The sequence below is a fragment of the Bactrocera dorsalis genome, chromosome 3 (assembly GCF_023373825.1).
Source record: "Bactrocera dorsalis isolate Fly_Bdor chromosome 3, ASM2337382v1, whole genome shotgun sequence".
Classification (NCBI taxonomy): domain Eukaryota; kingdom Metazoa; phylum Arthropoda; class Insecta; order Diptera; family Tephritidae; genus Bactrocera; species Bactrocera dorsalis.
In genome coordinates this window covers 41,337,700-41,403,593 of record NC_064305.1, presented here as the reverse complement: position 1 = coordinate 41,403,593, position 65,894 = coordinate 41,337,700, and the positions used below count along the sequence as shown (strand labels likewise).

Genomic DNA, 65,894 nt, shown 5'->3' with positions numbered 1-65,894 from the left:
AGGTAAATGATATTATCAACTGTCAAATTTATTGTATTTGTATTCTTCTTGGTGAATTGTAAAGTTTCGTGAATCAATATTTTTACTCGTGAACTAAAAAAGAAAAAATAATAAAAATTAAAGATATGGAAGAAAAACAAAAGAACGCGATTGTATACTTGATTACGCAGATTGCTGCCAGTAATAAGAAATTGGCAGAAATACAGAAAAGACGACAACCTAGATTGGAAAAAAATATTAACTGAGATAAAAATGCAAAACTCCTTATTGCTTTTTGTAATAAATAACAATAGGTCAAAACGTTTGTGGAAGCATGTAAGCAATTACATCATTTTATAAAATTCCCACTTAACGTTGTATTGTAGGAAAACACGGTAATTTTTGGGAGCTCGACGTTGCTTTCAATAGTGACCAATTCTTCAAAGAGAGCTTCAGAATGAGTCGGGAATCATTCAAAATTGTATGTAATGGGCTAACAAACATTGGCAAACGTGATAATACATACAGGCAATGTATTCCATTAGAAAAAAGAATAGCTATCGCTTTGTATGCCCTTGGTTCTTCTGCTGAGTACAGAACAGTTGGAAGACTATTCGGGGTTTCCAAAGCGTCTGTATGTTTTATCCTTAAAGACTTTTGCAGAGCGGTGTGGGACATACTATCGCCTAAATATTTAGCCAGCTCATTTCTTACGCAAGAAAAAATTACGGAGTGCGTTGAAGGATTTAAAAAAAATTGGATTTCCCCAATGTCTGGGCGCAGTAGGTAAGTGAAATATTTTACCCATAACATGCAATTTATTTCAGATGGATGTTATATTGAGATTAGGCCCTCCGAATCTGATTCTGTTGACTATTTCAACAACAAAGGTTGGTACTCAATGGTTTTACTTTACTCGTAGACTACAGGTAAGTTAACAACATACATGTTTGGAAAATACTTAAAACATTTTTTTTGAGATATAGGTTTATGTACATTAATGTTGGATCACCTGGTCGTTGTAATTATTCCCAAATATTTGAAAAAATCCGACTTGAAAAGAATTTTGCAAAACCCTCTGCTTAAAGAAAATGCGAAAAAACTTTGTGACACTAATGTCCCAATTGTAGTTCTTGGAGACTCGGCGTTTCGCGAGAATATTTTCAATTACCACTTATCTAAATCTCGAAGGGTTGTGGAGAACGCTTTTGGCCACCTGAAGGCAAGGTTTAGAAGGATAGGGAAAGGAATTGACAACGATATTAAAAACGCTATATTAATAATAAAATGTTCTTGCGTCTTGCACAATTTTGTAAATGAAATGAATGATTTCGAAAGCGCACACCCACGAGAGCAACTTGATCCATTATTCATTTCTGGAACCGACGACCCTAATGCAGAGAACATCAGAAAATCTATAGCTCTATTTCTATGTAAGTTTATGTGTTTTATTTTATCAGTTCTTTTTTTTATTCAATTCAGTCAATTCATTTTTCATATTAATATATCACAATATAACAATATTAATTCATTAACAAAAGAAGATAATTCATAAGAAAAACAAAATAATTAATAAAAACTTAAAATTTATATACATACATAACAATATAAAATAAAAAAATATTCATATACATATATATATATATATATATACTCGTATATAATAAAAAAATCTTCTCCTGGACTAGATACTTCGTGGTGTAAAACGTAACGTATGTTGTTAAATGCTTCTAAGAATTTTTCGAGGATGCCAATTCTTTCTCTTTCAATTTGAAGGGCCTCCCTGCCATCCTCTTTAATGGTTCAATTTCCGCCTTAATTTTTATATTTGAAGCCCGGAATTCTTCCAAAAATTCATTTTGAATATTATTTGAAGTATGTTTTTTTCTTTCCTTGCAGGTTCCTCGTCTACAAACGGCAATTCTTCCTGGGAATCCTGCGTAATGGAAGAGCTGTTAAGGGGTGATGCACAGTATACAACTTCGTGAACTGTAACAAATTAGTTTATAAAAATAAATACAATATAAACTTTTCAAATTTCTGTTTTGTTTTACTAACCTGTGCTCTCCTCCACCAATGTTTTCAAATTGAAGCTTTTATAGCTCCCGAAGATACTATTTATTTTAGGGTAGAATTCCCATGTCGAAGGGCTGCCGCCAGAGGGACCAATAGATTTCCTCTCATCTCTGTAAATTTTTTTGTAATTTTTTGAAAACTTTTATATGAATAAATGCACTTGCATATTTAATAAACTTACCTGTATTTATTTGTCAAATTATGTATTTTCACACGAATTTCATTCGCGGAATATACATGCCCCTTTGTTGCCATTTCTACAGACATATCCGTAAAAACGTGAGAATTACGTTTTACACCACGAAGCTGTGGCAATTTTTCCTCCTACAAGCATAAAAGAAGTTCAACTTCTTCTTTGTTCCTCCTTGATCTCTTTTTCCTGAAAAATTAGCAAATTTACATACATTTTAAATAATAATTTTATTAAAAATAAGTTTACTAACCTCTTTCCCTCGCTTACGTCCATTTTGGTTTACTTTGTCATTTGACATTTCTCCTCTTTTACGCAAAAATTATCGATAAAATTAGGAATAACACCGCTAATCTAGTTGTGTAATCTTAGATTAATTTTTAACCTCGGATTAACTGAAGAGGAATTTTGTATGGTAAATCTCGTTTCTTAATTACGGATTATCGAGTTAATCTCGTTATATGTAAACATACTATAAAAGGCTTAACTGTGAACATACTTTTTGTTCTACCTCTGTAGAATGGTAATTGGCAGTCATTTAATTGAAAAATATGTATGTGGAGCAGCCTCTGCTAATGGTAGGCACCTTGTCGCGGTGCAGAGGCTTAGCCGCAAGGCATACTCGGCGCCCCCCAACCGGCGTGGATGGTGCTGTTCAGCACTATTCAGGCAGGTTGTCGGAAGCCGCATGCGTGCGGCGACCAAGGTCTACCACCTCCTAATCCAGGGTGTCATGCGACCCGTGCCCATTGGATGATTTGCAGCCAGGAGGAAAATTCGGCTGTATTCTAACGGAGCCTTCCCAACACCGGGCCGAATTGGGAAGTAACGGTGGCCTTACCGCGCCAAGGGGCTCTGGTGCGGCGGACCTTCCTGATCCCCATAAAGACCATAGACCCGACAGCTCACCCTGTTGAGCCAAGGGTCGTAAGAACAAGATGAACGAATTTACGCAAAACAAAAAACAAACACCGAAACCGGAACTGATGACGGACACAGCGCAACTACAAGGGACAACGGCAGCGGACAAAGACAAGGAGGTCGGAGCAGCGGAAGGTAAGAGGGGTCGAGGGGCCAGGCGTAAGCCCAGCTTCTATGCCGCTCTCACGCCAGAGGAGCGCTCGCTGTTCGAGGAGCACGCCAGGGAGGATGTTGACGACGTGGCCTCTTGCAGCGGAGCTCACCTGGGGGGAACGACTAGCGCCGATGCAGCTAAGGACATCGCCAAGACCCCCGCCGGAGGGTGCAGTGGGTCAGCCTCTGGTGAGTCGTGTCGGGCAGAGCCTGACGGCTCGAAAAAGAGGAGGAGAAGACGCAGAAGAGGTGGGCAACGCCCCCTCCCAGAAGCTGGCCGACCCGGCGGGTGCGGTGATCCACGGAGGAGAGGGATGAGTGGCTCCACTATGAGGTGGTACTTACGCCACCTCCATGATGGGAAAACCCCGGAGGAGGCGGAGGCTCTAGCCAGGAGCAAGGGCCAAAGGAGTAATGTCACCCCGGCAACTGGACGAGACAGCAATGTGCCAGCTCGAGCACAGGGCAGCGGTAGCAGTGGCCGTGGCCTGGTCAGCACAACGCCGTCCGTGCGGCGTGCAAATCACGCCACAGGAGCCCCCACGATCCAAGAGGGTGAGGGGCACAGACGAGAAAGCACCTGGGGGCCAACATTCTGGACCGGCTCCCCACCGGGTGGAAGAGGGGCGGCGCGGGTATGCGGATGCTGTTAGGGGCATTCGCATGGCTGTTCTGCCTCTCAAATACCCGGCGGAATCGCTAAACCCGGAGCAGCTCACCGTGCTGCAGGACATCCTCATGGACGAGGTGTGTGGAGGAGTCGAATACACGGCGTCTTTCCTTGGTATTGACTTCAGGGGAGGCATGATGCAGGTAGACTGCTATGACGAGTCGTCCGTCGACTGGCTGAAAGAGCACGCTCCAAAGCTGGGAGGCTGGACGGGCCCTGTCCTCTGCGCGAAGAGGGTGGAGGACGTGCCAATCATGCACAGCATGACGGTTTTCCTCCCTCGGAGTGGGGACAGGTCCTACGAGTACGCCCTGAGCCTGGTGAGGAACCAGAACAGGGGGCTCAGTATCTCGGCATGGTGTGTTGCCAGCAGCAAGAAGGAGAAGTTAGGCGATATGGAGGGATGGAGGCTGAACGTATACATCGACGACGAGTCGTACAAGTACGTCCGGGCCGCGAGCTTCCGCCTGTTTTACAGGTATAGCACGGTCGTCATGCGGCCCTACAAGCCTGCTGACACCGGGAGCAAAGAAGCCAAGACGCCCGCGCCTCCACATGATAAAGGCGTCGTTAGCCAGGCAGTGCCGGTATCCGCCCAAGAGGATGCGATGATGGAGGTGGACGTGTCGGCGGAGCAGCCCTGCGTGAGCAGAGCTGGACAGGCAGTGCCAGGACCGACAAACGACGTCCCCGATGATGGCCGGAGCATGGGGCTACCCTCAACACAAGAGCTCCTAGACGGACTTGGTGGCTCAATCGACAGCAGCGCGGTTGACGGCGGGGTCGAGGATCTTTCCCTCCTCGAGCCCAATTTATGATGGCCGTCAACATGGAAATTGCCCAAGTGAACCTGCATCATGCGGCGGCAGCCTCAGCGGTCATAACAAGCAGGTTCACGGCGGAGAAACTGGGCACGCTGCTGATCCAAGAGCCTTGGATATACAAAGGAGAGGTAAAGGGCCTCAAGACCGAGACAAATAAGGTAATCTGGGACCTCTCTAGCGAGAGGCCTAGGGCGTGTATAGTCGTCAGAAGCAATATTGATTTCTTTTGCATTTCAGAGTTTCTGACACAGGACTTGGTGGCGGTGCAGGCTAGAGACAGTGAGGGCAAAGACTTCGTCCTAGCCTCGGCATACTTTCCGGGAGAGGCAGCAACGGCACCCCCGGAGGCGGTGGAAAGGCTGGTGGAGCATTGTAGGCTGCACAAGCTCCCCCTCATCATCGGCTGCGACGCGAACGCCCACCACACGGAATGGGGCAGCACCGACTGCAACGCGAGAGGTGAGTCCCTTTTAGAATATCTAGTAGGTAGTAATTTAGCGGTAGAGAATGTAGGGTGTGAACCCACATTCATAACGATAAGCAGGAGAGAGGTGCTGGACATCACCCTCAGCAATGAGCCTGCAACAGGGCTGGTCTCGCAGTGGAGAGTCTCAACGGAGCCCTCCCTGTCGGACCATAGAATTATAAGGTTCACGCTGAGGGCAGAGGTCAAGCTGTTCCCTCCTAGACGTAACCCTCGAAGGACCAATTGGAGTACCTTCCAGGAGAGGCTAGATGAGGAGTTGAAGAGGAAGGGGCAGACTGACAGTAGCGCCACGGGCCAGGGCATTGAGGTCAGATTGACCATGCTCAACGGGTCCATAATTAATGCGTACAACGACAGCTGCCCTTTGGGGGTATCCACAGACAGGCGCAATTGCGCTTGGTGGACAAGGAAACTCGCAGACCTAAGGAAAAAGGTACGAAGCCTATTTAATAAGGCAAAACGTACAGGGGTCTGGGAGGAGTACAGGAGCAACCTGACTCTTTACAATAAAGAGATCAGGTCTGCTAAACAGTCCAGCTTTAGGAGATTTTGTGAGAACGTCTCCTCTACACCAGAAGCGGCCAGGCTGCATAAAGCTCTGGCTAAAGGGAAGACGGACACAGTGCTAGCCATCAAAAAGAGTGACGGGACTTTCACGACCAGCGCAGAGGACAGAGCTAAAGAGCTCTTGCGCGCTCACTTCCCGGAGACTGTCCCGATTTATCGGTGTCTGCCCTCAACTGAACACAGGCCGTCCCGCACTGATTGGGCGATCGCCAAACAACTGTTTACTGCGGACTCGATCAGGTGGGCAATAGCCTCGTTCGAGAGGTTCAAGTCTCCGGGAGTGGATGGTATCTTCCCAGCGCTTCTACAGCAGGGTGAGCAGATTCTAATGCCACACCTGATAAGGCTGCTGAGGGAGAGCCTGGCGCTGGCCTACATCCCCGAATCATGGAGAACAGCTGAGGTTATCTTCATACCGAAAGTGGGAAGGAAGGATTACTCGCTGGCCAAATCTTTCAGGCCGATCAGCCTAACCTCCTTCCTACTGAAAACTATGGAGAAGATAATAGATTATCATTTAAGGTCTAACGCGCTGAGGGACGCACCCCTGCATGCAGCTCAGCATGCATACAGAGCTGGCAGATCAACTAATACAGCTCTGTACCAGTTGACCTCCGAGATAGAGAGCTCGCTGGAGAAAGGGGAAATCATGCTATGCGCCTTCTTGGATATTGAAGGAGCTTTTGACAACACTTCTCGTAGAAGTGTAGCAATGGCACTGGAAGGTAGGAATGTGGAAGCACCGGTGCGTAGATGGATAGAGGCGGTACTCCGCACTAGGATTGCTGAGACTACTGCAGGGGGTACTAAGATTCGCCTAGGCACAACAAGGGGATGTCCGCAGGGTGGTGTACTATCGCCCCTGCTATGGAGCCTTGTCGTGGACGACCTGTTAGCATTGCTGACCGTCAACGGCATTCGCTGCCAAGGATATGCGGACGATATAGTAATCATAGCGAAAGGCAAATTCGAGGACACTCTCTGTGACCTGGTGCAACGAGGGCTAAATCTGGCTAAGGAGTGGTGCAGGGGAGTTGATCTGAGCATCAACCCCTCGAAAACAACCATCGTCCCGTTCACGAGGCGTAGATCCTTACCCGGGCTTAGGAACCTCACACTTGGGGGCAAAGTGATTGAGATGACCAACAATGTTAAATATCTCGGTCTCACTCTGGATTCCACTTTGCGGTGGAAGCAGCATGTGGACCAAACCATGGTCAAGGCGACGAAGGCTCTAATGGTGTGCAATCGACTGGCAGGCAAATCCTGGGGTTGCAAGCCAAGGATTGTCAGGTGGTTGTACACCATGATTGTGCGACCGATAGTGACATATGGAGCGGTGTCCTGGGCCTCTGTTGCGGCACAGGCCTCGGTGGTGGTGAGACTATCGAGGCTTCAACGGCTAGCATGCGTTTGCATGACGGGCGCGATGCGGTCCTGCCCAACAGCGGCGCTGGAGGTCCTGATGGATCTCACACCGCTTCACATTGTGATTGGCCAAGTAGCCAAGCATTCACTTCTGCAAATAACGTCAGAGGGATGCGGCAAAGGAAAAATAATCTCGTCCCAGAGGATGGAGGTGATAGGTGCCAGTAATCCAATTGCCCTCTTCCCGAAGGACGGGACTACTAAGATAATTAACTTCACTAGGAAATTCAAGGTTACCTTTGGTAGCAAGAGCGAGTGGAATGACTCCACTCTTGAGCTGTTGCTGAGGGACAGTACACTGAAGTGGTACACCGACGGCTCGAAGACGTCGGAAGGTATTGGTGCAGGGATCGCGGGCCCACGCGCAAGGTTATCCATACCGATGGGTCGATTCCCCAGTATCTTCCAGGCCGAAGTCCTAGCCATAAGTCGGTGTATAGAGATAAACCTCCACCGCGGCTATCGTAATGAGAGAATAACCATACTCAGCGATAGCCAAGCGGCACTAAAAGCAATCTCGGGCTACGAGATCAAATCGCTGCTAGTGAAGGAGTGCAGGGAACGGCTAAACAGCCTAGCGGAATTGAATCAGGTGCACCTAGTTTGGGTACCTGGTCATAGAGGCATAGCCGGAAACGAACTGGCTGACGAGCTTGCCCGCTCTGCAGCATCCACAAGTATGGTAGGGCCCGAACCATTCACCGGGGTGGGCCCCCACACGATAAAGGAACTGCTCCGTAAGGAGGAAAGAGAGGGCAGAGAAGGTCACTGGCAACGGGTGCAGGGCATGCGGCATGCAAAGTTGCTGATAGGGGGGTACAACCTCAAAAGGTTCAAATCCATAATAAACCTCCCTAGGATCAAACTCAGGCTCTTGGTCGCATTTTACACCGGCCACTGCAAGTTGAAAAGGCACTTGTTCAACTTGGGACTTGCCTCTTGCTCCAATTGCCGGTTCTGCGACAGAGAGCCTGAAACCCCGGAGCACCTGCTGATCGATTGCATCGCAGTCTGTAGACGCAGGTCTAAGGCCCTTGGAAACCCATTTCCGGATAGGGATCACATCGACTCACTAGCTCCCAGCAGAATACTGGAATTTATCGATTTGTTGGGGCTTGGTGAGTCCTTGTGAGCTAGGAGAGGGCACAATAGACCCAAGGTCGCAGTGCATACCTCAAGTATTTCTATTGTCTATTGTCTATGTAGAGCAGATCAAATTTATTACTGGTAAGTACTTAAAATTGATGTACAGAGAAGCAGGAGATATTACCGAGTAACGAAACAATTACCAAGCTTGCCAGATAGATAGTTCGTTACCGAATAACGACTAACGAATTAACAGAGCTGGTCTGAATACCCCTATTATATATTCGTACTGCAGATGGACGTAATCGGACCACGGATCACGAGACCCACGGGACCCACGAGATTTGATTGAACGAAAACCTATAAAGAGCCATAACTAAGCACCAATTTGGACAAATTCCGATTTCTTTGGCGTCGCGATCTGAAGGTACCATTGAATGAATGAATGATAACGAAGAATGCACTGTGACCTTTGATCTATTGTGCCCTCTCCTTACTCACATTGACTCGCCTAGACCCAGCCCATTAATGAAGTCCAGTAGACTTCCTGGTGCTAGTGAGGCAATGCGATCCCTATCCGGAAACAACACTCCAAGGGCCTTGGATCTGCGTCTACAGACTGCTGTGCAGTCGAACAGAAGATACTCCGGGGTTTCAGGCTCCTTGTCGCAGAAACAGCAATTGGCGCAAGCTGATAGGCCCATGCTGTGCATATGCCTGTTTAGCTTGCAGTGACCAGTGTACCATGCGACTAGCAGCCTGAGTTTGTCCGTGGGGAGGTTTATTATAATTTTGAACCTTTTCAAGTTATGTCCTCCCATTAGCAGCTTGGCGTGTCTCATACCATGAGCTTGTAGCCAATACTCCTTCCTGCATTCTCTTTCATCTTTACGAAGCAGCTCCTTCATGGTGTGGGGACCCACCCCGGTAATGGGTTCGGGTCCTACCATTTTGTTGAAGGTTGCGGAGCGGGCGAGCTCGTCCGCCAGTTCGTTGCCGGCTATACCTTTGTGACCAGGCACCCAGATCAGCTGTACCTGGTTCCTTTCCGCAAGGCTATTCAGCCTATCCCTACACTCCTGCACTAGAAGCGATTTGATCTCGTAAGAGGAGATCGCCTTTAGCGCCGCTTTTCTTGACTTGCCTATTCGCTCATTGCGATAGTTGCGATGGAGGTTTATTTCTATACACCGGCTTCTGCCTGGAAAATGTTCGGGAACCCACCCATGGGTATGGAGAGCTTATTGCGTGGGCCCACAATCCCTGCGCCGATTCCCTCCGACATTTTCGTGCCATCGGTGTACCATCTCATAGTACTGCTCCTCAACAACAGCTCGAGATTGGAGTCGTTCCAATCCTCTTTGCTGCCGAGAGTAACCTTAAACTTTTTCCTGAAGTTAACCTTTTTGGTAGCGCTATCCCTCGGGAGAAGGACCACTGGTAAATTGCCACTTATCCTTTCCATCCTCTGGGATGAGACTACTTTGCCTTTTCCCCACCCCTCTGCCGTTATTTGCAGAAGAGTGTGTTGGGGCTACCTGACCGATAACTAAATGAAGCGGAGTAAGTTCGAGAAGAACCTTCAGTGCTGCCGTTGGACAGGTACGCATTGCGCCAGTCATACAGACACAGGCCAGCCGCTGTAGCTTCAGTAGCTTAGTCTTAACCGAAGTTAGCGACGCTACCGAGGCCCAGGCTACCGCCCCATATGTGATTATCGGTCTCACTATCATGGTGTACAACCACCTAACTATCCTTGGCTTACAACCCCAGGACCTTCCTGCCAGCCGATTACACACCATTAAGGCTTTTGTCGCCTTGACCAAGGTCAGGTTTATGTGCTGCTTCCATCTCAACGTGGAGTCTAGCATCAAACCGAGGTATTTGACACTGTTGGTCATCTCTATCTCACTGTCCCCCAGTGAGAGATTCCTAAGACCGGGTAGGGTCCTGCGTCTCGTAAGCTGGATTACTGACGTCTTGGAGGGATTGATGTTTAGTTCAACCTCCTTACACCACCCCTTCGCTAGATTAAGACTTCTTTGGATCAAGTCCTATTTTCCTTTTGCCATAATTACAATGTCGTCCGCGTACCCTTGGCAGCGGATCCCGTTGTCAACAGTGTCAGCAGGTCGTCTACGACTAGACTCCATAGCAGGGCTGATAACACACCCCCTGTGCGCAGCCTCTTGTTGTGCCGAGACGAATTCTGCTATCACCTACTGTGGTCTCAGCAACCCTTGTGCGCAGTACGGCTTCTATCCAACTACGCACTGGTGCCGCCACATTCCTTTTTTCCAGTTTCCTGGCTACACTCCTGTGGGACGTGTTATCAAAGGCACCTTCGATGTCCAGGAATACGCAAAGCATCGCCTCCCCATACTCCAGTGAACTCTCTATTTCAGAAGTCAGCTGGTACAGAGCAGTACTGGTAGATCTGTCCGTTCTGTAGGCATGCTGAGCTGCTTGCAGTGGTAACCTTTCCAGCGCCTTCGTCCTTATTTGCTGATCCACGATCTTCTCCATGGTTTTTAGTAGGAAAGACGTGAGACTTATTGGCCAAAAAGATTTCGCCAACGAGTAGTCTTACCTTCCTACCTTGGGTATGAAGATCACCTTCGCTGTCCTCCATACCTCAGGGATATACGCCATTGCGATTCTCTCTCTCAGCAGCCGAACCAGGTGAGGCAGCAGATACTGCTCTCCCTGTTGTAACATCGCCGGAAAGAGGCCATCCACCATTAGAAAAAGGAAGTCCTCCTGATTAAAAAATATATAAAGGTATAGCTGAAACAGCGAACAACGTAAACCCGCAGCCCGAATCGGCTGATACAGCGTCAGGTAGTTAGGTACGAGCTGATGTACCGCATGTTTTGAGCTCTTGAACTGTTTAAAGTTTTATATGGATGAAAAAAGTTTATATGGAAAATAAGAAAAAGGAGAAATATACTTTTTGCTACAAATGTATTTCTTGTAAAAAAAGATTTTATATTTTCGGACTATGATAATTATAGTATAAATTTTTTATACCAATTAAAATAATAAATTTGATATGATATTTTGATTTATGTTTGTATAAGTTTATTAAATTTAAGATTCCGCTCATTCGCCAATCAATTTTGTATAATTTTTCCGCAAATTAACAATATTAAACTAAATATTAAAATGTATTAAATTATTTTGAAAATGTACTTTATTATTATAATATAACACTACTCGCTCTACTAAATTTAATATTCCTGAAATGAACATGCCGTCGGTGCATGTGTGTGCTTAAATGGGATATGTGCCTTTCCGAAATTTTCATAGAAATGAAAACTACGCTGTCAAACTGCTGAAGAGCCAGGCTATTGCTTTCAATATATGGCATACTATTAGTATTCCATATAATGCTTTCCGTAAGTAGTGTGGAGTCTCCACGAGCAATATGAACGGCAATACAATTAGTATACAATAAACTTTATCTTGTCGAGATGCCCCGTTACTAGGGTTGTCAATAGTATCCACACTGCGATCCACAATGGTTCGCTTTTATTGTGGATTATATTTCAGCAAATTTCTATGCACTCTTTTAAAAACGGCAAACCGATCGAATAATTTGAAAGAGAATGCGGGGTGTACGAGTGTGAATAAATAAATTGTTATTTGGATACACAATAGTGATAAATTATTAACATCTTGTATAAGAAATATTTTGAAGTGCTTTGGAAATAATAGAAATTTGTGCTCTGAACGCAAAGGCTCTTTTTTATTATATTTTCTGCTGTTGAAAGAAGGGTGAAAAGTAAGCGGGTACTTTTGCGTATTGTACACCTTTTAACATATTGATACATCTGTATGTGTATGTATATAAATATATAAAGACAAAAGAAGTTAAATGTATTGAATTTGTGCATTTTTAAACAAGGTTGTCAATACACATCTGTATATATAAAGTATCATATTTTAAATTGTACGAATAGTCGGTTAATGTTGATCTGTGCTGATTCATTTGTTATAAAGAAATGCCGAGATTGATTGAATGGCAGCAGCAATAGAGAAGAATTTGTTTCACATGGTTTCAACAGTTTAGCTGTTATCGTACTTTTTCATTTTCCGAATTGTATTTGAAGAATATTTTTTCAGTTTGTGTTTGACTATAATTATTTGTGCACTTTTTTCAAAATACAATTCATAATGTGCATATGCATTTGTAGGTTTTGTGCGTACATATAAATGTAATATGTACAAAAAAAATACAATGAATATCCGAGTCAATAAACCATATAAAATAAATCAGTTCCGGTAATAAGTATAAAATATATGGGCATATATGTATTAACGGCGATTGACTGGAAGCCGATGCAAGTTAGATATTTATACTTTACTAAATTGTTTATTTCAAATTAATGTAGCATCCGTCGAATTCGGGGTTCAAATGAGTATGTGCGGATATATAGTTGCCGCTGATTTATGGTTTTGGAGATATTTGCATTTAAAGTTCAAAAAATCAACTATTTAAAATGCGTGTTTCAACGATTTATAATGCATTCTATACTAATATTTTTAACATTTATATCCACTAAGGCTTCTCTAATTCGGTTCTATACATTTGTTTTATATTAAAAAGTTCAAAAATAACTTTAATTCTATATTTAACTTTCGTTGAAATCCATTTATTTATATAGTAAATAAAAATAAAAAAAGGTTGCAAACAACAAAAAAATAGTTAGCATATTTTGTAATCGAATAAAAATAAGTAAAACAACTATGAATGGACTAAGTTCGGGTGCCAAGAAAATACTTTGGTAAATGGTCAGGAGAGCGGCTTTTCCGAAAACGTGCACTAATTTTCACGGGAAGGGTCTTAAAATACTCGTTTTTAATTCTACGTTACGAATATGTATGGCGCGTGCCTTTAAAATCAATATTTTCTTTGTTTTTATCAAAAAACATCGTATTTCCCGAAATGATAAATTCACTTTTGCGCTTTACACGTCTTTAGATGTTAAAATTATACTTTCTATAAGTTATATACACGTAATTATTGATGTTGTTTACTTAATCAATAAGAGAAATTGGTTTTTTTGTTATTTTTATAAAAATATCAAAAACTTTACAATCACTTCACTTCAACGAAAATGGCAAGGTATGTAAATTCGAATGGCCACTTTTGATTCATGATCGTTCTCGAATTATCGATACTCTCAATATTTGAGGCTGATCGAGAATATGTTATTAAAAAAAAAAAAATAATAATATCCCTGGTCGGTCCAAAACCCCGGTGTTCAAAATTTTTCTGTGTCCAAATTCTTCTTCGTTCTGCAATAATAATGAATTATAAATTTTCCTATTATGTATTTCTCATTTTTACCAATTCTCGATCAGCCTCAAATATTGAGAGTATCGGTAATTCGAAAACGATCATGAATCAATAGTGGTCATTCGGATTTACAACAGCTGTGCCATAATTTCGAACATACCTTGCCATTTTCGTGAAAGTGAAGTGATTGTGAAGTTTTTCATATTTTTATAAAAATAACATAAAAACCAATTTCTCTTATTGATTAACTAAACAACATCAATAATTACGTGTATATAACTTATAGAAAGTATAATTTTAACATCTAAAGACGTGTAAAGCGCAAAAGTAAATTTATCATTTCGGGAAATACGATGTTTTTTTGATAAAAAAAAAAAAAAAATTGATTTTAAAGGCACGAGCCATACATATTCGTAAAGTAGAATTAAAAACGAGTATTTTAAGACCTTTCCCGTGAAAATTGGTGCACGTTTTCGGAAAAGCCGCTCTCCTGAACATTTAAGAATACTTTAAGGTGTAAAACAAATCATATAAAGTAAAATCAGCCGGATGTTCGAAAATCCTGGTATTGGTTATATAGGGGCAAGGCCAAGTTTTCGCTCAAATTTATCTATTTTCCCATTTTTATTGCCACTAGGTACCGGGGATTAAATATAAGGCTTATGATTAAATAGTGGCTTCAAACGTTTTTATTGGATTTCAATTTTTAGTCATAAGTGGCACACACTAAAGACATTATTTGCTTCTTGATTTGTGTAATGGAAACTGAATGAATGAAGTAAAAGGGTCGGCTTTAGTATACGATCCCACGATTTCAGGGTTAAAAGTGGTATGGTTGGATAGAGCTGATGCTCCAGATTAAGAAAATATATAATTGTTGCCGCCGCAAACTTATAGTTTTCTAGATATTTGCATTTAAAGTTGAAAATTTTGCAAATTTTATCTTGCAATTTCTCGATTGCTAGTAATTATTTAATTCATATTATGCACTTTTTATGCACTTATACTTCATTACATTGTTTCTACATATTTTTTTCCAGTAATTATTTAGTTATTTGCTTAAAATAAGCATTTTATATTTTACACAATTTTCATTTCATGCACAATAACAAAAGTATTCCGTGTTGACAGATAATAAGTGTTGCCATAATTACACATTTATCAAACGAATAAAAATGAATAAAAAATAGGACTATACCCCAAATACATAAATCATTGCCCTTTTTCTTGATATATCAAGATTTTTGATACACCCCGGTGTTGGATCGGCCAGGGTTATTTTTTTGAAGCGCGGCCGAAGGCCGCCAACGCGAAAAGGAGTTTTAATTAAAAAAAACTTGATACACCCCGGGTTGGATCGGCCAGGGTTATTTTTTTGAATCGCGGCCGAAGGCCGCCAACGCGAAAAGGAGTTTTACTTAAAAAAAACTTGATACACCCCGGGTTGGATCGGCCAGGGTTATTTTTTTGAATCGCGGCCGAAGGCCGCCAACGCGAAAAGGAGTTTTACTTAAAAAAAACTTGATACACCCCGCTGTTGGATCCGCCAGGGTTATTTTTTTGAAGCGCGGCCGAAGGCCGCCAATGCAGAAAGAAGTGGGACGCGAATGGACTAATGTTTACCCTGTTTTACCTTTGTTGTATTGCAAATAATCATTATGATCCTTTTATTAAATTATTAGATTAAACATACTTATAAGCCTTAAAACTTTTTTTATTACAATGGAAAATTTATTTCAGATGGTATTTGTTTTCTGCGTTTGAGTTTTTATGTCCATTCTTATTCATTTGATAAATGTGTAATTATGGCAACACTTAATATCTGTAAACACGGAATACGTTTGTTATTGTGCATGGAATGAAAATTGTGTAAAATATAAAATGCTTATTTTAAGCAAATAACTAAATAATTACTAAAAAAATAAATATGTAGAAACAAAGTAATGAAGTATAAGTGCATAAAAAGTGCATAATATGAATTAAATAATTACTAGAAATCGAGAAATTGCAAGATAAAATTTGCAAAATTTTCAACTTTAAATGCAAATATCTCGAAAACTATAAGTTTGCGGCGGCAACAATTATATATTTTCTTAATCTGGAGCATCAGCTCTATCCAACCATACCACTTTTAACCCTGAAATCGTGGGATCGTATACTAAAGTTTCCCCAAGTAAAATTTAAAAGTGTTCATATGGGAGTGGTTGTTGCCAGATTTCGACCATTTTGCCACTTTTTCTTGATTTGGCGGTGTTTTGGTTTGTCGGTATTTTGTTTTCGGTTTTCTGATTTTTCGGTGTTTTGATTTGTCGGTATTGAGACATCTTGATGGAACATGCTATGTTCAAATTAAGATATATAGATGCAATTTGACACAGTAGATCGCGGTAGCAAAGGGTACCAGGGTGCAAATTTTTTTGAAAAAGTGCGCGTGACCCCGCCATTTAACAAGTAATGAATAATGTTAAATTTTTCACAATTTACATAATCTTGATGTCGTGACCCCGCCCTCTAACAAGTATTGAGTAATGTAAAACCTTTCAAAATTTTCATAATCTTGATAAATCATGGTGTTGGATCGGACAGGGTTATTTTCTTTTTGAAGCGCGGTCGTAGGCCTCCACTGTGACGCAAAACTCTGTTTAAAAAGGATATGGTCGGATAGAGGAGATTATAGTTTTTAGTTATAGTTTTTAGTTATTCGCGTTTAAAGTTGAAAATTTGCAATATTTTAATAACATATTTTCGATATATAAAATTAATTTTGCACTTATATTTTTCTTTTTTATATCCACTAGCGCTTCACTAATTCATTTGCACACATTTATTTTATAAAATATAGTGCAAAAATAGCTTTTAATATACATTTAGATAAAGGTTCAGGAGAGCGGCTTTTCCGAAAACGTGCACCAATTTTCACGGGAAATGACGATTATTTTGTTTTTAGTTCTACTTTACGAATATGTTAGGCGCGTGCTTTTTATAAAAATATGAAAAACTTCACAATCACTTCACTTTCACGAAAATGGCAAGGTTATGTTCGAAATTATGGCACAGCTGTTGTAAATTCGAATGGCCACTATTGTTTCATGATCGTTTTCGAATTATCGATACTCTCAATATTCGAGACTGATCGAGAATTGGTAAAATGAGAAATATATAATAGGAAAATTTATAATTCATTATTATTGCAGAATTGGGAAAAATGAGAAATACATAATAGGAAAATTTATAGTTCATTATTATTGCCGAAAGAAGAAGAATTTGGACACAGAAGAATTTTGAACAAAGTCTCCTATATTGAGAATATCGACATTTTAATTTCCTTTTATTTTTCCAATTGATATTATTTTTCTATTGTGTATTTCTCATTTTTACCAATTTTCTTTTAAACTCGAATATTGAGAATATCGATATTTCAATTTTTTTTTTTATTTTTCCCATTAATAATATTTTTCTATTATATAATATGGGTTGGATTTAGTATCGCGCCGGTTAATTTTGGCTCACTGTACCTAAACGAGAGAACCAAATTGAAAATTTTAAACACGCGTGTATGCTTAAATTATCGAACTTTATTTTAAAACATATTTTATAAAAATCGGTTCACGAATTTTTCCAAAAAATAACTTTAAAAAATGCTATTTTCTCAATATATGCTAGTGTATTTTCATCTGTTGTGCATTGTACCAAACAAATTATGGATACATTTTCAGGCACATATATTACTTATGAATTATAAAAACCACTAGTAACGTTTTTAATTATTTTTGATTGTTAATTTCTTTGTGAATCCCTACACCCCAGTGTTGGACCGACCAGGGTTATTTTTTTTTTGATGCGCGGCCGAAGGCCGCCCACGCAAAAAGGAGTTCTATGCGAAAAACAAAAAAAAATGTATACACCCCGGTGTTGGACCGACCAGGGTTATTTTTTTGAAGCGCGGCCGAAGGCCGCCAATGCAAAAAGGAGTTCTATGCAAAAAAAATCTGATACACCCCAGTGTTGGACCGACCAGGGTTATTTTTTTTGAAGCGCGGTCGAAGGCCGCCAACGAGGAAAGGAGTGTTACACGAAAGTACATCGGTCACCCCGGGTATTCGCTCGACCAGGGTTATTTTTTTAGAGCGCGGCCGAAGGCCGCCAACGCAGAAAGGAGTACTACACGAAAATACTTCGGTCACCCCGGATCCCTTTGTATCATTAATAGATGCAATTAAATATGTATATACATTGGATTGAAACATTTTGGTTTTCTTTATTTTGATTTCTTGTCCATACAAAAATGTTGGCTGGGTTGCATTGGTTTCAGTTTGTATGGAAAAATGAGCAAAAACACTGATTTTTGGTCATTTTCAAAGGGCTCCCTACAGGTCTATAGGGGCTCTAGGGGGTCGAGGGGGGTTTATTAAAAAGTTCGATCCTTCCTCTTTCCAATAAGGGTCGTGAGGGGTGGCAGCCCCCCTGGTGCACGTTTTCGGAAAAGCCGCTCTCCTTTACCTACATTTAAATTATTGTTGAATTATTATTATTTTAGAATAACAAATAATTTACAAATTGTCAAATAAGCATTGTTACCATACTAACATAACTTAACTAACATACCCTCTATGACATTGCTACGTCTTCGCGTTGAACTCTTTTTTTTTTGGTGGGCGGCCTTCGGTCGCGCTTCAAAAAAAAAAATAACTTTGGTCGGTCGAACACCGGGGTGTACCAAATTTTTTTCGCGTAGAACTCCTTGCCGATCCAACACCGGGTGTATACATTTTTTTTCTCCCGGAGAACTCATTTTTACGTTGGCGTAATGCAAATAATCATTATGATCCTTTTATTAAATTATTAGATTAAACATACTTATAAGCCTTAAAACTTTTTTTATTACAATGCGTTTGAGTTTTTATATCCATTCTTATTCGTTTGATAAATGTGTATTTATGGCAACACTTATTATCTGTCAACACGGAATTCTTTTGTTATTGTGCATGGAAGGAAATTTGTGTAAAATATAAAATGCTTATTTTAAGCAAATAACTAAATAATTACTAAAAAAATAAATATGTAGAAACAAAGTAATGAAGTATAAGTGCATAAAAAGTGCATAATATGAAATAAATAATTACTAGAAATCGAGAAATTGCAAGATAAAATTTGCAAAATTTTCAACTGTAAATGCAAATATCTCAAAAACTATAAGTTTGCGGCGGCAACAATAATATATTTTCTTAATCTGGAGTAGCAGCTCTATCCAACCATACCACTTTTAACCCTGAAATCGTGGGATGGTATACTAAACCCACCCGAATTTAAAATAGTATCCGCATATTTCGGTTTTAAAATGAGTATGTACGGATAAAGAAAGTTCTCCAGATTAAGAATATATATGTACAGTTGTCCACAAAAAAATAGGAGTGGCCACATGAGAAAAACGAATTGTTATTTTTCATTAACAAAAATGTTTATTTTTTCAAAATCTTTGCACAATGTAATTTGCTAAAGATTTATTAATATTTCCAGATTTCGTTTATTTCAATTAAGCATAAGCAAAATTTTATATCGCAGTTTATATCAAGTAAACTAAAAACCTAGTTCCACAAAAAAATAGGAGTATTTTATGGAATACGTGACCGTTCTAAATTTTTAATATATAATGCTTCCAAAGTTTCACAGAATATTAAAATAATTAATTTTCCGTTGAATAACCTCGATTTTTTTAACACATCATTACATCTCCGAGAGATGTAGTCTATGAGATCCTGGCAACGCTTTATTGGTACTCCTTTACAAGTCTCTTCCACTACTTGCCATAAATCTCTCGAATTGATTGGTTTCTCTTCAACTACTTTCTTCTTGATATCTGTCCACAGGTTTTCAATGGGGTTGAGGTCACGAGACTGAGCAGGTCACCACAAAACCTCATCTCCGTTGGCCCTAAACCATTTTTTTGCGCACTTGCTAGTATGTTTAGAGTCATTATCCCGTTGATATACCCATATTAATGGCGTATTCCATGAGGCATGTGTTAACCTTACCTCATATAATATTACCAAGTACCATGATTTGGCATCGTTATGTATAACGCTTTTTGTGGTAAGCCGGGGATTATATTCTGAGTAAGGGAGACGTCGGACAAAGTTCCTAGAGCCTGTACTACCAAATAACTCATCTTTGGATTCGTCTGACCACAACATGTTTCGCCATTTAGACGCGGGTCAGGAGCCATGCTCTTTTGCAAATTGTATGCGGGCTTCCTTGTGTTTCTTTTTTAATGGGGGTCTTTTTCGTGGACTTCTGGCAAATAATTGGTTCTGCTCCAAATGCCTACGAACAGTTTCGGTATTAACTAACAAATTTAGTTCGTCATGGATGCCGCTGGTTGAAGAAAAAGGATTAATTTTGCAGTAGCGTACTATATTGCGATTGAGTGAAGTGGATGTTTTGCGCTTTTGTCTACGAGTTTCATTTTTGTTTCTATAATTAAAGGCATTTGCTATCATTTGAGGAAAGCATTTTAAGTTCTTCCTAGTTTTCTCATTTTTTTATATCGTTTTCCACTTTTTCTTGGTACAATGATATCCTCTACCCACTGGAGAAATACTCAATGATTAAATAAAATAATAACTAATTAAAATTGCTGCTAGATTATGAAACTATATTCACTTTTCTAATTTGGTGAAAATTTTTTATGTTAAGGAACATTTTGAAAACGAAATATCTAACGCTCCTATTATTTTGTGGAAAGCAATAACAGGTGTCTCTGAAAACTAGCAAAGCAGAAGTAGAATAGCAGTCATCACAATAAAAATTTGTTTTGTATTTTAATGCTAGTATCCCGTTATGTGTACTGTTATTGTTTCGCGTCATTTACATTTGGTTTAAAAAAGTTATGCAGCCAAACACATTTTTCAGATTGGCACTCCTATTATTTTGTGGACAACTGTACATATATATCCGATATAGTTATATAGTTGCTATTGGTTTTTAAGATATTTGAATTTAAAGTTCAAAAATTCAAGTGTTTAAAGTGCGTGTTCTCCGATTTATAATACATTTTACTCTTATAACTTTATCTTTAACCGGTACGTTCTTCGCTACGTTTGAAGTGAAATAATAAAAAATTTTATTTTCACATCAAATAATGCTGGTAATCTCACTTTGCCATTAGCACAACATATCCCGGCCGCTTCAACTTGAAAGTTATCCGGATCACAATGTGGACAAATTACGGTCTACAATCCAATGTATGAGTACATAACATATACTATAACCAATCTGACTTATAATTAAAAACCAAAATAGCACAACGTATTCGTGAGCCGTACAAGATGCAGTGTAAGTACAGGGTCAAGATATTTATTTCGTGCCGTTCAACCGACTTTCACATTAACCTCCTACTAAATAGTTCGAACAAAGCCTAAAAATTTGGTTTGGATAGGTGAGCCTGTTCTTAAGTTATAAAATTACAAATTCACGCTTTATGTGGGCCACCCATACATACATAGATAACTACTATGTACTACCATCTATACATATGATTTCTGTTATAACCATTAGTTAATGAGATATAGCATTTTTGTGAAGCATCTTGTGTTAGTTTACGAAGAAATTTATCATAAAAACTTTTCGTGTGTTAATAAAGCATTGCTTTTTGGAGAAATTACTGTTGAATTTGAGCTCTGCACCAGGGAGATCAACCGTTTAAAAGAGAAAATGCAGTGACGCCCTAAAGAGGTGAAAGCTCTGTGTAGAGTGGGTGCCTCGAAAGTTCATAATCTAACAAAAACAACGAATTGCTAAATCTGAGGAGTGTTTGAGTGCTCTTTGATCGTAATGAACCGAATTTTTGCGTCGGTGCGACAATAGAAATACGGTTCCATCATTTCACACTGGAGTCCAATTGAGAGACATTATAGTAGACTGCACGTGATGAACCGGTCTTCAAGCGCGGAAAACGAAAAGCCGACTGGCAAGGTTATGACATCAGTCTTTTGGGATGCACGTGGTTTAATATTCATAGACTGATTACTGAGCCAGCTATAATCCATTTCAATTCTTTTTGTATACAAGAAAGGAATTTTGCGTTGCTCATCAAACGACATTGGATCCTGTATTCACGGTATAATCCTTCTTTATTATTTATTTTTATTCGTTTACTAAATATGGCAACACAATTTTTTTCTCTTGCCTGCCACCATTTTCTTATTGTATGAGAATATGAATTCATTTGGATTTACAACGATAGTTAAATATTGAATTAAAGTTAGTTTTGCACTATTTAGTGTACTGTGTAGAAACCAAAAGTGTTAGTGGATATAAAAGTTAAAATAACGGGTGGGCCATCTAACGTTTTAAATTTGAATTATCTGTACTTCGACATTGGAAACGTCAAATACCATTCGGAAAGTGACAGATATTCAGTGAAAAGTCTAAAATTTACGAAATAGGTCGCTATTCACTATTATACAGTTCGCAAATTGGGCAGAAGATCGTTTGACCGAGGATGGTCAATTTGACCGAAAAAACATAATCGTCGAGAAGACAATGCACCCAGCACGAATCACTGTATGGTGCGGATTTTGGTCTGGTGGAATCATCGGCCAATTTTTCTTCGAAAATGAAGGAGGAACCGTAACCATCAATGGTGAGCGATATCGCGCAATGTTAACCGAATTTTTCTTCAAGCAAATTGAAGAGGAAGACTTGGACAACATTTGGTTCCAGCAGGATGGCGGTACGTGCCATACAGCAAATGCTACACTCAATCTTTTACGCCCTATCTTCGAAATTTAAAATTTTATATGGCCTACCCTATGTATATGTAATATTCATTAAAAGGCAAAGAAACCCGGACTTTATATAATTGAATTTTTGAATTTTGAACGCAAATATATCAAAAAATCCTTAGCCAGATATACTACTAGGAACAAAGAATAGTAAGACTTTGTTCATAATTTTTAAATAATAGCTCAATGAAGTATACTACGGTGCATTATCGTTGTGGAAAAATTAAGAGTGGTCGCCCATAATTTCGACCTGTTTTTCCAAATAGCTCCACACATACGCTGCATAACACGAATTCGGTGTGCACCACACCTCGATAATGGAAGAAACCTGTCAACATAGCATTAATTTTTGAATTGGTGCGACGCTGTTTTTCGAAAAAAATTAGAGATTTTGGAAACAGTCGCGCTTTCACATTTCTTAGGCTCAAATGACATTTCAAACTGTTTTTCACTGATCTTTCTGATATTTCAACGATGCCAGAGATCTCTGCCATTTAATCGGTGATTCCTGAGTACAAATTCCTTTATTTTATTAAAGTGTTGACCATCAGTTGATGTTGATGACAGTCCTTGACGTGGTACCGAAAGACAAGCGTATACTAAACACTACTAACCTAGAAAAAAAAATATTTCGACGAATGGGGTTTCGAGCGAATTAAAATGAAAAGTCTTATACATAAACTATTAAGAATTAAAACAAATTTTATTTCAGTTATATTTACTTTATTAAACTTAATAAGTCGAAAATCATGTATTACGAATATTAAAACAGATTTTTTTTAATAAGAAAAAGCATTGTTTAAAATAATGTATGTAAAATATATACTACATATCGTCCCCTCAATATAACAATAGCGTATGTGCTGATACGCCATTATTTTTTTATTGCATATTTAGAATCTCCATCATTGATTCTATGTCTGGTCAAAATTTCGTCAAATTCTACTTCCACAAAGTGGGTCAAAATGTCATTAGAAAAAAATGGTGTATAATTTCATGTTCAAAAATTTCCTTCAATAAGTGTATAGACATCTGATTTGACAAAAACTTTAAACTCGATTTTCTCAAAATCCAAAAAATTATACGCTATTGTTATATTGAGGGGACGATATATTTTTTTTTTATAAAAATAAAAAAATCAAGGTATCCTTTAATCCGTCCACTGTTTTTTAATAGCCTGTTTATCCAGCGCAAAGTTTCGTTGCTCCTTATATTGAATTGAAATAGCTGCCAATCTGCTCTTAAGGTCACTCCACAAATTCTCTATCAGATTGAGATCAGGATATAATTATATATAAAATATTTCACCCTTTTTCCAATTAACAGAACAAATTTTAATGTTCTAAGACAAAAGTTTTTCTCTTCTGTATGTGAACATTTCGTAAAAGAGAAATTTTTCAAGCTTCGTGGAAGATTACCGTTAACTAATCGACGACAATTTGTCCGCGAGCTAACATTTAGTCCAATTTCCACTGCAATTATGGTGAAGCCACAAAAGGGTCCTCTTTTTGCCATGGGAAATATATGGCAATCATCAAGACTAATACCACCAATCCACTTTTAACCCTGTAATCGTGGGATGGTATACTAAAGTTTCCCCAAGAAATTCGCTATATTCTGAAATTTTTGTATAAAAAGGGAAGAATGCCACGTAAGCCACCAATGAAATTTCTGAAGTTTACAGAGACGCTTGATCTGGAAATTTCCAATTTTCGATTTACATTGATGAAAGTTATACACTGATGGAATAACGCCTATAGCGTAAAAATGGCAAACAGTGGTTGATCAAAATGGTACAAAGACAATAGACAATAGAATTAATCGAGGTATGCACTGCGACCTTGGGTCTATTGTGCCCTCTCCTAACTCACAGGGACTCACCAAGCCCCAACAAATCGATAAATTCTAGTATTTTGCTGGGAGCTAGTGAGTCGATGTGATCCCTATCCGGAAATGTAATTCCAAGGGCCTTAGACCTGCGTCTGCAGACTGCGATGCAGTCGATTAGCAGGTGCTCCGGGGTTTCAGGTTCCCTGTCGCAGAACCGGCAGTTAGAGCAAGAGGCAAGTCCTAGGTTGAACAGGTGCTTTTTCAACTTGCAGTGGTCGGTGTAGAATGCGACCAAGAGCCTGAGTTTGATCCTTGGGAGGTTGATTATCGATCTAAACCTTTTGAGGTTGTACCCCCCTATCAGCAACTTGGCATGCCGCATACTATGTGCCCGTTGCCAATGACCTTCTCTGCCCTCTCTTTCTTCCTTACGGAGCAGCTCCTTCATAGTGTGGGGGCCCACCCCAGTGAACGGTTCGGGCCCTACCATATTTATGGAGGCTGCAGAGCGGGCGAGCTTGTCAGCCAGTTCATTTCCGGCTAGGCTGACGAGGCTGGTACATATTTGTTTATTTATTTATTGTTATAACCTCCTCAGTCCCAAGGGGGGAAAAAAAGTTAGAAGTCGACAAAAATATTTTTTTAAGCTTGCCACGTTAACATTAAAACAAAAATTTTGTTCAAGGACATATGCGATGAAAGGATTCGAAGATAAGACAGGTGCAGCTGGCTGGACATTTGTAACCAAGTGGAATGAATCTCGTTTTTGTAAAAGCATATAAAGGATTAATGTTTTATTTCATATTAATTTTAAATTCATAAATAACAGTAAATCTTTGATGAATACTTTGCTAAAATAAGGAAAAGAACTAGATAATATTTGAATAATGAGCAATTAAGAGTGAAACTCCATGAAACAATGTCTATCATTGTTGATGCATAGAAATATGTCGCAGGAAATGCACTTAAAGCGTGTTTTTTGATTGCATCCTTCTTTACGACAACGCATAAACTTATTTTTATCAGAAACTGCGCAAATAGGTAAATGTTTATTCTTCGTTGTACGCACATCTTTCGGCGGCAGTGGTTTTATGGTTCTTTTTGCCCTTTTTTGCGGTGGTTCATCTTCACTCTCTGATGACGATTCTGCGCTCTTCTCCAGTATAGCATCAGCAATTAAACATTCGGCGATATAGAATTTAAAATCGAGTAAATCCATGATATTTTTTTTGTGTTCACCGCATGCATATTTGTCTTTTTTATACATAACCCAGGAGTTGCACGCGGCAACATCGATAAAATGCCAAAACACCTTCAAAGGCCATTTTTTGGTGCGAATTGCAATCCTGTAGTAAGAGACGTACCTATCCGCTAAGTCTACTCCTCCCATGTATTTGTTGTAGCTTGAAATTGCATGTGGACAATCAACGTTAATGTACTTTCTGTTTACTTTATCCCATCGTCGAGCGGTTTGTAGGGGTAACGATCCAGTTGACGTGGAAGCTATAAGCACAGAGCGGCTATCCATCCACTTGACAACACACAATTTGTCATCTTCCCTAGCGAACTCTTCGTGACTACCTCTTCCTTTTTTTAATAAAGTTTTGTCGTTTGATAACTTTGATCGAAGTTCCTTAGGTATCCTGTTGAGTTGAATAGTACCAGTCGCAAACATTCCTTTATCCAACAAATGCTCGAGAATGTTATCGGTCAATGAATACTTCACTACCTTCACTGAGATCTGTAGCAAGTTTTTGTACAACAGTACCACCAATTCCCAAATGTTTATTCGGCTTTCCATCGGGCCACGTGTTTGCTCCTTGGTATATAAAAAAGTTCAGTATTAAACCATCAGGCGATGCTAGAACAAAGTTTTTCAATCCTACTGGATTTGGTTTGCCTTTTACGTATTGCTTAAGGCTTGTTTTTCCTGAAAACGGAATCATTTGCTCATCGATGCTGCATTTTTTTGGCTTGGGAATCAATCTACACCTTTTCAATAAAACGTCTATTACTGGTCGAACTCTCCAAAGTTTATCTTTTTTTTCCTCTTCGGTAACTGACATGTTGTCAACAAAATGCATGTGATTTCTTGCTCAAAATCTATGCCATTTCGCTCTTCCTCGTCATCCTCATCGTCCGACATATCCTCAATATCGCTTTCCAAGAGCATATCAAAAATCTGTTGCTCCGACAATTTACCTGCCATTTTTTTGTTAATATGTTACAAATGTGCAGCGGGCTGGTCATAAAATATATGGGCAAAAATATGGGTAATAGAACAAAGTTAGTGACAAAATCTATACCTTACCTTCTTTATTGTAATTGTTAGATTCAAATTAATCACACTTTCGAATTTTTTGGTTGCACAGCTTTCAAAGTTTTTACTAATAATCATTAGCACTTTACAAAATCTGTGTTTCGCTCAGCTGACTACACTCATTGCGCTTTTTTTAACAGTATTTGCAGCATAGAGAACAAATTTTGGGTTTTTACTACAAATAATACGTCTGGCTGGCTGCACAAATGATCATAAACTCAAAAAGTATTTTCAAAGTATTTCTACGGATACTTGAAGAATGTCCAGTAGACTGCACGTCAGGACCGAAGAGGATAAATATAAAAAATATATGTTAAAATTTGATTAGAAATACGAACAGTCTTTTTCAACTACCCATATACAGTCCACGAAATAAGTATAGTTTACAAGCTAAAAATTTCTTCTAATTATCTTTAAATTTCATATGATTTTTTTTTAAGTTATTTATTGATGGAATCAACTTCGAGAATTATTTACACAAAATTTAAAAAAAAAATTACTACATACTATAAATAAAATAATTCAAAAATTCAAATCGCTTGGTACGAAAAAAGAATAGCGTACAAACAAATATTTCATATTAAATCAAAATTATTCGAAGTATTAGGTCTACAACTTTGCTTCCGCCGTTTTCCAATAGATGTCTCTAGGGTCAAGCACTGGTCGATTAAATCGTTTTATATCGATTTTGGACATTTGTGTCAACATTATTCCAATAAAATATTTGTAGAGATCTGTTTGCATCCCACACTTATTCTCAACTGAAAATTTCACTTTTTGAGCCGAATTCTCGACATTTGCGGGAAATTTTGCTTTTCTTTTTTAAGGGGTATTCTAGTCTAGAAATTTAACGGCATTTTTTAAAGTCCAATAAAAAAAAAACTAAGAAGATTTTTACTATCCAATTTTTTATCAGATATTTATTGATATTTTAAGAATACAAAAAAAATAAAAATAAAAATTTTGTGATAATTAGATTAATTGCAGCGTGATGGCGTGGCGGGGGTTGAAAATAAGGGTGCGCCCTTCATGACACGATTCCAACACTTTGGGTGATTGAAAAACAAAAAAAAAATTTAATCAGTACAAATGCCGCTATCGTCTGAACTAGGATAAATAAAAAAAATAATTTCAGTAAATGGCGCCAGTTTGAATTTTTTGCCCGTTTTTTGGCAAAGATCAAAATTTTTTAAAAATAGTAAAAATCAAAATTTTTTAATAATCCTAGTTCCAACCATAGAGAGATATATAAAGAAGGTCCACACCAAATTTCAAGTTAATCGGTTCATTAGAACTTGAGAAATCATGTCAGAAGAAAATTGTAGTTTCGAGAAAAACGCGATTAAAGTTTTACGTTATACGATATTCGCTCAACCGTTATACGATATTCGCTCACTAAAGTGGCTATAGCTTTGAAAATAATTTGAGTTTTGAAACATCCTTTTGGGGAGATATTTTTGAATATCAAAACTATCGAAATATGAAAAAAAAATTTCGATTTTTTCAAATTTCTAGACCCTTAATTCCAAGAGAAGTTCGGCTGAGGACCCGTCCACGCTTTACTGAGGCTGACACATACATAGATAATAATATTACTCTACTACTACCATCTATATGATTTCCATTAGGTATTAAAAAAATATAGAATTTTTGTAAATATCATTGCGCATGTATGGGAAGAATTGGCTAGACGTGTATACAAAAGCCGATTTAGCTCAATCAATGACCTGAAAACTGCAATAATGGCTAAAAATCCAACCAGATTTTTGCAAAAAATTAGTGGAATCTATGCCAAGACGTCTCCAAGCCGTTTTAACCGCAAAGGGTTATGCTACTACATAAATATTAATTAAAAAATATGTATCCAAATATAAACAAAAATGAAAGCCTCCCATTTTGCATTTGACATTCAAATCGTATGTATGTTTTTTTTTAGGCTTAGTTGCCATGAAGTTGGGCGATGGTTACCAAGTTTACGAGAAATTAGAAGTCAATATAAATTCAAAATATGTTGCTTACTTTTTATTAAAAAAATATATCGTTTTCACTCAAACTGGAGGTCCTTTCTGTTGTTGTTAGGATGGTAAGGGTAATTTGCGTTGTTGTCGACGTCATCTAACGGGAGGCCCAAGAAACGTGCTGTTTCGACGGGGTCGGACCAAAGGGAGGAGGGTGTTAGATGAGTGGGGTTTGTGGGGCATGCAAAGAGGTGGTCAGTATCATGCGGAGACTCGTTGCATGCAGGACATACATTGGGTATGTCAGGATTTATTCTGGACAAGTAGGAGTTTAACCTGCTACAATATCGAGAGCGAAGTTGCGCTAGGGTCACTCGCGTTTCTCGCGCCAACTGGAGCTCTTCGTCTGCGATAAGTGGTGATTTGACTCCAAGAACATCATTCACAGAAGGGAGTCGGTGAAGCTGTTGATGGCTCCACTGTGAATGGCGGTCAGTACCTGTCGAAAGTCAGTTGCGTCCGAAGTCCGGTCGGCGTACTGTACCACGTCGTCGACATAGTCCAGGAAAGACCCTTTGATGCTCCTAGGAAGCAGTTCCGCTCCAAGCAGATGGCTGCAAGACTGATTTCTACGAAAACATCCCAACAGGAACTGCTTGGAGAGGAGTTCATTATGAAGGTGTTCACTATGAAGGTATTCTATGGGAGACATCAAAAGGCATCCCGTCGTGGTCCGGAGTGAAGTTTCCTCATCTGTGTACCACTGCATCCAGGCGACCATATTGGTGCTGCGTAGTTTAGGGCCGGCCGACCGATTGCCTTGTAAGTTGCCAACAACGTTCCTTTGTATTTTCCTCATGAGGTGCCGGCTAGCGACTTAAGGATTTTGTTGTGGCTCTGCATCTCGGCGATAATCGCGGTCGTATGGGGAAAGAAGGAGCATAGACTATCGAAAGTTACACCTAAAGTCTTAGGGTTATTGACAGTTGGAATTTTGATGCCATCGACGGCAATATTAAGTTCAAGTCTATACTCCTTCGTCCAGTTCGTAAATATGGTCGCAGTGGATTTGGTGGTGGAAAATTTGAGGTTCCGTGCAGTGAGAAAACGAGAAAAGTCGGAAAGGTAGTTGTTTACCTTCGAACACATGCCATCGATTCCGTTGCCCGTCGTCAATATCGTGCAGTCATCTGCGTACGAGGTTATGGAAACTCCCTCTGGTGGTTGCGGAAGTTTCGAGATGTAGAAGTTAAACAGTAACATGGAGTGGACTCCACCCTGCGGACCCCCTGTTTAATTCTTCTCAGTTTAGATGTTTCACCTCGAAATAGTACGGATGACTAACGACCGTTCAGGTAGTTCATGGTCCCCCTCTTTAGCCCTGGAGGAAGAGTAGTTTTTTCAATGTCCTGCAGTAGCGTTGTGTGGTTGACTGTGTCAAAACCTTTTGACAAGTCCAACGCTACGAGGACCATTCTCTCACAAGGTGGTTTCTGGTTGAGGCCACGAACTATCTAAGCGTTTATGAATACCCGAAAATATTTCATATTTATTAAAATTACGTGTGAAAATTTAGTTTTTTATCTTAAAATAAATAAAATATTTGCTCCGTTATTATCCATATACCGTTTTGATTGTGAAACTCTGAAATGTTTTTTGTTTACCTAATAAAGGTTAATAAAAAGTCAACGGTTTAAAGATTACCAAGAAATTTAAGAAATAACAAATATTTAATTAAATGTATTTACATTAGAGATGAGCGATATTGCGATTTTTAAATCACTGTGATTTCAGTGATTGCTATTTTTAAATCACTGTGATTTTATATTGCTATTGCGATCGCAACTAAGTCGACGTTCGAACGTCGTTGTTGTTGTTGTAGCGGCAGATTCTGCCAATTTGACACTGTTTGGCCGAATAAAAGTCCGGGTCTGTTCCACTTACGTAGACCCGACTGTCATGGGAACGACGGAAACATTTTGTCGTTATTGGCGGCAAATTAAAATATTCCATTTTGATTATATTTCATCTACCACTTCAAACGTTACACTCAAAACTTCAAACCGCTATGACGAAAAATAGCATATACGATATATACAATACCCTAAAGAAAGTTGTTACTTTTCTGCTATTTGCTATTGTGATCGTAATTCACAGGTTCGAACTGCTATCGTAAATCACGGTTCGAAACTGCGATCGCAATCACTGATTCGAACTGCGATCGCAATCACTGGTTCGAACTGCGATCACAGTTTCGAACTGCGATCGCAATCGCAGTTCATAGAAGCGAACTGCTATTTATAAAAAGTGATCGCAGTTGCGATTTGCGATTTTTCAATCACAGTGAAAAAATCACCGGTAGTGAAATATCGCTCATCACTAATTTACATACTATATATGTACATATGGTATATGTATATACAAATATAATAATGAGCATAAAAAATACCGTCAGTGAAATATAAAACATCTTTACTGAGTCATCACTGTTAAAATTAAAAAAACAGAAAATATATCTATGGTGTGGAAACAAACCAGATTTATGTATGTATGTAGATGACCGTATTACCAAAGATAGCTAGAAGATGCTTGTTGCGTTGGTGATCTAGCATTAGGTATTGGTGTTTTAATAATTAAAGCACAAGCTGCAAGTAACTGTAGATTGGGAGATTCTGCTATCCACTAATATGATGATTAACCAACTATGCCCAACGTCAATCATACTATTTGGTGTATTATTGGGCACGCAGCCTTTATACTTCGGTACACAGTATGTTATAATATACAAATATAGTAGTAGAATGCAGATAGAAATTTCTTGTGAGTTAATGCATTTTTATTAAGCGTACTGTAGGGTCGGTAGGCACCTACATATACTGATTTGTGAATGGTGCTCGCATGAAGTCTGATCGACGTCAGCTGAACGATAGTTGTATACCAGTAATCGATAATATAAAAAAAAACTTAATACGGTAGGTAGTCAATATGCACTCGCAAATGTACATTTTGGGAGCGGTAACTATACTAGCCTAAAGACACCTTATACAGGTATAAGGTTGTTGGTTAGGAGGATATAGAAATATTTCAATATATACAATATACCTATTTCTTTTCCCTATTAATTATTAGGTTGACAGTACTCAACTTGTTTGAAAATAAAAATTTTAGACAGAAAACTAGGTGGTGTGTGGTAAACACGCTTACCAACTTTCGTTCAATGCGTAAAGTATCGTCTCTGCCTTACAAAATTAAAACTACTTTACATAACACAAATAATTAATTATAGAAAATAAAACAATGAACCACCTTAATTTACCTTATACATTCATACATATATACATATGTACATATATAGTTCACTGTTTTCATATCTTTCAATATTCATAGTTCTATTTAAAGACAACAACGAGTAGGTCGTTGTAGGTACAGGTTGTGTGGGAGTAAAATATGCAAATTTGTTTTGTTCGTTTATTTCAAACTTTTTATGAATTATATTTTTATATATTGCTAGAGGACCCGTCCACGCTTCACTGTGGCTGATACATAGATAATACTACTAGTACCATCTATGTGATTTCTATTAGTTGGATTATAACTATTAGTTAATGAAATATAGCGTTTTTGTGAAGCAACTTGTGTTAGTTTACAAAAAAATGAATCATAAAGCATTTTTTGTGTTAGTAAAGCATAACTTTTTGGGGAAAGTACTGTTGAATTTGGGCTCAGGGAAATTCACCGATGAAAAGATATTTGCTAAGCTTAAAGAGGCGAAATGAGTACCGAGGACAATAATGCTTTAAAGAGGCGAAAGCTCTGTGCAAAGTGTGTGTCTCGCAATTTCATAATCCAACAAAAACAACGAGAAACTTCAGCCGTTTTTGAGTTATAAATGGTGTAACTAACACAACTTTCTTTTATATACATATCGTTACCTGAAATGCAAAATAACGTATCATTAAAAAATTCGAAATTGAGTGTCTTATTGATTACGCTTCACTACTTCAAATTACATACATAATATTACATACATATGTTCAACATTTTCAGGTTCCGCGGTCAGATATAAACCAGTTTTAACCAATATTAAAACTTTGTTTCACTTATGTTCCATTTTATTTCGTGTTTCATTCATGCCACTGTAAATTTCCGAAAATGGTGTTACGTTATTTTGCATTTTAGGTGACGATATATACACTAGTCGGCATAATTATTTTGACGAAACTCTTTTTGACTATTGAACTTAGCGTTACTTGAAATCGTCAAATAACGGTGCAAAAATGAGACGCAAAAGAAATAATCTATTTTCAGCTATGCGCATGCCAAATTTTATTTCGTTTACCTTTTGCGTTCTCTTTCTGCTGATAAGAATACATGCAGACATCGGCTTTTTGCGTGGCACAAGTATTTTGACAGCATCTTTATGGAAATATTTTCACACTTTTAAGCACGCGAGAATTAAAGAACTTCTGTGTTTAACTTTGAGCAATATTAAACGTTGTTATTAAAATAGAAAGTTATTAAAAATGATTAAAAATTATTAAATAACATGGGTAAAACGGCTGAGCTAAGTTTGGTTACCAGATCCTCAATGGTAGCAAAGTTTAACGCTGGAATAGCAGTCAAAGACATTGCCAATGAGTTTAAAGTGTCCTGTCAAACAAAACTGTGCACTACCAATTTAAAAAGTTTAAAAAGCATAATGACATGCGTAATTTAAGAAGATCAGGTGCTAAGCGCAAAACAGATCTTAGTGAAGACCAAGTCCTTGTACGGGAATTAAAAAAAATGTTTTTCTAAAGCCCCAATCCGCAGCAGATCAATTTAATTCGACAGCTAAAACACCAATTAGCGAGCGCACAGTCCGTCGACGATTAAAAGAATGTGATTTTAAGACTTATAAAGTCAAGGAAGTGCCATATATAACAAAAGCAAACAAGCTCAAAAGACTGACTTTCGCAAAGGAATATGCCCATAATCCAAAGGAGTTCTGGAGGAGCGTTCTATGGACAGATGAAAGCTCCTTTGAGTATAATTCATCAAAAAATAAATTTTTTGTAAGATTACCAATTGAACAAAGGCAGAAAAGGCGGCCCGTTTGCCAAAAAGTAAGCCATGGTGGAGACTCTGCGATGTTCTGGGGATGTGTAGCGTATAATGCACTGGGTGACTTCGTTCCTGTCACTGGCTCGATGAACCAAGGCCTATATTTACTGGTTCTAGAAGAGAATGCATTTACTTCTGGAGACAGGCTTATTGGTCAATCCTTCATTCTGCCACAGGATAACGCCCCATGCCACAAAGCCAAGATGATTACAATATTTTTGAAGGATGTTGGTGTTACCACTTTGGACTGGCCACCTCAAAGTCCAGATTTAAATATAATTGAAAACGTCTGGTCTCTTATTGAAATGTAAAGGAACAGTATCGTTGAATAAAACCAGAGAGGAGATAATTTCTGAGGTCAGTTCCCTTTGAGGACAGATATCTCCAGAGATCATCCAAAATTTAATTGATTCAGTACCGGGACGCCTGGAAAAAGTTATTGAAACTAAAGGAAATTATATATTTTACTAAATTTCTTTTTTTGCCTTTATGTTTTTTAAGTTTAAACTTTGTTATTCACATAAAAAGGTACTTGTCAAAATACTTATGCCACAACATGAAAATTACTTTAGCTTATATTTTTTGAAGTTCATATGGCAAAGTGTTGAATGCATTATTTTTAAGTTTGTATTAGCACTATGGCATACAGAAAAAAAAATCATTGAGTTATATTAAACCATTGCAAAGTCACATAAAAACTTAAACCATTTGTTTTTCGTCAAAATAATTATGCCGACTAGTGTAGATGTGAGTTTTTTTTTTTTTTTTTTTTTTTTTAAAAAATAAAATATTCTAATGATTCTTACAAACATGTATTTTGAACATATGCTTATTATTTGAAATATAATTTTTTTTTATTTATGAGTTGTATTAAATTTTAAAATAAAGAGATAAATAGTATCCTATGTCTTTATCCTGGTTCTAAGCTACCTCTCCACCAATTTTCAGCCAAATCGGTGCAGTCCTTCTTGAGTTATAAATGGTGTAACTACCACAACTTTCTTTATATATGTGACCTGGTCTAAGGAGAGGTGTCAAAAAATCAATTTTCACTTTTTAGTTGATTCGGATGGAAGATGAGATGTTTTTTCACGTGATATAATCCAAAAAGTCATAACTTGTTTGAAAGTTCCCTAAAAATGTAGAGAAAGAAGAGTAAAAATACGAAAAAATATAATTTTTTTGTAATGAACAAAATACACTGAATTATAAGCTATAAAGACATGATGGATGTGTACTCGGTTTATTTGCCAGTCCGTGCGTTGGCGCACTGTTACACCCTGTGCGGCAAAATGACGTACTAAATGTTCGTAACGCTTCTTCCCACACGCATGTACAAAAAGGAAAAACGAAACACAAACAGGTACTCTGTAGAAGGTAAATGTAATTTTATGCCTCATAACTTCTGTATCCTGTCTCTGTCCATATTTCTTCCGCCCAGCAAGCTTTTCGTATACACTTTCTAGCTTTTCGTTACTCATAATTCCAGCTTCGATCACTAAATCAAGTTCATTTTTCGACATCTCTAAACAATTGTTCCGCGTACTCTCGATCATTTCCCGTGGTATCAGTGTATGACATTTATTATTACAACAATCTTTTGACAGAAATTTTGTTACCAGCTCCTCCTCCTTTACTTCAACAACAGACAGGTCAATCTTAACAAAAGTTTGTTCAGTATCATCTTCTGCCTGAGATACACATGCTTCGTCTTCATCATAATCGCTCTCTTCATTGTTTTCATCATCCTTTTCACGGAAATATTGTCCGTATACGGCACTGAACTCCTCATCAACGCCCATGTTTCATTTCATGCGAAATCAACAGAAACACTTACACAAATGTGATAACAGAACATCCGGAAACAGAGTCGAATGAAAACAAGACAACAGCAGCTGCGCTGTATTAGAGTAAACGTCACTTCTTCATTGTTACTTTTTTAAACGTTCCCCACTAGCAACTTACACGATGAACTATAATAATATTCCGACCAAAAACAACACTTACTGGACATCCTTGAAGCCTCTGGAAAGGAGAACAATTAATGAGATAACGAGAAACTGACGAAACGAGTTGTTTATTTTTAACAGCTGTTTCCCAGAAAACTAGTTTTCGCACGTTAGCTCCCTTTTCGTAGACCAGGTCACATATATAGATGTTCACAATGTTCTAAATAGTTTTCTCATACAAATAATAAATTTATCTAAAACACACGGTTAATTAATTGGATATTACCAATATATTGAGTTTAAGTATAGTTAAATTGACTAATCTCAATATCACTTACTTTGTGAAACGTAAGTTGAATTTGTCAATTTATTTGAATTTATTGTGGATGCCTTAAGCTATAAGAAAACGCGGCTGGAATTTAGAAGAGCATCTCCCGAACTCTGGTTAAAATGGGTATGTATGGCGAAGTTCTCCAGTTTTTATCTTTGCCATAGGCGTGGTCTATTACACACTTTTATCGTGAAATGTGCAGATTGCATGCCGCCGTAAATTCGGCTTGGCTTATAGTCAAGTTGATCTGTTTGGTCCTAATTTCACGTAAAACTCTACAATAAAATCTTATATTGTAAGCAGTAATTTTGAATGCAAGTGCTGGCGAAAATTATTGTGCTTGCTGTTATAGAACATATCCAAATTATTTTGATTCTTCCGTAATCAAAGCTATGATTTCGATATTCATTCGTTTAGTCCTCATATTTATTTTTTTATGCAAAATAACCTACGTTCAATTTCGGTCACTGATGTGTACAATTCGGTCGTTTTTCCCGATCTTCTTAATGATCCGATTCAAAACCATTTTTCACATGCAGGCATACTACTTACTATCAGAAAAGGATTCTATCCTAATTTTATAAAATATTTCTCAGGATAAATTCGAAATAGGTACTGGAACACATGTTCGATATTTAGGCGCTTGAACAGTTTTGGTTCGATTTTACAATTTTCGGTCATAAGCAGTGGCTCTAGGCCCTGTCTAATTAGCCGCCCTTTTTAAAGGATAAAATTTTATTTCTTTGAGTCCGTTCATATTATTAAGATATAATATTTATTTCATAAAAATATAATTGTTAAACAATACAAATAAATATTAACAACATAAATAACAGTCAGTTTTCTTAAACTATAATGTATAACTTAATTTTTAAATATCTTATTTCTGGCTTTCGTCTGAGCAAAATCATCAATTATGTCTTTGTGATCAATTTCTTGAACTAGTTGGGCTTCAATTGACCGTAGTGCTAAAGCATTGAGACTATTTTCAAGGTGGAAAAAAGATCTTTCGCCTGAACAGTTCGTAGCCGGAATACTCAAAAAAAATACGTAGAGCAATGTCTACATTTGGATAAACATCTTGAATATTTTGAGAATACAAAAAATTGTATATTCCTTGCGCGAAACGAATATCTTTTGTGTTCATTAGAGAACCTTTGAGTTGACAATGCAAATGAATACATTCATTCGCAAAGGTATCATCCAAATCATCAGAATACTTAGTAAAATTCATCTTCGTGAATTTTTAATTCATTGGTACCTATCTATTTCATATAAATTGTCAAAAAAATTAAATTTTTCGTAAAGATTATGATAAGCACTTTTATGTCCTGTCAATTGTACACTTAAAGTATCTAAAATTAGATAGTAAACGTTGGTTCGAAAATTTTCTTCTCCAGACAAAGCTCGTCAGCCTGAAGTTTTCGGGTTTTTTTGAGACGGGTGTCATAATGGTAATAATTTTGAACTCCAGATAGTGCTTTGGCTTTTTTTTTTCATAATCAGAAAATTGTTTATCTCTCATATCTTGGAGAAATACTCGTAATGCCAAAGAACTATATGAGCCGCTCAGTGCACACATCGATTAAATCCATAAAACGAAAAGTTGAGAAACACGATGATCTAATGCATTTTGTTTTTAAAAATTCCTCTGATAATTTAAATTCAAATATACCTATAATGTGGAATGCATAATTGCAGATATAGCTTCCATTTAACAGTATATAAAGTTAATAAGAAAGAAAGGCCAACAAATAATCGTCAGAAATGTTACACTTTTTATGTGACTGATGGAGTTAAACGATTTGGCAACTGAAAAAAGTAATAAAGTTAGATTTAATCTTTTCATTTTTAAGTTTTTATTACAGAAAAGGTTAGTTATTATACATTTTTATCACAGCTTTTCCATTAAAACGAATGTTGGAAGTTCGGTTATAAAATAATTTTCGCAATTAATTTATAGCAGATTTATGTTAGCGGTATTATTCTTTAGGATGTTTCAGGAATATTATTAATAATGTCTCCTTCATCAACTGTATGCGAATATCTTTGGCGTATATCAAGCCCAAGGCCCTGTGACGGTTACTTTCCTGTTAATGATAGACGGTTCTACAGATTTTGTTGACAAAAAATCTGAGTAAGTCATTTGGATTAGATGCAACGACGCTTTTTTAACATGTTTTGATTATATGGTCCCTCTTTTCGAAAGTAATATGTAAACGAATGTGATCTTCGTTTGATAACTTTGATTCAACCTTTTAAGAAAATATTTTGGTCAAGTTGACCACTTGACGCGGTTTGACCCCTATGTAAACAATAAAACTCTTTCATGGCAGCCTCTCTCTCATCCAAAGATTTTTTGATTGCAAGTTCGACGGCATCTGCATTGTATATCGACAAAGGTATTAATTTTCCTCCCTTATTCCTGTATGCCAAACCTCTTATCGTGTTATGATTTTGTTAATTTCGTTTCCATTTTACAAGATTACGACTTTTTTTTCTCCCAATCAATATGTTTGTTGGGTTTGTACTATTGCAATCCGATTAATCCGAGGAAAACGATAAACGTCTTCCTAACCCAGAATTTCTGTTGATAAATCGTATTAAAGAATCATCACTGTTTTCCTCACTCACATTATTAGTCTCACTCATCTTGATTATAACGGGATAATATTTATCGCTTAAAATAAAAATCTGGGAGTAATGTTGAAAAAACTAAGAAGTACACAGTAACATTCAGCGTGCGAGATCACTGCCATACTAACTACCGCTTGCATTGTGCTTCTTTTTATCCGATGCGATTTTGTTACGAATATTATTGACAGGGAGAGAGCACCTTCGGCTGTTTAAAAACATATAAGCGTCGATGCACGGCCAGAACAGATATGGCGTTACTGAAATGATTTATATTAGAGTATGGAGTTAATCGAAATGGCTTCTGAAATAAATTACTAATTATTCAGTTGCCAAAAAAATTTGCCATTTAACGGTACTAATATTTATTATTCAGGAAAGTTATTATAAATATAAAAAGTTATGACTATACCGAGTTATGCTTTGACACTCAAATTTAAGATTTTTCAAAAAGTGGAGTTATACTTATATTCTTATCACAGATGATAAATCAGTTTGAGAATCCTGAATCTTCTTACTCGCAGCATTAAAGCGATCCAAAATTGCATTCCAAACAATGACTAGAATTGCTGTTTCTAGATGTTGTAATTTTTGCTGCAGTCCCTTAGCTTAGGCTCGCGTAGTAGGGTTTTCATCTTTGTTTTCACCAATAAAGTTTAGTGCAAATATAATTCCAGGCCACTCTTTTTCTAATGTGTAGCATGCATCATGTCGAGCCGACCAACGAGTTTGAGAAGGTCTTTTAAGTCTTAAACTTGTACAGTCAACGAAATAAGTATAGTGTACAAAGTAAAAAAAGGAATTTAGGGAAGTTTACAAGCTTTTTTTTGAAAATGATTGCATGTAAGCAATTGCGACCTATTTGTTCATTGTTGATCAGAACTTATTAGTGGCACCGGTACTTTTGTAGTACCGTTACTTTCTGTTTAATTTGCGCACTTGTACATTCAGAGCGAAATAATTATAGCGTACAAAAAGGAAAAGTATTCCGTATCGACAAGACGTTACATTTACAAGGGATATAGCTGAAATATTCCATCGCAACAAGAAAACAATATGTTCCGTTTTAAAAAATCCCGAAATTTATAGTAGAACAAAAAGAAATGGACGTCCTCCAAAGGTTGATGAACGGTTGAAACGGCAAATAAAGCATTTGGCAGTCAGTAAAAACATTTCTCCAGCAAAAATTAGGCTTCAACTAAATCTTGAAGGGTCCACCCGTCGAGTTCAGTAGATTTTAAAAGAGAATAGTAACATCTAGTATGCCAAACGAGCGCCTAAGCCTAAGTTGCTACCTCGGCACAAAACTGCAAGGATGCAATATACCCAAAAGCATTAATTGTGGGATGACAAGTGGAAAAAAGTGGTTTTTAGTGATGAAAAGAAATTTAATTTAGATGGCCCCGACGGCAATGACAAATATTGAAGAGATATTCGACGACCACTATAAACAAGGCATTCGAGAAATTTCAAGGGGTAATCTCTTATGGTATGGGGGCTTTCGGATACAATGGTGTAACCCCAATTTGTTTTGTAACGTATAAAATAAATTCTCTAAGTTATATTGAACTGTTAGACAACGCCTTAATAGATTTTTTCGAACGATTTTGTGAGGAACCCTGAATTTTTCAGCAAGATAACGCCGCGATACACAATGCTGCTGCAACAAAACGTTTCTTTATGGACAGATATATAGCATTAATGGACTGGCCCGCTATAAGTCCCGACTTACGCCCCTTGGAAAATCTCTGGGGAATACTTTCGCAGCAAGTTTATTCCGGTGGTCGACAATTTGATACTGTTAGAGATCTAAGGAAGTGCATTGAAGCCGAATTGAAGAAAATACCCATTTCCACCCTTCGCTCTCTAATTGAATCCATGCCGAGGCGCATAAACAGCGTTATTTTGGCTAACGGTAACCATATAAGTTATTAACACTTCGAATAAGTTTGATATAATATGAAATATTTGTTTGTACGCTATTCTTTTTTCGTACCAAGTGAATTAAATTTTTGAATTATTTTATTAATAAGTAGTAATTTTTGTTTTTAAATATTGTGTAAATAATCCTCGAAGTTGATTCCATTAATAAATAACATAAAAAATAATCATATTAAATTAGAAGACGAATAAAACAGATTTTTAGCTTGTACACTATACTTATTTCGTGGACTGTATGCTGTCTTAAAATTTCCCAACGGCTTATGAAAGAAAATACAAATGTTTTGGATTGGCCAGCGCAAAGTCCTGACCTTAATCCCATAGAAAACCTATGGAACGATGTTAAAATTAAAATTGCGGCTCAAATTTATGGGAAGGTATTAAGGAAGCTTGGTACTCCATCCCAAAGGAGAGGTGTGATAAGTTTGTAGAAAGTATGGGACGCAGATGTAATGCCGTAATGCAAAATCGGGGATATAGTACCAAGTATTAGAAACGTAAATATATTATGGAACCAAATCGTTGATTAAATTTCATTAATTTCACATAATTTTTGCAGGTTTGGTAAATTGTGCTATTGACATTCAAATAGGCATTTTATAGGGAGCTCAAGTATTTCAATTAATATTAATTATTCGTGAATTGCTAATTGTTATTTTTTACTTAAATGGATAAATTAATAAACAAATAATGATGTTTTTAGCCCTTTTTAGCCTTTTAAAGAACTTTGTCAATTGTATAAGCTCTTATTGCTTCTTATGACAATGTGTGCTATTTGCGTGACCACGGCTGTATATATGGACATAAATATACTCGTATACTTGAATTTTAATAACATTTTACAATAATTACGAATTATTGCTGTACGTTCGTTAATATTCGTCAATATAATTCACAATATTGCGAAAATGAAACATCAATGTTATTAAATTTTTATTTTCTTCAGATTGTTTCTAATTTTCAAAAAATTGGCTATAAAATGAATATATGTATTCAGTTATTTGATTCTATAGAAATCATTTTTAAGAATAAAAATATTTTTATATACAAACAAAAAGATGAATTTTAAATGAATACTTATGTACATCAATTCATATATGAAACACCGGAATCATTGAAAATAAAATAAGAAAACATTGTTCAATTTTAGAAGCGGCTCACTTGTAAGATTAACTATTAAAGATACAACAAGTCAACAGAGCTTTGAAAATTCGTCAGAAAAAGCTTATCAATATTCAATTATTTCTGTTATAAAACATTTTTTATCAGTATTGCACTCACGAATAAAAAACTTAATCACAAAATGAATTACATTCTATTTCATAGAAATTTATTTGCAAATTTATATAAAAAAAATCAGAATAAATCCTTAAAATGTATTGTCGTTACATTATATCAGATTTAAAATTTTGACATTCTGAAAAATTTGCCGCCCCCCAAATTGTGCCGCCCTAGGCCCGGGCCTCGCGGGCCTAGGCGGTAATCCATCACTGGTCATAAGGTGACACGCCTCAAATACATCATTCATGCACAGTTTTATACATTCACTCCATCTTGTTTTTTATACTGAGAAACGGTAGAACCAGTTGGAATTTAAAATTGTGTAATATGGGAAATAGCCGTGCTTGTGGTCCGATTTCCCATTTTCGCACTGCGATCTAGGTATGTTACGATAATAATACTTATCAAATTGGGTTGAAATTGCTCGAGTAGGTCCCGTGCCTTCTCGTACCATCTCTAAGTCTCTGTCGCATTTACTTATCGATTTGTCGCATTTTTAGTAGTTTTCAACGAAACCGTTAAATGGCAAAAAATGTACCCCGAGCTTGAATGGTTTTAAATTTAGTAAAAGGGGGCTTTCCACTTTCACCTTTAAAAATTTTCCTTCCCTAATGCAGTTCGTTGCACTAAATTAAAGGCTTGTACCATATTGTGGAGCTTAGTTATGGCACTTTATAGGTTTTCGATTAGTGGCATTTGATGCGTCTCCATCCCAACCCTCCCTGGATATCAAGGAACATTGTCGAATGCGCATGTCATCTGCCCAATCCATAAAAAGAAGACCCCATAATCTGCGCCAACCGCCGTGAGATAAGCCTCCTTAAAATCGCATATTAGTTTCTATCGAGCGTATTGTGTGAAAGACTAAAGCCCATCGTCAACAAACTGATTGGACATTATCAATCTGGTTTTAGGTTTGGAACAACTGACCAGATATTCACCATGCGCTAGATCTTGGAAAAGACCCGTGAAAAGAGAATCGACACACACTACCTTTTCGTTAATTTAAAGCCGCTTTTGCAAACGCAAAGCTAATATGGCTTTAGAAATACCAAAAGCTCCGTTAGGATCGGGAAGGACCTCTCCCAGCCTTTCGATATTAAACGAAGTTTCAGACAAGGCGATTCCCCATCGTGCGGCTTCTTCAATGTACTTCAAGGTACAATCTTCTATGACAGACTATGACCGACTATATTGATATTATTGGCTTCAACATTCATGCCGTTAGTTCTGCTTTCTCCAGACTGGATAAGGAAGAAAAGCAAATGGGTCTGGCAGCGAAGGAGGGTAACCCGAAATATCTCCTGTCATCAAACAAACATTCGTCGCACTCGCGACTTGGTTCCTACGTCACTGTTAATGGTCATAACTAATAATAATAGATAATTTCGTCTATCTTGGAACTAGTATTAACACCAACAACAATCTGAGCCTCGAAATCAAACGTCAGGTTTACTCTTGCCAACAGGTGTTATTTCGGACTGAGTAGGCATTTGAGAAGTAAAGTCCTCTCTCGACAAATAAAAACCAAACTCGTATAAGTCGCTCATTGTTCCCTTTCTGCTGTATGGTGTATCCGTTGGAAAGATCAGGTGGAGAAAGACCTGGCTGCTCTTGGTATCTCAAATTGGCGCCAAATTTCTAAAAGAATAAACCATTGGCGCGCTGCTGTTAACTCGGCTGTAACCGCGTAAACGGTATCCACGCCATTAAAGAAGAAGATGAAGTTAAAGTCCATTCTTCCATCCACCCTCATCAATACTCCAAGTCCGTATGAGGTAAACTATTCACAGAACATTCACGCTACCACCGCCGTGCTTAACGGTTTTCATGGTGTATCTGGAGTTATGTGACTGATACCTGGGGCAGTGGATAAATGCTTTGGCGTCGGATCCAATACGATTCACCTTTGTCTCATTGCTTCAAAGTATTCTTTTTAAAAATTTGACGTTCTTTTCTAATAATGTAAGGCGTTATATGTATATCAATTATCTCGAAACAATTCATTCAAAAAACATTCTCTTTTTTTCGTGGGTACAGTGCAAAATTCTAGCCATTTTTAAATATGTTAATATCTTCATCCACTCAAATTTCGTTAGAATGCGATTGTAAAGATTAACAACAGAAAAGCAAGCATGATAACTGATCAGCTTACCTTATAAGTTGCGGAATTCTTGACATACAGTACTTGTCCAATAAATTACGAACGAAGAAAAAATATGCAGAGTTCTAACTTTAATCCTTAATAAAAACATAAATATTTGTCGTATTTAAAAAAAAATTATTTTTTATATGCATATACATTAAACTTAAATTATTATATTTTTGTATTGAATCATATTCAAGCTTTGAATGCATTTTTGTATCATGCTGTGCGAACGACGTTATTTGTCCAGACATCTTCAATGTTCCGCTTTAAAATGTCAATTGTTGTGTTACTTCGTTCATAGACCTGTCATTTAAGATATGCACAACAGTTCTCGATTGGATTTAGGTCCGGAGAATTGCCAGGCCAAGGCAGGACTTCCAAATGCAATTCATTTAGGACATTCATGCTGTTTCTAGCTGTATGGCATGGAGCCCCATCTTGCATAAATGTATATTCTTCTAGCGGAAAGCAAAGTTGGTTAACATAAGGCATCAACGTATCTTTAATACACAACACTCGACGTCGTCGCATCAAATCCGTTAGTTTTGGGTTCTTTGCTGGTTTCCTGCATTTTAAGCCGTTTTCGTAAAATCTTCTGCGTAGAGTATGAAGAGATATCTTAACGCCAGCGCTTCTAATGTTTTAAATACTTTGCGCTGACGCTGTTCTATTTTTCAGCGCTTTTCTTACGATTAGGCGATCTTCCCTTCCACTTGTTACTCTCTTTCTCCCGCAGTTTGAACGATTATTATCACTAATCATATTCTCGTTAGGAACTTCAATAAGCTTTTTTTTATTTCAGCCACTGATGTTTTAGAAATACCAACAATTTTGGCAATTTCTGAGTAGCTCGAAGCTTCTTCTTTCAAAAGAGCTACAACTTTCATTTTCTTTTCTGATAAATGTCACTTTTCCTACCCATTTCCTTTATAAAAACTTCAATTAGGAAACGAACGTGTTTTTGCCGCAATCGAATGAAATATCAAAAAGCTTTAAATTTTTGCTCTCGTTCGTAATTTTTTGGACAAGATATGAATAATGCATATGAGCCAAATATAATGTTCATCCCCATGAGACATGTTTGTATAAGTCAAAAACAAACATTTATTCAAAGAAGAGTAAAGCATCCAAAAGGTGAATGTTTATGTATTCTTCTCTGTTCATTGATTTGGGTGTTTAAGGTTCTTCAAGTTTTATAAAAAGGGCTTACTAAAGTCGGTTTCTCTACAGCAAAAAAAACCATCGACTATAACCATACTGGAAAAAGTCAATGATCCGAAACATAGGGGCATACTATACTCAAGGGAAACAAGTATACCATATTGTTCCTTTAGATTGGCCATCACAGTCGCCAGACGCCAATCCAATAGAAAATGTTTGTACTTTCGTAAAATAAATTTACTTTTCACTACAACAAAAAATTTAATTGAGCTACTCCAAGAAGTTGCCATCAAAGATATCAGGTAATAACAGGATGGAGTCATGTGTAGAAGTTCACGCAAGTGAGGAAAGGGAGTGGCTAGAACCGAGATTCTTTTACATACGAGGTGTGTTAAAAAGTAACGCGAATTTTAAATTTTCGCGGGTTACGTATATTCGAATTTCGAATTTTTTGTGGCGTTATGTTGGTACTCATGTCTCTCACTTATGCCGACAGCTCAAGCTGTCATTTAATTGTTGACATCTGCTTTGCTTGCACGTGTTTTGGATCGTCTTCGATTTTTACCTATCAAAAAAATTGCACCACGATAACGCCCCTGCTCACACATCGTTGCTTGTGCGCGACTTTCTGGCCAAACACAACACACTATTGTTGCCGTAGCCACCGTATTCCCCAGATCTGGCCCCCTGTGACTTTTTCTTGTTCCCTAAACTGAAGAGGTCCATGAAAGGACGACGTTACGCTTCTCTTGACGAGATAAAGACGGCATCGAAGGAGGAGCTGAAGAAGATAAAAAAAAAATGATTTTTTGATGTGCTTCGAAGATTGGAAAACCCGTTGGCACAAGTGTATAATATCTCATGGGGATTACTTTGAAGGGGACAAAATATATATTCATGAATAAATAAATAATTTTTGAAAAAACACAAAATTCGCGATACTTTTTGAACACACCTCGTATGACTCAAGCAGCTCACGACTTCTGGTCTTTGACCAAGTATCCTCTGGGTAGCCTAAGAACCTCCGTTCGAGGGCGAAACATCCCCTGTGCGCTGGGTTTGGGACCCGCAACGTAAAAAAACACCCCAATGAAAAATCAATGATTTATATATAGACTTAAAAAATAGAGAAAAGTTTTTAGCATCACGGTTAAAACAATGGAGTTTACTAATTAATATACTCTCGCAACGTATTGCACAAAATATAATAGGTCTGTTCACTTAACGGTTGTTTGTATCACTTAAAACTAATCGATATAGATATAGAGTTATAAATATATAAATTATCAGGATGACGACACGAGTTGAAATCCGGGTGCCAAACATAATAATGTTATCAAAGTAAAACTTGTCTGGGATTGTAAATAATTGTTGCAATACTTCCTAATTTTAATTTAAATTTGTACGAAGTCCCGTATATAAAGTCACCTGGAAGTTCGACAATCGTTGGGTTGGGTATGTGGGAGCGAAAGGAAGTATTGAAAAGATTCAAGCTTGAACAGATTTAGTTAGATTTGGACAGTTTTTATTCATAAAGTGGCATATTTTAAAGGAATTATTAGTGCAAAATTTTATCCAGTTATATTAATTACTTCTTGATTTGTGCGCTGTAAAGTGAAATAAACAAATGAAGTTTAAAATTGTGTTATTTTGGAAGTAGGCGTGGTTGTGGTTCCATTTTGGCCATTTTAGCACTGTGACATAGAAATAGGAGAAGAATGCTACGTGCTAAATTTGATCGAAATCGGTGCCACGCCCAACGTCCAATTTTCACACCGGCTTCCATAAAGCCCTTACACCATCTCGGAGGTAAACTTTAATGTCTCTGGCGTATTTAGTTATTGATTTATTGCGCGTTTAGTAGGTTTTAAAAAGTATCGGAAAGCATAGTGCGCGTAGAAGACATTATTTTTGAGGAACAATACACATTTAATGGCAATAATTATGTGAACAGCAAAATGTCTCGTTTGGAAATTGAGGAGGATGGAAAAGATTCAGAAAAAGTCGACAAGTCGACAACTAAATGCGAGCAAAAATCACACAGGCTGGCAGAAGCAAAGAGAGAGGGAATTAAAAGTGTAGAATGAAATATTTCTCAGCTCAGAAAGAACATTATTTTTCACCCACCAGCGGTAAGAAGTTAAATAATGGGTTTTCACTGTTCAAACATCTGGTCCTTGTAGCCAAATTGAGCTCAGCCAAAATTAAAAGACCTGTATAAGTAAAATACAGGCAAATCAAACACATACATACATAGCCCTATACCTATACCGATTTCGCCTATTTTCACATTGTGATATGGGAATGTAAGAAAAATATCACGTATTAAACTTGGTTGAAATCGGAGCGTCGGATTCTGAGATAGGGCGGTGCCACGTCTATCGTCCAATTTTCACACCGGCTCCAATAAAGCTCTTTCTTGCCATCTCGAAGAAAAAATTTGGTGTCTCTGTCTTAAGTTATTGATTTATAGCGTTTTTAGTAGTTTTAAACAGTAACGTTATATGGGAACAAGGGGGTTATCTTTCGAGTTCATATATTTTCACCCTGTCGGTAGGAGTTCTTATAATATTTGAAGTGGGCGAATTTGGTCATTTTTTTTATGTTTGTGAGATATGTTCTCGTATATTAAAATTAGTAGAGGGCCCGGATTTCAGCTTTTCTCGTCAACCTGATCATATGTACATACATATTTGTGTGTGTATATATATACATCCGTTAGGTGAATAAAACTATTATACTTTGTAGAAACAGGTTGCAAGAGTATAGAGATATCTGTAAATCGGTGTTTTGCAGCAAGGTAGATTGGATCATGTATTGAGTAAACTTCAGTTATAATAAAACAATGTATTTTCTACAATTACAAAAATTTTCTCAATAAACACTAAAATAAAAAATAAAAACAGCATTTTTTGAATGCACTGATTATTATTTATCAAACATAAAAAATACATTAGTTTTGAATAAATATAAGTTCATAAGAAATATTAATAATATTTTGTATTCTACGAAATTGAAAGTACATTTTAATATTTATATTGTATATTACAGAAGTTAAATATTTCTGCAATATTAAATATATTTACTTTAAAACATTATCGTAGTTAGTAAACTTGGTAAAATTGTATTAACATTTAATTAAACTTTATGTTTACCTAGAATGCGTTCAAATAGTATAAATTTAGGCAAGTGAGAGCTAGAAGTTACGTTACGTTACGTCCTTTTTGAAAGCATTCAATTTCCAATAACATCGACCTTTGAATCTAAATTACAGAAAATGGTTGATTATTACAAAGTGCTCGACATATCGCGAGATGCGACAGAAAGCGAAGTGAAGAAAGCGTAAGTAAACTCCTCCACAGGAGTTATATTATATATATTATACAACTTATAAATGCTAAATATTAATAAAGTTATGTAAGCTTATCTTAATGGATAAACTTATATGAATATGCATTCAGATACGTTTTTTGAATGAATAATGAAAGCATAAAAAATGCATTTGCATTCGAGTATTATTTAATAACCACACCTTTCACAATTAGAAATCGATTGAGTTTTTAGTTACAATTATATAATTGAGACAGATTTTTATTCAAACAAATAGAAACAGCTAATGCAAACTGTTGTCGATGGATGTTTTGCTATTAATTCATCAAATGCGTCAAAAATCATAATCCCGGCTATTAGTTTCGAAAAATAAAAATAAAATGAAAAGTCATTTCATTCTACGATTTAAATTATTTAATTTCCGGTATGATGGGAATACTTGTGTATTGGATAATGCTCGAGAAATACCGAAAAGGTCAAAATACAAGTAGATAAGAATATATCATGTATGCAGTTGCTACCCTTGAACAGGGTGTATTAAGTTTGTAACACCCAGAAGAAAACGACAGAGATCCCATAAAGGATTTAAATTAGCGATCAGCGACAAGCTGAGTCTGTCTGAGGTTCTTCAGTTTTTAAAATATTGCACACGAGCTTTTCTTCCCTAAAAGCTGCTCTTTAGCCGGAATCACCTATCCAAACAAACTGGTCGATCAAAGACAACTCCTTGTATGGAAAACTTTTTAATTTGACGAATTATCTTTACGGAGTTTTAAATCAATTATAACCTAAAGCAGCGCTGCAATCTTTCTCTGATCGCATCAATATAGTATATAGCTGCCATACGAAATGACCGATAAAAATAAAGTTTTAGTATTATATAGTAAAAAGATATTTTTAAATACTTGTGTTATTAGAAATGCACTTGTGAAAGGTATTCTTACAGTCTGTCAAGTAAGAGCGTGGTCGACTTAAACGACAGTTAATGAAAGATTTCGCGAGCTGATAAAGGGAAGCTTTGTCCTTAATGCATTGTCAACAAAGGTTCAGTTGTCGTTGATCTTTTGAAAGAGAATCGCGTTAAAGTTATGAGTGCTAAGTACGCGTCGTGCTACGAGGCTGTGATCCTTTGCATCCCAAATGTCCCAAAATGTGGCAATCAGCTGCTGCTAAATATATGAGAAAGTCGAAGATATTTTTACAGAAGTGGATACAGCGATGTAAAGTGGCTAAAAATGTCGATGATTTACCAGAACGGGGTTCGATAGGAAAAGTGAACAAAAAAGATGAAAAAAGAATAGAGAATCTGTTTTCGGTTTAATGGCAAAAGACTTAGATATATCCTACGAAACTATCCGAACCTTTCTTCATACTCATGATCTGAAATGGCGCAACACAATGAAGAAGCCCCAGTTGACTGAAAAACTTGTGACAAAGCGACTCGCTTGGGCGCATGAGAATATTGATAGAGATTTCGAAAATGACATTTTTACTGATGAATGTTCTATATGGGCACGTTCTGCCCTCACGCGAGCCTGGTCAACTTCCACCAATAGGCTTGTTCAGCGGACCGTAAAACATGGAATAAAGGTGCATCTTTAGGGCTGCTTCTCAAAGCAGGAATTCGGCACTTTGTACCTTTTTACTGACAACCTAAATGCCGACAAAATGATAAAAATCTACAAAAAGACTTTACTGCTATCTGCCAAACGATGGTTCATCAGAAAAAATGAAGATTGGATTCTGCAGGAGGACAACGATCCTAAACACCGCAGCAAGCTCTGTCCTCAGTGGAAAACTCAATTTGGTATCATTACATTGAATTGGCCGACGAAGTCGCCCGATGCAACCCCTATTGAAAATGTGTCGGCATATATAATATTAAACAGTAGTATTAGTAGAAAGCATGCCTCGGAGATGCCAGGCAATTATCGACGCCGGAGGTGACTAGACATATTATTGACCAAATTACATTATTGTTTGTTGTACACATTACATTATGTATACATAAATACGAAAGTTTCATAAAATAATTTTTTTTTTTATAAATTAACACGACCGCGCTCTTACTTGACAGACTGTAAATAAAGAATTTTCCTTATGTGTATTGCTAACTATATTTTTATCTCTCATACAGTTATAAAAAATTGGCACTGAAGTGGCATCCTGATAAAAATCCTGACAATTTAGATGAAGCAAATACGCGATTTAGAGAATTATCTGAGGCCTACGAAGTTTTGTCGGATGGTAAGTTCTTGCATATCGTTAATAATGCATTATTTATGCAATAAAATTGTATCCTAAACTAAATTTCTTTGTAAATGATATTGAAAATAATAAAATGAAAACCAGCACCTCGTTTGAAGATGATCATCACATTTTTTCGAAAAAATTGTCTAGTTATTATAATTTTGATCATAACATCAGAAGTCACTTAATAAGCATACATTGTTAAGGTTTCTATTTAATCAAAAAATGGGTGAAAGAAAGAGAAAAACAAAACTACTTAAAATTAAATACTTTTATGTATGAATCTTCATAACTTTCCGAAGGGATATATTATAAGTTTAAATAGCTATATATGTATATGTACTTGCTTGTAGCACGTAGACGGAAAATTTATGATACACGTGCGACGCTACAGAAGGAAGCTTCAACATACAGCTATGCCAAAAGCAGTGGATATACGGGCGGCAGTGGTTATAGATACCGAACCCGTGCTGATCCTAAACGCGACTACAATTACAACTATAAAGATGACGAACACTGCAGACATGATAATAATTCAAGTAAACATGGGAACCGATATCACTCCTTTACTTTTCGCAATTTATTTGAATGGACACCATTCCATAAATTATTTGGTAAAAATAGAACTACCCACTTTGTGGTTTGCTTTTTGGCTAATAATTTTCTAATAATTCGGCACATATGTATGTATGTTCGTTCTCTCATATTTGTTAACTAACACTAAGCTTCATTTCAATAAACCTACAGAAAATCAATCTACTCATATAGTAGTGGGCATCAACGCTCTAAGCCTTTTTCAGTGGCTAACAATTTCAAATAGTTTTGGCACTGGTTGCATTGCAAACGTAAAACTGCCTTTCCGTACTATGTTTATAAAGAAATAAAATTTCGTTTACATAGGCAGTTTACGTTTTATTACATAAAGCTTTATTTTAAATGGAAATTAAGTGCAGCAAAAAATAGTAGTGTATAAAAGATTTTGCTTAAACGATCGTTGAAAGATATTGTTGAAGTTCCACTTATATCTATTTTTAGTACTTGGCAGTATGGCCTTTATTTTTAGTCACATTTCGCCATGCATCCTTACGGACCACAGCTTATTGTTTTTTTAACATTTATTTATATAAGGCCAAAAGATTTTCAGCGGGATTGAGGTCAGGAGATTGAGCTGGCTAGTTCTTCATTGAAGCGAAACCATTTCTGGGTCAGCCTACAGATGTATTTTAGCTCATTGTCCTGGTGAAACATTCTGTAAATGTTATCACAACATTTTGCAGTATATTGACATATGCGTGCTGATCCATGATGCCTTCAATTCAATGAATCGGATCACCGCTTCTGTAACAGAAATATCACCTTATTATTATACCTGACCCACTATGTTTTAAAGCTGTATCATGGATCATACTTTGTATTAAGGCAATGTCACAGGTACTCTCTATACTTCCCGCCATAATTATTATTATTCGACTCTTCGGTCCAAAGTATGTGCCTACAATTTTCCATTAGCCAATAAAGGATACGAACGCAATATATTTTTTGATTTTCCGTTTATAAAATAGGAACTTATTATTTTATTATTGATGCTTATTAAAAACGATTACCTTGAAGTGAAATCTAACTTTTTTGTATTATTTCATTGCTCGTTGATAATAAATCTTCTATCTATTCTACTGAATGATGGTGCACTCAAAAATTTCAAATTAAATGCAATAGGGTGGTTACATATTATATAATTAGGGTTTTCACAAGTCTCATAAAGTTATAAGTTATAACGGTTCGATAACATTGCATTGAGAATTGTAAATGTGTAAACTCATTTTTGTATGAAATCCAACAACATTTTTTTTAAACAAGTGTAAAAATTTATAATTTTGCGATTTTACGATGCTTTACGACAGGTTGTGAGTACCCCAAATATTATTTTGAAAATATTTGTTATCAATACCTTATGTAGTGCGAAAAATATTTCAATATTTATTTAACAAATGCCCACTACTTTTTCATTGCTCGCTGCTGTACATATTCATTATGAAATGTTTAAGCTTACTTATAAGGCTTAAGCTAAAAAGATTTTAATCAAACTGATATGAGTTTGTTTTCTACGTCTGTTATGAATAGAGTAGATTAATTTGTTTCAATCTCATTAAAAAACTTAAAACAAATATCAGTAACTTTGCAAATACCACATTCTATTAGTATTGTCTTTTTTCACCACTCAGTTGTGCTCCTTGGCAACAGAGGATTTACTTTTGTTATTAAAATTATTTAAAGTAAAATATTTGCCCTAAAGCTATCATGTCAACATTTCTAAGTATTTAAATTTTATGTATATAAGTATTATACAAGTACGTCATTGTATCGGTATAAAATATACACATCCCAATTAATTCAGAGACATGATAGCGAATTCATTGTCCTTATCCAAATATAGAGCTGAACCATTCCGGTCATCAATTATTATTAGACGAAAGAATAATAAAACAAGTGTAAATTGTAGAGTATTTTGGCAGACGTTTTTAGAAAAAATGCAAATTTTGATGAAAATTGTTGTAATTGCAGAAAAAAGTCTTCAGTCACGGACATTGTAAATTATATCATGACGGCATATGTAAAATTTCATTACGATCAGTTGGGCAGTTAACATGAAAACACAGTTTCAAGAAAAACACCTTTTTTGACCAGAACTATTACTCGGATCAACTTGAGAATTTAGGACAATATTCTAGAGATGTTAAAGAATTAATTAAGACAATCATTTTTTTTTTTGTTGATATCGTAAAACTCATGACTCCAGAAAAAAATTTTGAACAAATAGCTCTTCATATTGTAAAAATATTATATTCGACAGTTTACAAAGTATTATATTTCGTAACGGACATTATAGATTAAAGTGCTTGTATAGAGATGTAGGTGTGCATGAAAATAGTAGTGCGTCTTATATTAAAAGATCATTCCTAACATATACAGCTTTGTCCAGTTAACAAGTTCGACTATTTTGGTAGAATAGATACTTCAAATTATAAAAACAGAACTCCCGTTTATTTCGTTTCGACTGTCTTTTTTATTACACATTTTTGTATGATCTAAGAAACAAGCTGCTCATGTAAATAGTAGTGCTTGTCTTGAAGGGTCAATGAATTAAAAAAATCTTAGTTAGTTGCCATAAGTAAGAGTCTTTAAGCGATTATAATAAGATACAGTTCACAATGCTATAAAATACGACGATAAAGAGAATAGTCGTTGGGCAAAATGTAAAAAAACAATATGGGAGGATAGACATATTTTATGATATGTAAAAAGCGACCCAACCCAACTTCTTTTTTTTTTCAAAGGCACAAGATCCAGAAAGTATGTCCGTTCACTACCAAACAAAATTTATCATTCTAGGTACACTACCAAAACTTTTAAACACGGTGGTCTGAGCATTATAGCATAGGGTTGCTTTGCATTTAGACTTGACAGTGTAAGGATATTATGTTATCATTTTCCAGTTGGGAAATGTCTCTAAAAAATGCGTTTGAGCAGAATAACTTCCCAAAACATACGACTAAACCAGCTAAGGAGTGGTTTGCATCAGAAAAGATCAATACATAGGCTGAAGTCCCTATGAAGCGTTGTAAGGATCTAATATACTCTACACAACATCAGTGCAAGAACGTATTAAAAAATAAAGCCTTTACAACCAAATATTAATTAATCAACAACATTTCGTATTTAAAAATTATTTATTTTCTTCAACAAAATTAGCACTGTTATTTTCGTAAACAGACTAGTTTTTAATTTAAATCAATCTTGTCAGTAAAACACAAATACATATTGGAAAAAAATTTGTGTTTATACGTAGAAATAGCTAAAAATTACTTTCTAAAATTATTGCATTCATAATTTGTATTTTTAACTTGATTTTTTTTTTTGTTTTATAGTTAGAACCCATCAGCACTACCATATATCTAATTATACTCTCGCAACAAAGTTGCTAAGGAGAGTATTATAGTTTTGTTCACATAACGGTTGTTTGTAAGTCCTATAACTAAACGAGTCAGATATAGGGTTATATATACCAAAGTGGTCAGGGTGACGAGTAGAGTTGAAATTCGGATGTCTGTCTGTCCGTCCGTCCGTGCAAGCTGTAACTTGAGTAAAAATTGAGATATCATGATGAAACTTGGTACACGTATTTCTTGGCTCCACAAGAGGATTAAGTTCGAAGATATGCCCACTGCCACGCCCCCAAAATGGCGGAAACCAAAAACCTATAAAGTGTCATAACTAAGCCATAAATAATGATATTACAGTGAAATTTGGCACAAAGGATCGCATTAGGGTGGGGCATATTTGAAAGTAATTTTTTTGGAAAAGTGGGAGTGGCCCCGCCCCCTACTAAGTTTTTAATACATATCTCGGAAACTACTATAGCTACATCTGTCAACCAAACTCTATAGAGTCGTTTCCTTCAGGCATTTCCATATACAGTTCAAAAATGGAAAAAATCGGATAATAACGACGCCCACCTCCCATACAAAGGTTATGTTGAAAATCACTAAAAGTGCGTTAACCGACTAACAAAAAACGTCAGAAACACTAAACTTCACGGAAGAAATGGCAGAAAGAAGCTGCACCCAAGCTTTTTTTTTTTATTGAAAATGGGCGTGGCGTCGCCCACTTATGGACCAAAATCCATATCTCAGGAACTACTCGACCGATTTCAATGAAATTCGGTATATAATATTTTCTTAACACCCTGATGATATATACGAAATATGGGCGAAATCGGTTCACAACCACGCCTTCTTCCAATATAACGCTATTTTGAATTCCACCTGATGCCTTCTCTGTATAATATATACATTAGGAACCAATGATGATAGCGGAATAAAACTTTACACAAATACGGCATTTGAGCTGAGGTATCCCTTGTGGAAAAATTGTCGTGATCGGACTATAACTTTTCAACGTCCCTGATATCGAACACGAAGAACTCAGTGCCTAACCTAATTTTTCACCGAAAATATCGGTAGTTCTTTCAGAATTTAATTCTAATTAATTTTACAGCAAAATAAACAAATATGTAAATGACGGATAATGAAATCTCGATTATCACTTTATCATGCGAGAGTATAAAATGTTCGGTGACACCCGAACTTAGCCCTTCCTTACTTGTTTTCCTCTTAACTTCTACTACTCTCACGACAGATAAAAAAATTAAAAATGGTCATATTGGTATCTGGAAGAATTCCTTGTGATAAGTAATTAAAATGTGAAACAATAGTTCTCTGTTCGCTTCTGCTCTCTTATAAAAAAAAAAATTATTTAAAATTGATTTTTAAAACTTAAGACTTAAAATAATTTATAGTAAACAAAAAATAAAAGGTTAGAAGAGATGTTTCGCATCTCATATAGTTTGGCAGCAAGGCAGGTACTCTAAAAACGCTTTTTAACAGTCTTACAAGCTTAGAGTGTGAGGACCGGGAATTAAGTGACACATACATATACATTTATTCAAATAAAATAGCAAATGATGGTAAAACAGAAATATATTTACGCCACATTCATAATCGAAAAGAATACCCTTATTAAGGACGAAAAATGAAAATATTTACAATATTAAAATTATTTATTTGTTTTCAAAAATATAAAAAAAATTAAAAAGGAAAAAAATTAGCTTTATTTTTACTTTATGGTAATAGCTTTGGTGAAATATCGAAATTTTGACTTGAATTGTACCTATCAAACCATCTGAAATCGTACATTAGTACACAAGCAAATCATTTAGACTCTTTCGTCTATCTTCGGAACAAAAACTACCACTGCTTATATGTTTGGTTTTTAATGACGTGCTGGGACCATGTAATAAGGAGTTGATTATTTATTTGATAATTAACGCCAGCTTGAAACGTTAAAATAACGATTGCCCACTGCATATTAATAATTAATGATTATTAGAAATGTTTTTTATTTTATTAAGTAAATAACCTTTTCGTGTTGAGTTTGAATTGATTTACTAACATGTATATTTAATTTGAAACGTTTTGAAATTAATTTGTATACAATTCTAAACTTACAGAAAAAAAGCGTCGTCTTTACGACCAATATGGTAAAGAGGGGCTGTTGGGTGATCGGGGTCATCATCGATCTTCACGGCATCATCATACACATGACTACGATGACTTCGACATAATGGGTGGTTTCCCATTTGTGTTTCGGCCACCAGAGGAAGTTTTCCGCGAATTTTTCGGTGTAAATTCACCGTTCGCTGATTTATTTAGAGGTGAAAACCGTAGATGTACTGTTTTAATTTTAATTTTACCTTTGCTTTCAATTTGGATATATGTATATACAGATGTGCATGGTTACCCTCAGTCGAACAGACACAATAACGGGCTTAGCACCAGTGGACGTCAACATGTCGGCACTAAATTGGCCTCACCATTTGGAGCGCCAATGCTGAACTACTCTATGATGGATTTTATGATGCCGTCCAATGGATTTACTTCATTCAGCTCATTCAATTCAGTTCCAAATGGACGGGGTGGTGCGGCAAATGGCGCCGTCAGACGCACATCAACTTCAACGACATTCGTTAACGGCAAAAAATTAATGACTAAACGGTATGTGTTTTGTTCGTTTATATTTGAAAATTTGTATTAATTGTATTTATTTTGAATCGACAGAGTCTATGAAAATGGAAAGGAGACTGTATTTTCATACGAAAACGATGTCCTGAAATCAAAGACTGTGAATGGAGTTACACAGAAACTCTCTTCAATTACAAATTAAGGAAAGTCATAAACTTAACAGAAAAAATAAAAGAGGAAAATCAATCAAAATTATGCCACATGTAACTCTCCTCCCTAAGCCTAGGATTTTCCACTACCATAGATCAGTTAATTTCGTTATTATTTTTTTACGAATATCTATAATGATAATGTATGTATACATATAAATTAATTAGTAATTAATGAAGAGAATGAATTTGTTGATTCTCCTCTATTTTACGTTTATTTTTATTATATATAAGAGTCAGTATAAATGAGAGGTACAATTTTAAAGAGATATGAATTGACTAAAAGTAGAATTGAGGACATTTTCATTCATATTTGATAGAAACGATTAAATCTCTAAAAATTATGGAATGCCAGCTAAAATATTTTTTTTACCACATACTCGAGAATGATTCACCCTGTAACTAAATTTCAAATATATATATAAATTTGATTATAAATTAAATGAATAGAAGATCTGAAGTCAAAACTGAAGTGAATAAAAACCCAAAATCATCAATAAAGTGGATTATTAAAAAGAGTAGAGAAATTTAATTATTTTACCAGAAAAGTACTTTGTTCATTTATTTGTCATTTAATTATAAAAACTTATATTTTGATATATAAATGTATAAATGAAATTCGTAAATGATCAAATAGATTGACATTAGGCAATCGCCAACAGCTAAAAGAAGTCGGATGAATTATGTTTATAAACAAATTTATTTATTAATTATAAAGTGTATTTTTTATCTTTTACCTCAAAATAAAAAACCAACAAAATTAGTAAACTACGAATTATTAAAAGACCAACAGGCATGTTAATTTATATAACTAATCCGGAAAAGGGCGCTGCACTCTCAAACATATATGCCACCAAGTATGCTCTTGAATTATTTCGATGATAGTTCATACTTGACATCCATATGATGCCAGATATGAATAATTTTCTATTTCGTAGTGTATTTTTTAATCTTTGTATACATGGGCAAATTATAAAAATCAAATTAAGAAGTGTGGAAGTCATATAGCAAAAATTGTGAATGTAATGATTTTGAATGTGAAATGGGAAATAGTTTCATAATATCTAGAAGGTAGTGAATTACATATGTATCTAACAAGTTAATAAAAGTAAAGAGATTTACTTCAGCTCCAGATTTTTAAGTATAATATATATGATTTAAGTATCAAAGAAGGATATACAATTTAGAAATAAACACGAGAACATGAACACATTTGCATTCTATTTCTTTTGGAAATCCATGAAAATTTAATTTTTTCAATACGATATTGTTGCAGGGCTTTATGTAAAAGTTGCAAAGTTTTTACAAAGGTGTATTCACCACATGAATAATTGTTGAAATAAATTACTTCCACGATGAAACCATATATATTTATGTATAGATAGTATTTATTACTTATGAAGATTTTGCCCGCTATTTTACGGCCAGGATCCATAACAGTTATGAGAAATTTGGCAAAAAACTAAATTTGATAACAATTTTTTCCTAACAAAATAATCGTTATATTGGGTTGTCAAAAAGGTCTTGCGGTATTTTCGCTAGTTGGCGCGTAGTTCTAGTTTTATTCGTCGCATCGGGTCATGCTATACCTTTTTGGAAAGCTCATTTCACGCGCTAACACGTGTTTGATTGATTGTCGTTTCTTTTAAGTCGTTCGTGAGTTATAGCGGCGCAAACATGGAGCAAACTAAAGAGAAAATACGGCATATTTTACAGTACTACTACGATAAAGGCAAAAATGCATCTCAAGCCGCCAATAAAATTTGTGCAGTTTATGGACCCGATACAGTTTTCATTTCCACCGCACAACGATGGTTTCAACGTTTTCGTTCTGTAGAGGTGGTCGAAGATGCGCCACGCTCTGGAAGGCCTGTCGTCGAAAATTGCGATAAAATCGCTGAATTGGTCGAAAGAGACCGGCATAGTAGTCATCAAACCGTTATAAACCATTTGAATGAAGAAGCTTGGAGTCACTAAGAAGTACGAATTGATTCAATAAAATTACCGCAAGACTTTTTTGACAACCAATATTTATCGCACAGAGTATAATAGTTTTGTTCACCTAACCTTATATTATCACCAAAAGCTAAGCGATATATATAGGGTTATATATAAATGATCAGGATGATGCAAATTAATTAAAAATTAAGATATTTTGATGAAACTTGGTATGCGGGTTTCTTAGTACGAAAAAATTACAAGTTCGTAGATGAGCGTAACCGGAGCACTGACGCCCCAAAACGCTAGTAACCGAAAACGTCTAAAATTCCATAACTAAACATTCCATTAAGATTTAAAACTAATTTGGTACAGGGGACCGCAGCAAAAGGAGCATCTGTGGGCAAATTTGGTAAAAGTGGACACCGCCCCGCCCTCAAATATGTTTAATACACATATCTCCTAACTACTTAAGCTACCACATTTGTTGAGCGCAGATATAAGAATTTCTGCCGAAAGTGTGAAAATGAATGAAATCGGAAGATGAGCCCGCTCCCACCCCATACTGTACTGTACTGTACTCATACGGCACTGCTAAACACTACTAAAAGCGCAATAAATTTATAATTAATTACGCCAGAGTCATAAAATTTTACATCCGAGATGGTGTGAGAAAATTTTATGAGATCCGGTGTGAAAATTGAATGACGGGCGTGGCACCGCCCACTTTTTGGTAAAATCACATATTTTTGGACCCGATCGATCGATTGCACAGAATAAAAATTGACGAAATCGGACTACAACCACGCCTACTTCCCCTATAACACAATTTTAAAATCCAATTCATTCTGTCACTTTCCTGTACACAGATTAAGAAGTAATTAATATAACGGCATAGAATTTTGCATTAATAATTCCTTTACAATGTGCGTTATGACCAAAAATTTTCAAAATCCAACTATAACTATTCAAGCCCCTAGGTACCGAATATGTGGACCCCAGTATCTATAGTTGAATTTTGACCGAAAATATCGGCCATTTTGTGAGATTTGCAATTGAAATTCAGACAAAATTCTTTTCCTGCAATTGTAATTCTGTGTATCCAAAATAGGTGGGATCGGGTCAATACTACCCTGGGTCACCATATACCTAATATAAAGATTTTCTAACTACCAATATATCGGTCAGTGTATGAGTTATATAATCAGCCCTATCACGCAATCTATCGTAGAGTGTTTTTTCGGTAAAGTTACGAAACTGCTATCATGCAATTCGAACAGTTCCGAAAGTAAGTTCGAAATTCGTAGAGTTGCGTTCACTGAATTCACTCGGAACGGAAAATTTTTAAGTTTAGCGGAATTTTTGTACGACAGGTTTGTGCTAACGGAGAAATAAATTTCCATATGTGAGAGTCATGATTGCTGCCAGGAAACTGAACATTGACATAACGTATTTTCATTTTATTGTCACATATCTGCAAAACATTGATTAAGATGTTTGAAATTCGAATTTGTCACCAAACTTACAATCATGGCATTGATACTAAAGTATCCTTTGCGGTTATAATAGAGAAACTTATCTTTAGTTGGGGCAACGATTTTAATATGTGTATTTCTGAAAAAAATCCTTTTTCGCTTCCCTTTTTTCAACATCACTTAAATCGAGGTTTATCCACTGAGGGCACAAATGAGACTGAAGCAATCCCAATACTTCTTTTAAGATGCAACAAAATGTTGACTGAGCCAGTGGAATATCGAAGTCTTTACCCACTCCATGCTGATAGCCTCCTTCAACTAAAAACTGTAAAACTGAAGACAATCGATGAAGTAAAGATATAGACGACGATCTTGAAGAACTTGCATTCCTCTCTAGAACATCGAGGACATACGTAAAGGCCGCCTTATTTAAGCGATAGCTTTTATAAACCTGTTCTAGAAAAATAATTTTAATAAAATTTAACAATGAATTTTTATGGATTTATGAACTGTACATTGTTTCGTCCACATCGAAAGGGTTACTCCTGTCCCTCAGTGATTTTCGGTGAATTTTTATATCACGCCGACTTCTCTCACGTTCTTCCCCAAGCAACATAAATGAAAACGTTAGCGAATACATATTTTTTGTTCGTAAAATCAATTTGAATATAAACGTTTCCACTTTTATTAATCCTAATTTTTATTTTTTCTTCTACACAGCTGATTTCGAAATGTCAAAATTCAAAATTAAGTCTGGCAACAAAAGTTTCGAATTCACATGAATTCAATGATAGCAAATTGTTCGTATTCGTAGCGGACATTCGTATTCGTAGCTTTGCTACGATGGATTGCGTGATAGGGCTAAATATATGGTATATGTATATATAAAATTGCTTGGATTTCAATCCTTAAAGTATTTCTCTTTCTGACTTTGATTTTTGCAAGTTGCAAGAGTATAAAATGTTTAGGTATACCCGAACTTAGCCTTTCCTTATTTGTTATTTTATCCCTACAAAATAAGAGTTATTGCTCATAGAATTATAGATATGCGGTGAATAAATAAGCCTTTTGTTTTGCCATAGTGATTTGAAAGTAATACTTATCACAGGAAAAAAAATTTATATTTTGACATTGTATATGATACATATGTATGTATATGATGTCGAAATATTAAAATTTTGTTTATGATTCATAGTCACCCCTATCATGAATTTCGACTTGGATTGAAATTTTCTCCGTTTGGAAACTTTGGTATCATGCGTTCCGTTCCCGTTCAGTTCAACTTCGAAATTTACAATTCTGCCTATCATGCATTTCGTTGTTGGCGGAGAACTTTTTGTGCTGCGAAAATTTTATTATTTGCGTGATTTTTTTTGAATTTTCTAAAAATGTAAGTAAAGCTTGTATTTAAAAGTTGTAAAACACACGGTATTTCCAGTTTTTGCGCTCTAATGATGTTTTTTGATATGCTTTCAGGTCAAAAACAACAACACCAGAGCAATATGGAAAATTGGCAGAAATGATGTAGAGTAAGCTAGATATAGCCAACGGTTTCCACCAGCGTCCTAAAGAAGATTTGCAGGCTTTTTGGAAAGAGGTAGCACCAAATTTACTTGCCGTCGTTTCTTCCGCAAACGTGTCTAGGACATACTTGAATGCGTCCTTGTTCAGACGAAAGTTTTTTTGAATCTAAATAAGTAAACAAATTGTAAGAAAATTGTCTACTTTCACGTGCAATTACTTACAGCCCGTCATTTATCTGGATGGGATCGCTCATATCTCGTAATCTTCTCCTTTCAATTATCACCTCAGCATTCTGAGATGCGCTGCTCTCCTCCTCAACCAGTAATATCGCCGCGGATAAAGATTCCATAGTTACGTTTAATAAAAAAATAACAATATAAAAATTTTACTTTTATTTATTTTCTTTGAACAGCAGTAATTTGTGTATTTTTGCTTTGTTATGTTCCAATTTCACATATTTCAAGGCAAACAGCTGATTTCCAAATTGTTATAGCTCTTCCTCTTCTTCTTTCAATCCAATTGCAACGCATGATACCCAATTTCGACTCCGGCGAAGCGTAGAGCGGGAACGTAATCGAAATGCATGATAGGGGTGAATGACTTTTTTAGTCAAAAGTTATGCAATAATGGATAATACTTGCTGCTTTTGAGGAGAAGGGTTCCATATTTATACTTAGGGTACTTTGCTTGGTACTCGTTATTCTAACTGCTGTATCCACCCCCGTACTGTGGTTAGTATATCCGGGAGCACTCTTATTCGTCTCCTGGCTGGAGCCATGGGGAGAGACTTTGTCGGACTCCGTAAAGTATGAGATGTATGACGACATTGACATAGTTCAGCGAATTAAAAGACAGCGGCTACGCTGGCTAGGTCATGTTGTCCGAATGGACGAAAACAACGCAGCTGCGAAAGTATTCGACGCAGTACCCGCCGGGGGAAGCAGAGGAAGAGGAAGACCTCCACACCGTTGGAAGGACCAGGTGGAGAAGGAAGGAAGGTGGCTTCGCTTGGAATCTCCAATTGGCGCCACATAGCGAAAAGGAGAAACGACTGGGGCGCTGTTTTTAAGTCGGCTATAATCGCGTAAGGGGTGTCTACGCCAGTGAAGAAAATAATCGAAGATTTATTCTCACCGTTTAAAAGATACCATAATATGTTTACAGATTTTTGGATTAATAAATTTAAAAGTTTTCTCAGAAAAAATTCTGGAAAATTCAATCTTTCTACGCTCAGTGGTACAACAATTTCTCTATCCCCCACAGCAAAATATCTATCGGTTGAAATCGATACCAAACTGAATTAAAAAACGAATAAATAAAGCATACATATATGGCCTACTACACTTGCAAAAGAATCCGTAGCATGAACTGAGCCCTTAAACCAAATATAGTTATGGGGGTGCATGCAACCAACGTATGGTACACATGTTTGGTCGCCAGAATTAAAGAAACAATATAATATTAGAAAACTAATTGGAACAAAGACCAGCAGGTGCAGGGGTCACCGGGGCTATTAATTTATGTCCGACGAAGGCGCTTAATATGAACTAGAAAGTTGGCTTAGGAAAGAATATTGAAATAGGGCAATCCTGATTAATTTCTTATACATGATTTGGATTCCCGGTCATAAGAACATTTTTGGCAACGATAAGGCGGGTAAGTTGGAAAAGCTAGTGGCCTCTTTAAGTGGAATTAATATCACGGCCGCTGGGAACGGTCAACAGATAGCTTTATATGCAGTTTGTACAAATAGCTCAGACTAGATGGAAATCAATAACATCATGTATGCTAACAAAACAAATTGGCCCAATTATGACAAAAGTAGAACCAAGGACCTATTAAATAGGTCCAAAAATAGTATATCTAGATTTACAGACACTATAGCGGGACACTGACCCTTTGGCGGGCATGCGCTAAAAATGGGTCTTCTATATAACAAGATTTGCCTCAGCTGTAAGCTGGAAGGGAATAAGGAAACGGCTTTCCACTTTCTCTGTGAATGCCCATCTCGATACAAAATGTTAGGAACCCATCAGCACCAAACCTTGAATGGTTGTCCAAAAAGCATAACGGGAATAAGTAGTTTCATTGAGAGTACCACCAAATGGTTTGTGCGTAATGAAACGAATTAGCAAAAGTATAAGGACCTACGATAGTGCATAAAAAGGTCTCATTCAGCGCTATTTGAGACCATGAGGGCAGCATTCCTACTTACCTACTTAGATTGTATCGACTGTTTATGTTCAACTTCTCACGCTGCCTTAGTTCAAAACTCGCTCAACAAAATTTTCAATTGTTGTTAAGGTACGAATATTAGTTTACCTGCTACCAAATAACGGAATATTATCAGGGCCGATTCGATACATTTTTCTGCCCTAGGCAAAAGCCTATTTTAGTCAAAATTATTATATTTTAATTATTAATGAATTATTATTAGTTTAATCAAAATATTAATTATTTACATTTACAGGTATTATTTGTGTCACTTTAATTTCAATTGATAATCTTGCCAAGCCTGTCAGCTTTTCTTAACATACTCTAGAGAGCAGGTAGGTTTTGATAAGTTTCGATTGGAGGAATTGCGCTCTCCACTAGTCGCATTGCCGTAAGGTTAGCTATTCGTTTCATCAAATACATAGAGTCCATTAATGTTGTTTTATGAGCAATTTTTCTGGCAATACCATAGCTGGTACTGCGCTGCATAAAGCAAATGTATATAAAAGTTTGCAGCTGAACAATATTATAGTAGGGGAGCCCAAGAGGGGATTTTTGCAGTTACTTAAGCGTGTCAGAAAACTATATGGGGAGAAAGACTGCACCTTTTTATGTACCCTTACCAAATATGAGCCCTTAATATGGAGGCGGGCGTTGGGGGGGGTTCGTCAGATTAGAGAAAAAAAACCGATCCTTCGGGAAACTCGAGCGCGTCAGATTAAGAGATGGTAAATTAAATACATGAAGACGAGTGTATATTTCAATATTCTGACAGTTTGAGGGTGGCTTAGAGAAATAGCAGGGTGACAAATCTGTAAAAAAAAACGTCACCTTGAAATACTCGAGCGCGATAGATTTTTTTTTTTTCATTTTAAAGGTAATTCTGTCAGAATCACGAAAATCATATAATCTGACAATTTCCGTGGGGCGATACAGGTAAAATCGTCGACAAAAGGTCCGCTTTTAATTCGTTTTTTTTTTTTTGCTAACAAAGTCGTCGCCAAAGCAACGGATAAGTGCCGCTATTTTTTTTTTATAATCAATCTTTCTAACATCCATTGTAAAAATGAGTGACGTTAGCGTAAAATGTGTTTTCTGTGGCGAAGAAATTTGTGGAAAATTCAAAAAGTTTACTCCACAAACTTTAAATAAATGTATAACTGTTTTGGAGTATCGCAAAGCGAAGCCGGTTGTCAGGAAATCGAGCAACGTTTATGCTACTGTTGAACTGTCAGAAGAAACCTCATTGAACG

The 65,894-nt window shown here is 36.5% G+C and overlaps 1 protein-coding gene and 1 pseudogene across 22 annotated transcripts; one reads left to right on the top strand and one right to left on the bottom strand.

Annotated features, from left to right (window-relative positions):
• Positions 1-1,313: 1,313 nt before the first annotated feature.
• LOC125777186 (uncharacterized) lies at positions 1,314-2,734 on the bottom strand (annotated as a pseudogene).
• A 3,119-nt stretch (positions 2,735-5,853) lies between these two features.
• Positions 5,854-58,702, top strand: LOC105227778 (dnaJ homolog subfamily B member 3). Of its 22 annotated transcripts, none has more exons than XM_011207321.4 (7): positions 11,913-12,165; positions 48,283-48,465; positions 50,591-50,700; positions 51,057-51,317; positions 56,771-56,974; positions 57,047-57,314; positions 57,378-58,702. In XM_011207321.4, the coding sequence occupies exons 2-7, from the start codon at positions 48,401-48,403 to the stop codon at positions 57,481-57,483; spliced, it is 1,014 nt and encodes a 337-aa protein (XP_011205623.1). In that variant the 5' UTR covers positions 11,913-12,165; positions 48,283-48,400; the 3' UTR covers positions 57,484-58,702. The 22 variants fall into 22 exon arrangements, 11 of the variants coding, with proteins under 11 accessions (XP_011205623.1, XP_011205615.1, XP_019846655.1 ...); XM_011207313.4 differs by having other exon boundaries at positions 11,913-12,173; positions 48,398-48,465; XM_019991096.3 differs by having other exon boundaries at positions 11,913-12,216; positions 48,398-48,465.
• The last annotated feature ends 7,192 nt before the right edge of the window (positions 58,703-65,894 follow it).

Coding starts and splice junctions, on each gene's coding strand:
- LOC105227778 (XM_011207321.4), top strand. CDS start 48,401: ATGGTTGATTATTACAAAGTGCTCGACATATCGCGAGATGCGACAGAA. Junction 51,318..56,770: donor ACCATTCCATAAATTATTTG/GTAAAAATAGAA, acceptor CTAAACTTACAG/AAAAAAAGCGTCGTCTTTAC. Junction 57,315..57,377: donor AAAAAATTAATGACTAAACG/GTATGTGTTTTG, acceptor TTGAATCGACAG/AGTCTATGAAAATGGAAAGG.